This window comes from Dipteris shenzhenensis, chromosome 11, assembly GCF_047967505.1.
Source record: "Dipteris shenzhenensis isolate YYH24624 ecotype China chromosome 11, Dip_SZ_1.0, whole genome shotgun sequence".
NCBI lineage: Eukaryota > Viridiplantae > Streptophyta > Polypodiopsida > Gleicheniales > Dipteridaceae > Dipteris > Dipteris shenzhenensis.
The window spans coordinates 33,266,469-33,338,557 of record NC_141606.1 but is presented as its reverse complement, the minus strand read 5'-3'; the positions used below and the strand labels follow the sequence as shown (position 1 = coordinate 33,338,557).

Sequence of the window (72,089 nt, the reverse complement as noted above, 5' to 3'; positions counted from 1 at the left end):
AGAGCGGCTGGTTGAGAGACTTGTGAGAGAGATATAGATCATGAACGTAACAAAAAATAGATGGATACTAAAACCGAATCAGCTGGGAAAATAATTGTATTTACTTGAGCGAATTTTGTTGCATGGCAATTGAGCTTGAGACTTTACTTCACGGAAAAGAGTCTTTCGGGTGTTGTTGCAAGAAACCTACTTGCAAGATAGCTCAGGAGAATCAAGAGAAGCTCAGCACATGGGAGATGAAGAATGAACATGCTCTCGGAATTCTGGGACGAGCCTTGGGTGCTAAGTTTCATCACCATATTGATTTCACGAAGAATGTTCAAGATAATTGGGTGTCAATTGATACTATGTTTGGAGCATGTCTAAAGAACTCCAAGGTTCTTCTCAAGCAAGAATTCTTCGGATCAAATATGAAAGATGGTACTATGTTGGGAGAACATCTCAATTACATGAAGACAATTGTTCGACAACTTTCAGATCTCGGTGTTGAGGAAGACGACTTCATATGACTCCAAAGCTGTCCTTCTTTCCAGTCTCCCTCCTAAATATGATGATATTGCCAAGATTTTACGTGTGAATGCAAGCATAAGCCTTGAAGAAATGGTTTCTACACTCCTTGATGATGAAAGGCATCAGTCAAATGAATGGCTGGAGCATAGAGCACTTGCATGCAAAGTGAAAAAATTGACTTGTGCATACTATGGAAAGCCTAGGCACAAGGAACAGTATTGTTTCAAGAAGCATGAAGACACTGAGAAGAGAAGCAAAGAAGCTCGAAAAAGTAAGGTCAAATCAGTTCATGCAGTGACAAACGAATTTGTAGGGATGTGCGTCGTTGATGATGAAGACTATGCTTTCTAAAAGCACATGCTACTCTAACAGCCAATAAACTAGAATAATGCAGACTTGTATTGCCAAAAATACACCATAGGGCTGAGGCAAAGTGCTGTTTGTTAGTTTTTTATGTCGCCATTTCAGTTTGCTTGTTCCTATTTTATTAGCCATGAACATTTTGAGCAGGATGTCTTTGATAGTTCCACTTTGTTTTGTGGAAGCATTTGGACATATCCTCTCGGTTCAATTATGCATCAACTTTGGAACAAGGCTCTTTGTTTTTGGGCACTTGTCAGTTTGTTGATAGCAGGATTTTCTCATAGCTGATCACCATCCTCAGTTTGACGGGGGTGTTGGAAGCAAACTTTAGTTTGGCTAGTCTAGAGTGTCTGGTCAGGTATGAAGGGGGGCTGGTAGAAGTACTGCCATGCTTGCATGAAATGCATGGAAAAAGGAATTGGTGCTAGCAGTCTTTGCTGTGATCTAGATGTGATTGTTGGAGGAATTCTCATTTGATTTTGTCGCAAAGATCGGGCTGCTGATGGCGACATCCACTTACCTCTCTATATGTAGTTCATGGCTCAGTTGTGAGTCGATATGCTGATGTAGTCTCTTTCTTGCTATCTATTATCTTGGTCTCCTTCTCTCTATATTTCCATTCCGTGTTATTGCATGCAATTGTAGTGATTAGTGTTAACATTTTCCTCTCTTTTCTTCTCTCTTTTCCTCTCTTTCCTTCTCTCTTTTCCTCTCTTTTCCTTCATTATTTTCCTGTCTTTTCCTTCCTCTTCTCTCCCCTCTCTTATTTCCTCTCTTTTCTTCTATCTCTTTTCTCATTTCCTCTCTTCCCCTCTCTTCTCTTCTGTCTTTTCCTCTCTTCTCCTCTTCTTGAATGTCCTCTCTTTTCCCCTGTCTTTTCTTCTCTCTTTTCCTTATCTCTTTTCCTCTCTTTTCCTTCTCTCTTTTCCTCTCTTTCCTTCTCTCTTTTCCTCTCTTTTCCTTCTCTCTTTTCCTCTCTTTTCCTCTCTTTTCTTCTCTCCTTCCTCTCTTTTCCTCTCTTCCTCTCTCTTCTCTTATTTCCTCTCTTCTCTTTTCTCCTATGTTTTCTCTTATTTCCTCTCTTCCCCCCTCTCTTCTCTCCTCTCTTTTCCCTCTTCTGCTCTTCTCCCTCTTCTCCTATTCTCCCCCTCTTCTCTCCTCTAGTACTTTATAAACTGTAAAGACATTCTTTATTGTTTCTTCGATGAAGTGCTACCCTCTCCTTTATCATCTCTCTTCTTCTTCTTATCCTTCATCTCTTTTTTATTTTTCTCCTTAGCCGAAGGAGCTTCCTTGGGCATATGGCCTTCTTCCTAGATCAAGCTCTGCATCTCCTAGATCAAGCTCTGCATCTCCTCAATAGAATCCTCTAGGATCTCCCAATCGGTCTTTTCCTAGTCGAAATGATCCTCACCCTCGGCGTGTGCATTTGGACACAGATGCACACTAGGGAGTGATGGTACATCTACCTCCCCATCCTTTATATCATAATATTGTCTGTACAAGTCCTCCAAGTATGCTACCATAGCTTTTTCACTAGGGTCTATGTTGAGTAGCACACACAGAGAGAGAGAGAGAGAGAGAGAGAGAGAGAGCAAAGAGAAGGGAGTGACTAGCACTGAGTGACAAGAAGAAAGTGACGAGAGAGCGATAAGAGAGCGACTAGAAGTAGCAAAGTGGAAGGAGTGGAAGGAGGGGAACGACAAGACAAGAGTGGTGTGACAAGGGATATAGCAAGGGAGTGGTGTGAGACAAAGAAGAGAGGAGGGGAGACTTTAAAGATTGAGGGATGATGAAGTGGAAAAGGGAAAGGCAAAGAATCAAACATTCAAAAGTTGAGGAGGATAAAGAAGATAGGGTGATAGAGGACGTGATTGTTGCAGATTGTGGAATAAAGGAGAGTGGATGCAATGAAGTTTCCTAGAATTATATTTTCAGAATATATTTTCTTCTACGATATATATAATTTGTTTGAATAGAAGTGAATGTGAGTTCTTTTACATATCTTGAATGACCACAACAGTCTTCCAAAAACCCCAAATTGGTTCCCCATGTTGTTGTCATTCGGGACATCCAAACTCTACTCTCACATGTAGTATAAAAGATTGTGTATGATGCAGATTGGGTAAAGTATAACCTCAAAGTGCATGCGCATGGGTGGGGTCTTGACCGATCGCACATGGAGCGGCATGGACTGAGGGAGGCACAAAACAACCTATAGGATCTCTATAATCTTTGGAGAGATCGCTTTGAGCGAGTACTTAGCAACAAGGATGACCATATCAAAGACATAATGGTTTGTGTAGACGTCTTCTTGGACCGGGAGTACATAGTCCAAGAAGAGTATAATTATATATTAGAAGAAGTGGAAGATGAGGTCCCGAGTGACCCATCTAGCAGTGAGGAGGCAGAAAGTACCTCGGATAGTAAGCACTAGACCTCCTCCTCTCTTTTGGCATTTTTGGAGAATGTCTCTTTTGGAGATAATTTTTGTTTAACAATACTACTTTTGGGAGAATTTTTGCATATGAAAACTCTTTTGGATATAAATTTTGTACATGAACACTTTTTTGGACCCAAATTTGGTATATAAATACTCTTTTGGATACATATGGTAATGTAAATTATGGAGATATATGATGAAGTCTTAAGTAAATTGTCTTTTCATAGTTTTAGTAAATTGAATTTGAGTTTTAAGTAATAAATTGTCTTTTAAGTAAAGTGTAAGTATTGTCTTTTAAGTAAATTGTATTTTTGCTTCTTTTTGTGTTTGTGTTTTTGTTTTTCCAATCCTCGTAAATTAGACATGTCAGCACGTCGCACGTCTGGAGAGTACGGAGCCCGTGATCATGGTGCCCCTCGTAGGACGAGATGTCATGGTTCCCCTCGTAGGAGGAGACATCATGAGTTATACTCTCCAAAGAAATTTCTTTCCACTGAGCTGACTCCTGAGAGGCCTACCCCTACAATTACCCGTGAGTGGACTTTCCATGGTCCAACTCCTCTCGGGCCTACTCCTGCAGCTACCCCTCAGGGAACTCCTTTGTTAGCAGCCCATGGATTCGTCGGGAGTCCTGACGAGTTTGTCGCATCCATGAACCCGCGGAGGCAATGAGATTCTTCTCTCTCCTATCCCATAGGACCTTAGTTATTCCCTCTCCTACACCCCTCAGGGGTAGATCAGGGCCATCAATGGATTTACCTACTCGAGAGCTTTCCTGTGTAGCCCCTTTGATAGAGGGGTCATCACTTGGGCGTACCCATCATAGGTCCCAAAATTGTACTAAGGGTCGAGGTGGATGTGGTGGCTCAAGGGATGTAAATGAGTCTACACACTCACATCCCTACAGGTCTCCACTTCGTCATGAGATGCAGTACCAGCCAAGTCCCTTGCCCTCTCCACTCACAGGCCGCAGCACCCCAAAGACCACTCGCTCCCTTACAGGGTGGGAGGATCCGAAGGATTGAAAGAAAACAAAGAAGTCTTACAGGGACAATCCAAATGCGTTTGAGCCTCAGTGGAGGAAAGCAAGAATACGCCTGGAGACTGTATGTCCTTCGCACCTCAGGAGCGGTGGCAGACTCGGCAATAAGGCATGGGTGGTAAGTATATATTTATCTTTGACTGAATTTCTAATATGTTTAATAGTTCAAATGTCTTGTAATTCATATCTAAACCTGCAAACAATGAACAGCATGAACATAACCTAGTGGCTGCTCCATATAGACCTCTTCTTGCAAATCACCATGCAAGAAAGCATTCTTTACATCCATCTGATGTAAAGACCAACCCTTTGATGCAGCCATAGCAATGAATGCTCTTACGGTTGCCATCCTTGCAACCGGACTGAATGTTTTGTCTATTGTTCGTGGAGCAAGCGTTGTGGGGGGTTGTGTTTGTTAGGAGAAGAAACTCACTAATATTGAGAAGTGTCTGTGCATATGGCGTCTTACTCTCTTGAACATGTCTAGGAAATGGTTTCCTTGCCTGTTTTCCAAATTGGCAAGCTTCACATACCTTATGCATTTCTGTAACCTTGAACTTAGGCAATCCTACGATAATATTTTGGGCCTGCATTAATTTAAGTCGTTGTACATTAACATGACCAATGCGTTTATGCCAGATATCAATATCTGCAACTACACCAGTCCCATGTGCAAACATTGTTGCACTCAATTCAGGCATGTCCGCATCCAACGTAAACATCCTGCCCTTCTTCTTCCCTTTTGCTATCAAGCGACCTTTATTTTTCATATCCTCAACAAAGCATCCATGAGGATTAAATCTGATCTGCAAGCCCTACTCAACCATTTGACCAACAGAAACCAGGTTCTTAGTGATATTCGGGACATGAAATACATTAGACAGGTATTTATTTTTCCCATCCTGCATAGACAAAGAAATTTTACCAATCTGCACAATAGGATGTGCAGTATCATCACCAGTCTCCACAAATCCTGGTCTTTCCATTTTCCTTGCATCCTACATCCATTTTGCATGACCTCTCGCATGACCTGTCATGTGGTTTGACGCACCTGAGTCAACATACCACACATCATTACTTTCTTCTGCACTTGTCACAGAATTGGTCATGTGCTGCACCATAAACAAATGCTCATTTCTGTCATCACCCTGTCTACTAGAAGATGCATAATTGCCTTGCTGCAATTTTCCATTCATGATGTCATTCTGCTTTTTGTAGTAGTCTTTAGCCATATGACCCATTTTACCACAGTAGTAGCATTCAACATTTTTGGTCTCTCTGCCATCCACCACGACCTCTTTGGCTCCCCTTGCCTCTAAGGTTACCACGTCCTCCTCCATAGGACTGGTTTTCTTGAATTTGCTGCATATTTTGATTTCTGCCATGGCCTCCAAATCGACCTGCTCTACCTCTGCCTCTACCTCTTCCAGCATTTGAGTAGAAGGTAGTTTCTTTTGAAGTTCCTCCTGAAGAAGATGCACCACCATTTCTCTGCTCTTCAGAAATTAGAAGAGCAATCAACTCCTCAAAATCAAGAAAATTCTCACGGACGGCAATGGATGTACGGCATTGTGCATTAGGAAAAAAGGGAGCTCATTTTGGGGCCTTTTAGAAGAGAGAGAAAATAGGCTCTCAACCAATCAGGAGTGGGCCAACGTAACGTTGAAAATTCAACAAAAGAAGATGAAAATAAGAAAAAGAAATAGTACTATATGTTCGTAGAAGCATGTCACATTAATGAGGTGATCTAATTTGAATCCTTTAAAATTTTATTTTCTGTGCAGGATTTGGTGATTCTGACACCGCAGACGCGTCCGGAACGGCCCAAAACCCCAAAAACGGCACTGGAAACGCTGGAATCGGACATCCGGAGACCCGGAAACGGCCAAAAAAGGTCGAAAAGTGGGATTTGCAGCAAAACGCGATCTGGCACCTTTTGAAACGGCCAAAAAGTGGGATTTCAAAAGGTGCCAGATCGCGTTTTGTTGCAAATCCCACTTTTCGACCTTTTTTGGCCGTTTCCGGGCCTCCGGATGTCCGATTCCAGTGTTTCCAGTGCCGTTTTTGGGGTTTTGGGCCGTTCCGGACGCGTTTGCGGTGTCAGAATCACCAAATCCTGCACATAAAAGTGTTGCTCTTATATGAACATTGAATGTAAAGCATGTGAAAGAATATATTTATTCCTTTTCACACTGACATTTCTCACGCAAGTATCCATATTTTCTTGCTTTTGTAGAGAGAGAAAAGAGAAAATAGTGAATTTCTTACAGGGCCCCAAAATAAGCTCCCTTTTTTCCTAATGGCATAATCCTTTCCTAGACCATTCAAGGTCACAGAAACTAAATCATCATCTTCCACTAGCGACCCAATGGAAGCAAGTGCATCTGTAATCTTCTTCACCTTCATGTGATAGTCATTGATGCTCATATTTTCTCTGTGCACATTATGCAACTCCTGCTTGAGCTGCATTTTCCTGGCTTGCGTATTTGTGCTGTACATTTTTGTCAAAGTATCACACGCCTCCTTCAGCATGCTTGCATCTTGAACATGCACAATCATAGAATCTGAAATACTGATAGACAGCCAGTACATAACTTTTCTGGCTCTCTCATGCCATCCTTTAAATGCCTGCAACTCTTGTTGATTGGGAACATTAGGAATAACTGGTTCTTGTTCAGCTCCAGTAATGAACTCCCAATAGCCTTTTCCCTTAAGGAAATTCGTCATTCTAAACTTCCATGCTTGGAAGTTGTTCTTGTCAAGCTTTTCAGTGACTATCTGTGAAAGAGCATCAGACGCCATTACAGAACACTACAAAATATTCTGTCACTGCAAAAAACACAACTTCTGCCTCACTAGGGCAAATCTGCAAAATTAACGAAAGTGGTATTTGACCACACAGTCACTTCCTAGTGATGATTTGCATCAACAGGCAATAAGAATCATTCTGTCACTCTCAATATCTCTGCACATAGGCATACGATGCAATTTCTGTGGCAACTTTTCATCGACCTGCAAAACAGTGGTCGCAGAGGAAAAACAGGGCATGTTTCTGAGTGCCTACGGAAAACTTCCACTACCGAAATGGTTCCCGAAATGGCCTCGAATCAAAAAAATAATGTCACCAAGGGCTTCACCCACTCCCGCAGCATATAGTGCCCTCTCGTCGCACCGCGAAGGGTGTCCCAATCTGAGACAGTGCAGTACTCTTGCACTTTCCGGCTGTGCTACCTACAGAGATTTGCTCCCAAACTCCAAAAAGGAAAGCAACACTGATCCTCTTACCAAGACACCGCGAACTTGGTTTGCTTTCTTGAGCTCCTTACTACAAACCGAGCTTTGATACCATGTGAAGTGAGTGGGAGAGAAGTAAGGAGTCTCACTTGCAGCTTTCTCACATACACAATGGGGGAATACACACAAAGGTGGAGGCTAAAAACAGTTTTCCTCTTCTTAGTTGTGAAAGCCAAAAGAACTCTCTCTTAGTACAAAAGGAATAGGTAAACCCTATATGTGGGTCTCAAACCAAACTCAGCTAACTAAGGTGGCATACTAACTGAGCCACTAACTAGAGTACGTAAAGATAGCTGTCATCCAGCTATTATTCATGGGCGGTGTACCAACCGCATCTGCAACTAACAAGTCGGTGACATCAATGCACAACGGTCACCCTGGCATATCACGAGTGGAGCTCGATATCTGAACAATATTTATGTACTCTAGTTAGTGGCTCGGTTAGTATGCCACCTTAGTTAGTTGAGTTTGGTTTGAGACCCACATATAGGGTTCCTATTCTTTTGTAGTTAGAGTTCTTTTGGCTTTCACAACTAAGAAGAGAAAAACTATTTTCAGCCTCCACCTTTGTGTATATTCCCCCATTGTGTATGTGAGAAAGCTGCAAGTGAGACTCCTTCCTCCTCTCCCACTCTCTTCACATTGCACCCATTTTGAAGTGATTGTTTGGGAACTGGCCAACTTAGCCACATATGTATAGGTAAGGCTTTCTTTGAATGGACAACATATGTGTGCATATGCTTTTAGTATTATTTTTATGTATAGTAAAGGTTGTCTTTGAATAGGCAACCTATGTGTCCATGTGCATTTTGCTACATTTCTTTGTAGACTTTCAAAACTTGAATTTTCACATTGGACTGAAGTCTTGAATTTTGGACTAGTTTTGTCTAGTGTGGTTCTTGCACATGTAATGCTAAAGGAGAGGCTACATGCATTAGCTATATTAGAATGCATTCCTTATGTGGTTAAGACTAACCATTATTGTCCATCAGGCGCCTATTTTGGTCGTTTTTACCTCTCCAGGAGGACATTTATGACATACTAAAAAACGGTCAAGCGGGAACTTCAAAATGTTAGTTTATCTATTTCGCGATTTGGTGTAGCATTTATGACACACTATAAAACAAGAGCAAGAACTTCAAAATGTTAGTGTGTTAAGTGTCTCTAGAGAGAGAAAGTGTGTTTTTTTGAAAAAAGAAAAGCATTTCCAACATAACATTAGCCACCCTCTCATTAGAGGATCTCTATTTTTTGCCTAACCTAAAAGGCCCCAAATTGAGCTCCATCTTTTCCTAATCTAGGCAAGGAACAAAAGCAAATTGGCTACTAATTGGAAACTCATTCAAGGGTAAACTATTTTTATGAGGGAAAGTTAGCTCTCATTGCACAAGTGGCTAGATATCCCTCATTATCTCCTTTTATATGTGTTTGTATGGTATGCTTGTGCACTTGAAGAAGAAAGTGAGAGGTAGAGAGAGAAATTAACACATAAAAATAGGTAATAGTGACTCTTTAGATCCAGAAATACAACCTCAGCCAAGGTGGCTAGTCAGGACAAGTTGTGAGACATTGAGTGAAGCTCGAGTGAAGGTCGGGAGGGTTGCCCCCCACTCCATCTTTGTCAGTCAATAAGGGTTGGATGATAGACCAACTGGTAGGTTAGCCTCACTCAACCAGGAGGTTGGGATGACTCAATCCAAACTGGGCCGAGTTAAGACAATTTGACCCGACCTAGTTGGGTGCCCAAACGGGCCCCAACTCAATCCTAACCAAGGGTCAGGGTATCCTCCATTAGCCTTATCCATCAAAAAATGACTCAAATAGGCTAATGTTCATAGCCACATATATCCTCTTCCTTAGTCTGTCCTGTAATAGCTCATTAATTTTCTAATTTCAAGTAGGCTCCTATGATCACTAACAACCACTATGTTGATCCCAGTAGGTTGCCTTGGCTCCGCCAAGACGTTGAACCCTAGGATGAGGCCATGGCTTGGTAAAATTGTTCCCAAAAGAAATCTAACCAATAGGATGTGTCCATGCCTAGGGCACAAACCTCTTAATTGTGCCCTGACCCTCTACTTCACCTTGCCTCATAGAATCTGTGCAATCAACCCTTTAATTTCCTTGATCTACATAACAATGTATAGAGATATGCATCAGTTCTTCCCTCTCCTAGTCTCTCATGAACCATAACATTTGATAGCATGTGAGAGTTTTGCAAGTGTAGAAGCATGTGAGGGCTAGAGAGAGAAATTGACACAGAAATAGGAAATAGGGATTGTTTAGATCCAAGAACACAACCATAGCCAAGGGGTATGGTCAAGACAAGTTCTCCAAGTGAACTCCAATGTGACACATTGAGTGAATGTGGGGAGGGGCCTTTTATAGGACTCCCTCTAGCCTAGTCAGTTGGCCTACACTAATGAGACAATTAGGAGAATTGATCCAAGTGACCTCCAATGTGATATATTGACTGAAAGCTGGGAGGGACCTTCTATAGGCCCCCCCTCTAGCCTGGTCGGACTACACCAATGGGAATAGTCTCCTCTCTTTTCCTAGCAAGATCTAAAATTGGGACTTGTCCCTGATCTTTTAAGGCTAAGGAGGGAGGGAGCAGACCTAGTTGCAACCTAAAGAGCATCTGGAATAGTAGCTAACAAATTATTTTTTTTGAGTGCTCCTCTTGGAGTGCTCTTTGACTATAATTTTTGGGCACCAATTGCTGTACTCAATTTATAACAGTATATTTTGTTGACATCTTGAACAAGCCTTGAACTTGTTCTATGATTTGCTTCTTGTCCATAACTTGGCGCTACTAGATGTTGGGTTTATTCTAGCATTTGGACACTAAATATGATGCACATTTTCTTTGGTAACTCTATCAAATCATCAAAGAAAGACTAGAACTCGAGTGTGTGATTGGTTAAGATCTTTTCACAGTAGCAAAGAAATGGTTGGTTATCTATGTTTGCCATTAATTAGTGGATCTATGTTATGACAACAAGTGTACTAGTCTTCTCAGTGTAAAGTGGGTCAAGAAAGTTTGCACACATGGCTTCTCCTCAAAATCTTCCCATTGAAAGTAAAAAATCTCAATGAAAGCCCAAATGATAAATCTTTTGGTAGCCCCTTTACCTTAGATTTCCAGCCCATGCCTTGTGGGATATTGTTTCTGATGTGACCCTAATGCCCATGGGCTATATTGAGGTGTGAGGAGCATAAAAATTTATATTTTATCTTTTGTTTGAAGATTTAGTGTCCCTCATTAACAAGCTAATTACAAACAAGCTTCTTAGCTCTCAAACTCCTCTCAAATTATTGACATAGTAATGTTAGTCTATTATCTCAGGCATCGAATGTTATTGCAATGTCTATGCCTTGTGTTGATTCTTAGCCCCTTTTTATTTAAAAACTTAATACAACCAATGGAAAAGTTTAACTTTGGTGTTTGACTTATCATTTAGGTGGTTGCACGAAACCTCAAGAGGTTCACCTCAAAAACATTTAGTGTACCATGTGCATTCAAAAGGAGGGATTTTTTAATTCAAGTTTTAGAAAAAATTTAACAGGATTACAATAACAGGAGGGGTTTTTCATTCAATTTTAGGAAAAAATCCGTTAGTTCATAAGTAGAGAGGGGTGATTTTATTGTGGTAAAAATTTTAATTGAGGGTTTTTTTAAATACCCCTTGAACACACGTGATATGTAGGGTTTCTTAGTAGTGCACCCCCTGAGTGTGAAACCAATGTTATTTGGAACTTCAAGATTGATTACTTGCTATGTTACACAAAACTTTTTTTCTTTTTGTTACCATGGACCTTCAAAGGATGTTAAGTGCTCATATATCATTATGTTTGAATTTGATGAGCTGTTATATGTTTTATTTTCTCTTATCACTCAAGGCAATGTAATAGCTAGATTGCTTGGAATATGAGAAGAGCGTAAAGTTGGGTTAATTAAGAAAAGGAATCAAATATACTAACCTCTTGAGATATGGGCTAATGCAATGAAATAAAAATAGGGGTTACTGAAAGAATTGAGATAACTAAGTGGAAGCATGTACATTAAGAGAGCATGCTCATATTGAATACAAACTTTCCTAATGGTTGTATAAAACATATGGATACATCATAGCCTTGAAAGAATATGATGAAGTGTGTCAAATAATATGCACTCTGAAAGACATGGATATTTTAATCAAAGCTATACTTATATATTAATATAAAATCCTAACAAAAGTTTGTCGAACTAGTTTTTTTAGTTTCATAATAGTAATTAAGCATAATGAACTTTTATATTATTTCTTATGAATTTTGAAGTAAAAGGTGTAAATCTTGGCAAAAATTTGGATCTTTTCTCATAAAAGTTTTAAATCTTGGCGAATATTTCAAAGTTTATTTTTATTAGAGCATACAAACTCTTGAATCCAATATTAAAGTTTCATTTCTTAACAAAAATGTTAGAACCAGTTCCTAGAGACATTGCATCTCCATAAATTTAATGAGAGTGGATTCTCCTCCTATGTATTGTCATGAGATTGCCTCAAATGTTTTGATGGACCATCTATACTTACAGTTTTTGTAAGATTTTGAAGGGTTTAGATGATATGGATCTATGATGAAATGGTTGTTTTTTTTCTATTTTCTAACCTATGGATAAAATGTTATTGTTTTATTGTAAATGTTGTTTCTTTTGGCTTCATGAGCTCTTCACATATTTCAAGTGATTTCACACACTCGTGAGTTGTGTTGTTTATCTTTGTTTCTCTTAGTCCTTTAACATTGTTAAGACTTATTGAACCTAGCCCAAACTTGTGTTGGCAACTAGACCTACAAATTCAAGTAACTCACATGATGTAGATCATTAGACACCTTATGTCTTGAGTCTCTCATATTGTGTCCAGATTCACTCCAAAAGAAAAAAATTCTTTCTCACATAAGGACTTTTAAAATTACTCTAGAGAAAAACTATATTTACATTATAGGATTATTAATTTTGTAAAATCTTATAGAGGGGGTGTAAGAAAGGCCCAAAATATGTAACATAGGGATTTATAAAAGAATCCTTGAACACACGTGACATAGACATATTACATTAAGTGACCCCCTGAGCTATTTTTGACAACGTTCCTTATTGGAAACATTTAAAAGTCATCTTCCTTTTGGATCCCATGCACAAATTAAAATATGCTCTAAAAGCCTATGGAAGCATATGGTAGGAGAAGATGGAAAGTAGCAAGAGGACTTTAGGGAAATGGGGATACAAATGATCATGTGGCCAATAGAGGCAAATTGGATGATGAAGTGGAAAAAGGCATCGTGGGTTTTTACCCAAATGGAAGATAACTAGGAGATAAAGAAAATTGAAAGTAGTGAGAGGACTTGAGGGACAAGGGTATTAACATGAGCATGTGGCCAAGAGAGGTAAATGAGAAGGTGAAATAGTCAAAGGCACCGTTGAGCTCAAGAAATTGTAAGAAAATATTTGAATGGTCTTTTTGCCATTGAATCAACAAAATTTTGGGTTGTCCATACGGATACATTTTTCTCACCTCATGCTGTAAATAGGTACATTTCTATACTACTCTTGTCTGATAGTTTGAACCATAGGTGTTCATGTTGTTGATCCACTTGATAAGTTCTTCTCATGTTATTTCTCACCTAAGTCAATCGGATGCAAAATAATGGTATGTGATTCAAGTTGCACTAAGGAAGTGACATGCCTTTGAAGAAGTTGAGGATGAGGATAAATTGCCCTTTGTCATAGTAGATGACATGGAGGAAAGCACTTCCAACACTCCTTCCCTACCTCATGCGCCAGCAAATGTATAACATTCAAAAGATAATGATAATTTAAGCTCTTTAAATCATTACTCATACGTGGATGTAGGGTATCTAGTGTTTGATAATGCAGACTATGCGGAGGACATAACTTAGACCTAGCACATGAGGAACATGATGGTGCCATTGCGTTATTAGAGGATAATGCAAAATATTAAGCTAATGATTCAAAAAATTGACTAGCAACACAAATTCATCATGTTATACTTGTCTTGTATACTATTTACTATGGTTTAAATCTGGAGCCTTCTTGTCTACTAAAGGTCTTATACTTAATTAGAACTCATGCAATCAAGTATGAAAAATTAGAATGTATCTTATCAAAGTGAGATGGAAACTTTTGCAAGGTTCTGACTTTAGAGTTTATGTCATAAGCCATATCGATGCCTATTAATGCCTATTTAAATGCTTATGTGCCACAAAATTTTGGTAGGTGTTTTGACACTTTTGTCAACTGCCCATCAATTTTGTTAAAAGGCATCAATACAAAGATTTAAAAAGTGTCCCGTAATGTAGCAATATGATAAGTAGGCTGAAACTCCTCAAAATTTCAATGTCACAATGATCACTAGAGGCGATAGTTTTCCATGTGTACTGCATGAGGATACTCATGAAGTTGTGTGATAGGGGACTACAAAGATGTTCAAAAACTTCCCCTTTGATAGAGATTGGTTCACTTTTAGAGTGAGGAAAGATGACCAGCCCATGATTTTTAACTGTTAGGGATGCAATATAATGCAAATACTAATCATGTGCCTATGGTTTTGAGAGCTAGTATGGGACTATGCATCAAGTATTCTGATGAGGACTAGTATAAACTTCCCCATTCTAAGCTTGGGATCTTCAAATTCATGTCCTAAAAATGAGACAAGGTTTTCTTGGGGTGCTTGCCAAGGCAATGTCCAGTTCTCGTAACTTGACATCCCCTACACTATTTCCACTGCCCATATCAATGCTGAATTCATGGTTAGGTCCCGTTAACAGGAATTGTGGGAATGTCCCTGATTGTTGATGTAGCAGTGATTGGATTAATATTGGAAATGATTTAACGTAGTCAATTACATTCACTATAGATGCCTTTGAGGAGGCCAATTTATTAAGTATAATCTATTCAGAGAAGGCCTTTGAAAGCCAACACTTGACTCAAAGTCAACATTTTGTTCTTATTATGCACAACAAGGCAGAAGGGCACATTTTATTTTTTTTGAGGGTGCCATTAGATTCGGGAGATGTAGAGGGATGCTTAGTGGTGTGCACTTCTCTATTGCTTGAATTAAGAGAGAATTTAGTACAATTCCAAAAAGATATAAGTCAAAGGTAATATGCAAGATTTCCTGGGTTGGACTAAAATTACTATTGTAAAGATCCTCAATTGAAGTTTGCTTTGATAGCCCTATATATCTTTTTCTATATAATAAATTTTTTCTTTGTTGCTATAACCTTGCAGCATGCTTTGCACACTTTATTGTTGTAACCACATGCCTGAGACGAATGGGGCACTTTTGGTCCTATTGTTTAAGAGTCTTTACAAATCTTTAAAGCATTCCAATACATTTTGGAGAGCAATATGAACATGGTTTTGTATTTCTTTTACCTCTACATTTCCTTTCCTGATATCACTTGGGGTGATGTTGTGTGCAAGGTGACCTTGAAATGAGGCTAGTCACATTCGACTAGCCAATATTCTTTGTGGGACTTGCACATCACAACTCTTACTTGATGAGACACAACCCACCCTAGATAATGCTTTATGGCACATACTAATATTTTATGTACTATTAGAGCCCATTCTAGATGCCTTTAAAAAAATCACAATTAAAAAATGGATAGTTTGTATTAAGGTGATTGGCTTGTATTGGGTCTTTTTAAATTCTAGATGCCTTTTGAAAATGTAGGACCTTAGATACAAAATTATGTTGGTATCATGCTTCTAAGGTCAAATGCGTTGAGTGGTCCACAATATAAGAACTTGTGCTTGTCACCCTTTGCCTTGCATACCCATTGAAGATTATCGTGCACATCACAAAAAACAAAACACCCGGTTTGTATTAAGGCCAACTTATATTGGGTCTTTTTAGAACCTCTGAAGGATTGTTGATTTAAACGAGTTGACCTGTGTTAAACTAAATGGCCGGTTTTTGTACTAAGGCCGGCTTGTATTGGGTCTTTTTAAGTATTAGATGCCTTTTGAAGGAGGACCACCCTTTCAAGTTTGAAGAAATTCTTTTTGGCCTCTGTCCTGAGGAGGGAAGGCTTTAGTAAAGGTATTTTTCTTGAGGAAAGGGAAAATGACGTGTCCTCCACGCGGGCTTTTTTATTATTAGTGCAAGTTTCAGTTGCTATTTTCATCCCTTAAATTTCTCCATCTTTTTCTCTATTTTCTCTCTCTCTCTCTCACCCCCCCTCTCTCTCTCACACACACACACACACACACACTTTTTTGGTGGAAATCTCTCTCTCTCTCTCACACACACAACTTTCCGCCCTCTTTTCCATGCTATTTGGATCTTGGGCAGGCCTTGTGAATGATTTTTATCATTTATAGCTTGTTGACCTTGACAGGGACTCCTCTTCAAATTTCAAAGAATATTCCTAGGGATTTTTTAGCTTGTTGACCTTGACAAGGACTCCTCTTGAGATTTCAAAAATATTCCTAGGCATTTTTTACAAGTGCCATAGCTGAGAGTGGTGGTTCTCTCTCTTCTCCACCATTTTCTCCCTCTTTTTGTCTTCTTTCTATTCCTTGCAACTATTTCTATTTTAAGGCATACCTCGTTGTATACGTTGAGCCGTGTCTCCTGTTCTCATAATGCTTGAGGCCAGGCCATTTGAATGCAAATTCAACTAGTTTCAAATGTTCTACAATACAAGAACTTGTGCAACACGAATATCTGTATATTCATCCCTTTGCTACAATGGCGCCAGTTGTCGATCCTCAATTCTGTGTTCCCCATGCCACAGTGTTGTCCTTCTGGCAAGGAGGATGCGGCAGCAATACCTTCATTCGAACCGCCGATGAGAGCTTGGTTTTCACTCTTGAATATTCCGGTTGTTCGGGCGGCAACATTATCCTCCGAGACCGCCATGAAACTCCCTTGCTGTGTGCCCACCCCAAGGTAAATATTGCTTCTTCACCCTTTCTGTGAATTTGATGGATCCAATTGTGCTTTATGGGATATCTTGTGATCGCGCTTTGTGGACAGTGTGGACAGTGGGTAAGTGGGCGGTAAGTGGGCGACATAGAACAGATGTATACCGAGGCGATCAATCAGAATCTCGCGAGGCATTCCTGTTCACAGTGAGACGGGCACACTCTTGGTAGTGGAAGCTCAACCTACACATTTTTCTCGCTACCAACAGCAGCAACGAAGAGTGCCCAGATTACAAGGTGGAACCGACGGGCAGCTTCTCAAATGTCTTGATTATATCAAAGGGCGAGCTAAAGGTCGCTGAGGTATATCTCGACGTCCCCAACAAAGTAAGATTCTGAATTTTTTGTTTTCGATTGGAAAGCAATATCAAGCAATATCCAGCAATGGCAACAGATCTTGTATCTGGACTGTTACAAGAGAGTATTTTCCAAATCTATCCAAAATCATCGTCGTCCTCTGAACTTGACTGTTTATGAACAGGTGATAGAGAATGGTTGTGCATGTTTCTGCGGTGGCAGCCCCAACTACACCATCAATGTGTACCCTGGCGTTGATCAGGCTTTCATTGTTCTGCTGGTTGCCATACACGTCGAAATCACTAATCAAAATTCTTCTTGAGATCACGGACATCTACTTTAGCATCCTACGGATTTCTTTAGCCTAAAGGTCTAAACGCGTTTTGCTTGATTTTAAGGATTGACTCACACTAGGCTTTATCGTTCCCTAAGAGGTCATTTACAGAAGTTCAAGAAGGAATGGATCATCAAGTAAGGAGAGCCAAGAATTGCAAAAAGCTTAGAAGCATCTATCTAGAGGATGGTGTGAAAGCGATCCTATATTTGTGTAGCAAAAAGGACCAGGTAAGTCAAAACATCGAGCGACTGCGTTCGAGCGAGCCCAAAGTTCGAGTGACACTTATGAGGAACTTTGTCTAAACCTGTAGGAGCAATAAATTTTTAGTAAAAATGGTTGAATCTACATGACACTATTATAGATTGTTTTAAATTATTTTTTGTATGATTCTTGGCAACTTACAAAGATTAAACTTACTATTGGATAACTCATAAATCCATGCAAGTCAGCAATCATTCAATGAATACCAAAGGGAAAATTCTTGGCAACATACAAAGAGAAAACCTATTCTTCGATAAATAATAAATACATGCAAGTTAGCAATCATTCAATAGATACAAAAGGAAAAATGTTGCAATGTCTACACCTCGAGGCGATCACTCAAAATCATGTAAGGTAGCACGTGAGTTGAACAGGTTTCTTTATTTTATGGAGTTACATACATGGCAACAATAGTCCCACCGATGATATAGAAGCTCCTCCTAGCAAAATCTCTCACAAACAACTATTTGTAGCTCATCGATTTTTATGCTACCAACATGATTTGATCCATTTTGTACACAAAATGATCACATGAATAAAATGTTTAAACTATGGAACTAATAAATTATTGATCACCTTATGACCATGATGATGCTAACTAAATATGGATCACCTTCTGTCCTTGACCATGTATACACCTCTAGGATGGAGGGAGGAAACCAAGGACCCAGACTCTATATGAGAAAAATCCATGGTCATAATTAAATATAGAGTTTGATAAGGTCCGACTCTCATGAAACAAAGATAAGTATAAACTTTCTAAAGATCTAGGATTTTGACACTTTAATATGATAAATGTATTCATTCATATCATTCCAATCGTTTTGACTACAAACATGACCATATTTGGAGTCCAATTGACCAAGTTATGGCCCAAATAAAATTGGCAAGAGGAGCCTCCCAAGAGGCCGCGATATCGCGGCCTCTAGGGAGGCTCCTCCTCCCATTATTTTTTTGCCTTGAAAATGGAAATTGCACAAGAAAAACACATACTTTGACCCCTTTCTTCCACCCCTCCTTCGTTGACCGTTGAAAAACATTGCCAAACATTTTTAGAAATTGTTGTTTGTCTATAAGACAATTGATTACTCACAATATCATGGGTAGGACAACAACTGTAAAAGTAAGCAATGAATGCTACTTTTTGAACATAAAACATCACACTAGAATGTCAAAAGTTATGAAATTCCTCGCTCGAACCATCACCTCGCTCGAACGCAGTCGCTCGAATTCTAGTAATCCTCAAAAGGACCAAGTTCCTAGACTAGCTACTATAACTATCCCTATGTATCATGTGTGTTCAAGGAGTATTTAGAAAACCCCTCAAGTAAAATTTTCCACCCAATAAACCCACCCCTCTTTACTTACAAACTAAAATTTCCTAAAATTTTTGAATTTAAAAATCCCTCCTGGTATTGTAATACTATAAAAATGTTCCCAAAAGTTGAATTAAAATACCACTCCTTTTGAATGAACATCCACTAAAATTTTGTGAGCTGAATCCCCCGAGTATGACACAATGCCTACAGGATGCCTCCTTGAAGTTTGTAACAAAAGCACAGACAGTTCTTAGAGGCAATTGGATCTTTGCAATGCAATGGTGTTGTGAGGGGCTCATGCTAGGGCTATATAGTTTGTTCTTGGAATGTAAAGTCCACCATACAAGGTTATGAAGCCTATAGAGAGAGAAAGCAATATAGGAGCTATGAAAATTAGTGTAGTAGTAAGAAAGATGCCTTAGCCAATGCCACAAAAAGGAAGAAGACAAGAAACAATGTCATCCATGTTTAAATGAATCTATTATAACCTTAGATAATAATTGTATAAAGGACATTCTGTTAATGGTACTATGCCATTTGCATGTAAGGCGTCTTAATAGTCTTGAGAAGCCTGGGTAAATCCAGATGGCATTGATGACTGAGCATTACTCTGTGCAATTCAGTGTACATGGTTAAGAAACCAAAATCCTCAAATGGGCTCTTCATTTACAGTCAATCGTAATGATGATAAGTAGTGGGTTCAACGTGACATAAGTGTTACTGTAACCTCATGATTTTTAGATATTCATAGCTTTGAAGACATGTAATAGTAGCACTAGAGTGATGTCCCTAGCAAGGAGTTGCAAGACATGGTTGTTGCATTTTAAACCGATCATACTTGTATTTTATCAAATGAGAAGGATGTGTGCAAACAAAAATGTGTATTAATTGTCATGCTAGAGTTCATTAGGGGAGATTGGGAGTTAAAAAGGGCCCTTAAGTTGCTAATCCATGTGCTGATCACAAAATTTCCAATCCACCAATGAGGAGATTCAAGTATTTAAAGAATGTTGGAAAATTTCCTCCTCCTCATTAGTGGAAGGAAATAGTTGTCAGAACATTTACCCCTTTTACCACCATAAAGGGGAAAATTTCCTCCTCATTAGTGGAAGGAAATATTTGTCAGAACATTTACCCCTTTTACCACCTTCATTCGTTGTGTTTGGAACAAGGAGGAGTACTTAAACATTTTGTTTAGTAGTTCAAATCTAAAGACTTCTGGCAGAGGTTCTTGGAACGACGAGCCTCATCCCCCTCACGGACACCTATTACACACTATTCACAACTGGTGGTGTCAAGCAAGCAATCTTGAAGTTGGGTCTCCAGATCTACGCTAATGAGAATTCGATGCTCCATGCAAACCCTTGAATCACAATATTCAGAGGTTGATCATAGGGTATATAGATTAGGTGCATCATGCAAAGCATTAAATTAGATCAAGATTCACCATTTGTTATTAAATGTCACTATCTCATGGATCAATATGTACCATTAGATAAAAGACTATGCATCTACAACATCCATTTTTACATGACACGTTTCCCTCTCTTTAATAATCGTAGAACCTTGCATTAATTGTATTTTACCATATCCTTTTAACTTGAGGATTAAAAGGTTCACCTTCTTCTTAATAAAATCCTTATGAGCCCTTTTTTACCTCAAATCAAAGCTGGGCATTTGCATACTTTCTTCTTGAGTTCATTTTTTAGGCTAGCGATTCCTATATTCCTATTTTTGGTGTAGCAATTTGTATATCCCTCAAAATCAAACCTCGACAAGTTCATCAGGATTTGTAGATCTTTTTGTGGGGAGGGAATTCCAAAATTTCCAAGGTTAGATGGTCTTTCTGCATCAAGCCTAAAGAAGAAGGTGGGTTGGGAGTTACAAATATTGAACAGGCAGCTAGGAAACTTTCTGCTTCTTGGGTAATCAAAGTCATCCTTAACCCCCAAAGTGATTGGGCTCAGCTTTTACTCAAAACTTTACTCAAAATTTGAATTTTCTAAGACCCTACAAAGCTTCTAGGTGGAAGAGTTATCATGTTCTTGCAGCCCCTTACAACCCTGAACCTTGCAAGGCTAAGGGGAGCACGTTGTAGCAATCCATCTGGAAATCCTTTGAGGAGATTAAAGGCCAAGTAATTTTCTCTAGTAAAGGGGATTTCATGGCAATAGACTCAATTTGGGCTTTCGTGATCTTCAAGAGCTCTCACGTCGTTGATGATGAATGCAATAGTTTGTTCAAAAAATGGCTTCAATGCCGAGGATAGTTGTCGAACAAGGATTTGTTTAGATGGAAAACATGGGAGGAGGTCTAAAGAGAATTTTGCCAAGTTAATAATCACCAGCAACATCAAAATCTTGGCACTCTATAATGATGATGTATAGTGGAAGGGGGCAACTGATTTAGTATATAGTAGAGAATTTAGTTGGGTGAACAGCCACTGTTCTTCCCCATCCCCACTCCTACCTCTAACATAGAGGATCTTTTCAAGATCCTAAATGCCAGATGGAAGCTCTATGATAGCAGAGCGAGAAATGGAAGAAAAGGTTTTCCAAAGTGTGGATCAAGAAAATTCCAAAGAAGATGTCTTTGACTTTCCATTATGACTTTCTGTCGCATCTTATCAGTGACACAGAGTCGTCCATGCATCAAAATGAAACCCTCTTTCAACATATAGTGATCATGCCTTTGACCATTAGAAAGCTGATCATAAATAGTTGAAAAATCAGCATCATTAACATATTGATCTTTCATCACATCTAACACATTGTTGTAAGCAATGCTCACTGCTGAAACACTGGGTTTCTTGGAGACTGCTTCAGGCTATGGTTTCCTGGAAAGTGCATCAGCCACGACATTTTTGTTACCCGGCACATGTACAATTTGAAAATGAAACATTGAGAGGAAGTTAGCCCATCTCATTCTAGAAAGGTCTGAAAATCTATTCAAATGGAAATAGGGGAACCCTTATGCTGAAAAACTATTCAGATGGAAACAGAGGAACCCTTATTTTGGAAATTCATTCTTCTAGGGGATGCCTTTAGAAACAAGCAAGAAAAATGGGCACAAATCATGGCACATGCTTTATGGTTCATATGGCTATCAGGAATATTTTTCAATTTAACAATGTTGACATTAGGGGAATTTTGGACTCAAAAGCGCCTCTTGGATTAGGCCCTTAAGATTTGTGATTAGCAAACCAACCAATGGGAAGGCTTCGGCATTAACAGAATGGAGGATTCCATCTTGGCCTCTCATTAGTGGAGAAAACTCCTTTGGTCCCCACTAGGCTCCCACTTGCCTCCCTCCTCTACCCCCACCACTACCTGGGGCATCTACTCCCCCCCTTGACTTTTGGATGGTCCTCCCTCCCCTGGTTCCTCATCCCTCTCTTGCTGTGCCTCAAAATTCGTGGATTTTTTCCCTTTAAAAAAAGTCAAAATTTTGGAAAAGTGTCCGCACCCCCCCCAAAAACCTCCGAGGAGTCCCCCAAAACTATCCCCATTGACTTACAACCTTCTTCTTATACTCTCAACCTCCTCTCAGCCTCCTCCTCCTCCTGCTCCTCCACTCAACCTCCCCCTCCTCTCAACCTCTTCCTCCTCTCAACCTCCTCTCAGCCTCCTCCTCTCAACTTCCTCCTCTCAACCTCTTTCTCTTCCCAACCTCTTTCTCTTTGATTTCTCCCATTCTTTCTATGATGGTGAAGCACTCCCCTTGCCCTAGGCTAAATCTATCAATTCAATCACATTTTGGAGGATGACAATGATATCTAGATTCCTCAAGAGTCTAGGCTAATGTCCTGGGTCACAATGCAACCATTTGCAATAGGTTCATTCAAGGTTTCTATTTTACAATGTCTTTTCTTCATTATGGCATTTCACTTGTCCATTCTAATGTGATTATGTATGTGATAGGGGGAGGGAGTGAGACAGAGAGAAAGAGAGAGAGGAGGGGGGGGTAAGGGGTGTAAGGGAAAGAGGAGAGAGAGAGAGAGAGAGATTTACAAAAAAGTTTGTGAGGTAGATAGAGAGTGAGAGAGACGGAGATTGATTAGATCATTGAACTCTATCTTTGGTTCCTATGTAGATATCTTTGCTTCTATTAAAGTCAAAACCCATCCCTTCTTGGACAATCTCACAGGCACATTTCAAGATTTCCATTCAAACAACGGGGAGTTAATGTTGTTGGGATGGAGTTCTGCCTCCTCGACAAAGTCTAGTATTTATTTCAATAATTCATTCTACCAAGTACCTTGGACAAAAACACCTTCTAGCTAGATATAATATAGATGGGTTAATTGGTAAATGCTAAGGAATTCCCTTACATTTGTGTCATAAAAATGGTAAATAACATTATAAGGTTCTATCAATAAACTTCCCTCTAGATTTGATTGCCTGAATTGTTTTGACCCTCGATGTCCAATCTCCTTGAAATCCATTTGACATTTCTCCCATGCTTGGAACATCCTGACTGTGACCCTCAACACCATCACTCCTATACACAAGGCAGGAGATCCCATGAGCCTAGAAAACTTTAGGACCATTATGATTGGACATGTCATGTCCAAGATCTATGCATCATTACTTGATATAGAGGTCAGCATGACCGTAGAGCTTCGACTTCTTAGAGCAGCGGGATAGGCAGGGTTTCGGGTAGATCACGGGACTATAGACCATATACTTAAACTCAGGGCGGTCATTGAGGAGGCCAGGGCATGGAGACAGAGGGTTTATTGCTACTTTGTGGATTTTTACGGCAGTTATGGCACTTTATGAGAGAGTATCGAGTAGGGTTTAGATAGGTACAATATGCATTCTGAACTTGGCTGGGCCCGAGTGATCTTCCAGTGAGGCTTGGCTTCTACAAAGATCACTTCTTACATATCACAGCGGAGGGTTTCATTGACCCACCAGGGTACACTCAGATTTACTTACCCCACTCACTAAGGATCTCTCTTGGGAGTTCCAGGTCTCTTCACATAGACTTCGTATCGAGAGTGGCAGAGCAGAGCAACTACCTAGGGAGAGGCGCATAATCACCTTGTGTGACATGCAGGAGGTTGAGATAGAGGAGCACTTCATCTGCAGGTGTCCTATTTACTATGAAATCTTCAGACGTTACTACTATCTCTTCAGAGACAACTATGGGGTTTTGGCCCAATTCATCTCCTACCCTTACCAAACGATGTTTGGCAGCTTTCATTCATGAGGCACTCAGACACCATGAGAGGATACTTCGAGCACGGAGACATGAGCATAATTTCTCCTTGGCTAATCCTAGAGCTCTATCACGGAGTTTTTCCAGCCATATCATATGGACACCCACGGGACGTGGCCTCGACATGACCGTGACCCGGATCCTGTGACCTGACAGCTCAGATAGAGGGTTGACACATAGATCACACTTGGGGACATCCCCTCCATGTTTAGAGTCGGGTCTCGTTCAACGGGGGTCACAGCAACCCTAGTTAGACGCAAAGCTATGACCAGGATACATGCCAGGGCTGCACCTTTGAGTGGCCGACAACACTCTATCGCCGATTTCATGCCCCCATTGCCACATCCACCATGATGTCTTGATGGTGATGATGATGATGATGATGAGATAGTCGACTATCGACATCACATGAGTATGTTGTACTTAGGATTTAGTACTGACATTCTACATATTTTGCATCTGCATTGGTGTGGATGCTCATTTAGTAGCTCCACCACCACAACTCGTTTGTACCAAGTTTTTTACAGTCTCATAGACCCATCGGTCTTCTGAAGACTTCAATAAACTTTCTTTCTTTCTCTCTCTCTCTCTCTCTCTCTCTCTCTCTCTCTCTCTCTCTCTCTCTCTCTCTCCCTCTCTCTCCCTCTCTCTCTCTCTCTCTCTCTCATTGTCTGTTCCCAACAGTAGCCCATCGTCCGTCACCCAGCAACAGCCCATCGTCCGTCGCCCATGAGCAGCCCGTTGTTCTACAATACATCACTCATCACCCAATAAGTGGTCAACCCAGGAGCCCGTTCGTCTTGAAGAACACCGTTAAAGCTGAATCTCGAGCTCGTTTGACCTAGCCACCGTTACCCCCATCACCCAGCAGTGAACCCTAGCGGAGCTCCATCATTAGCACAGGTCCTGGTAGTGGCAACATCAAGGTCCTCACCCTAGGGTTTAGGTTGAACCCTAATGCAACCCTAGGGGTTAGTCATAGCACACCTCTCTCTCTCTCTCTCTCTCTCTCTCTCTCTCTCTCTCTCTCTCTCTCTCTCTCTCTCTCTCTCTCTCTCTCTCTCTCTCTCTCTCTCTTTCTCTCTTTCTCTCTCTCTCTCTCTCTCTTGTTGTCCGTCGCCCAGTAGTAGCCCATTGTCCGTTGCCCAACAATAGCCCATCATTCGTCGCCCATTAGCAGCCCGTCGTTCTACAATACGTCACCCATCACCCTATAGGTGGTCACCCAATAGCCTGTTCATCTTGAAGGACACCATCAAAGCTTGATCTCAAGCTCATTTGACCTAGCCGCTACCCATCAGCAGCCCATCGTTCTATAGTACGTCACCCATCACCCAGCATGTGGTCACCCACCAGCAGCCCGTTTGTCTTGAAGGACGCTGTCAAAGCTCGATCTCGAGCTCGTTTGACCTAGCCACCGCCACCCCCATCACCCACAATAGTGAACCCTAGTGGAGCTCTGTCATTAGCGCAGGTCCTAGTAGTGGCAACAATAAAGCTTACCTCACCCTAGGATTTAGGTTGAACCCTAACGCAACCCTGGGGGTTAGTCATAGCACATCCCCCCCACCTCTCTCTCTCTCTCTCTCTCTCTCTCTCTCTCTCTCTCTCTCTCTCTCTCTCTCTCTCTCTCTCTCTCTCTCTCTCTCTCTATCTCTATCTCCCCTTGTCCATCGCCCAGTAGTAGCCCATCGTCCGTCGCCTAGCAACAACCCATCGTCGGTCGCCCATCAGTAGCTCATCCTTTGATAGTACGTCACCCATCACCCAGCAGGTGGTCGCGCCCAGCATCCCGTTCGTCTTGAAGGACGCTATCAAACCACATATTCTCGTATCCATCTCGTCTGCTTTTGTACTTGAAAGCTAGAACCTTGTGGCTACAAGCGATGTTGTGTTGTAATTATTGAGATTGTGGATGATTTTGATATACATAATAGTTAAAGACAACCTTGTGACTTGCAAATACTTTCAAGGCAACATCAGAAAGTTGGAAAGAATAATTGAATATACGCAATCGAAGTTTATATTTTCAAGTCTCAAGGGTTGATCTAGCTATTATGTGCACTAATTCACATCAATATATTTTAATATTTGTGCATTAACTTTACAAGTCCACCTAATCCATTGAAAACCACTTAAATCACTTATACCATTTAGTTCACTTAGATCACTTAGTCCACTTAAATCACTTAAGTCACTTAAATTACTTAAATCACTTAGTCCACTTAAATCACCTAGTCCACTTAAATCACTTAGTCCACTTAAATCACTTATATTACTTAGTCCACTTGAATCACTTAACTCACTTATATCACTTGAACCATCATTGTAGAAGAAGAGTATTATAAAGTTATATATGAAGTTTACAATGTAAATAATTATGTAGTAGGATCCACATCTGCCGTTCCCTAAGTGCTTGGTCCTGCACCTTGTGAATCTATATTAGTGAGGTCCTCAAAATAAAAAATGTCGGTATCCTCAGCTGCATCCAAATCTCCAAAGGATTGTTTGTAGCGTGCAAGCTCAGACTCCAACGTCTGTACGCATGCTTGCAGGTCCTCGATCTCTTTGGCTTGTGATGCAACGCGATCTTGTAACTCCGCAGCAATAACACCTTGTTGACGGAGAGGTATGGCAGATGTGGCCAAGTCAACAAGATCACTGTGTGCCTGGGGAGTTAGCACATGAGGTCTCTGAGACACGGGCTCTTTGTTCTCTGTCCTTGCTCGCTTGCGCTTTGCAGGACGTCCCTTTCCTATTCCTTCTTGTCATTTTTTAAGCTAAGTATGAGCATGGAGGGAGAGAACATAGAGAACATTCTCCCACAGGATCCTCCCCAACCAGAGCAACATCCAATCCAAGAGGGCCCACAAGGTGCTTTTGTGCCTCAAGAGGATGATTTAGCACACTGAGGCTAAATCACGCCGAGGCTCAAGCTATCTTACAAGCGCAAAGAGAGATGTTGGGCAGAGAGGGGCTCTAGAGGTATTTTCGCTGCTGGTCCAGTGGATGACGAGGTGACCTAGTCTCTCTTCGACAAGTACAGAGACTATGTCCATTAGAGTTGGTAAGAAACACCTTGTTTCTTCATTTAGGAAATGCTAGGAATAAATATGCATAGCCCAAGCTGTCAAACTTGCGGCACAAAACCCTAGCCCACATCCTTCTCCAACAATTCATAGAGGTGGAAGAAAGCATCCCCAACAACTAGAAAATACCCATGTATTTCATTCAACAGGTGTATGTCTATACGATGTCTTGCATCGACACATGGATTGGAATGACAATCATCCTATCACTGAGTAATGCGGGATAGTGCTTTCTAGTGCTGCATGGGGTCATCATTCCCCAATCACAAATGCCTAGATACACCTCCTCGGATGACTCCAAGAAGTGTAGCATAATGTTTTGTGCATGCAAATCATTATGCAGGACATTGTGTTGGTGCATGTAATGAATAGTGCAAACTAGTGCACTTAAAATATCAAATACATGCTGACGGACCCATGGAGCTCTAGCAGGCATTTTCACATCATCTCTGTGAAACAACGGAGATGGTCGCTTTCCTCATGTCCGAGGTAGGTTAGCCATCTTTCCAAATGATTTCCATTCCAGAACGGAAATAGTATCATTGGGTTATCATCATGGACTAGATCTATTGCTTAGATGATGCCTAGATATACAACATTACCCAAGCACGTGGCTTCTTCCAATGCTCTGGCCTTCAATGCATCAGTTGGCATAGAAACCCTCAGCACTTTACATGCATAAATCTTGTGTGGATCAAAGGGAGCAACAAGAATATTGCACATGTTGACTGTTCCTTTCATGCCTGTGCCCACAACTGCACTAGGCATGAATCCAATGTCTCGTCTTCGCTGAAGCAGTATGGGCCGCATGGGTCTTGGCACTGCTACACGATCAAGCAAGCCATTGGATGTGCGTCGTGCTTGTGCAGGCGAGAATGAAGGAGATGGGAATGTATTTGCTTGTGCAGATAGATTGTGCATTTGTGGTGCAGGTGAGTATGCAGGAGATGGAAACTGGTCTAAGCGTGCGGTGGGAGGCACAAATGGAGAAGCAAAAGATGTGGTGAAATGTGATCGTGCATGTGGTGGGAGATGTGGACCAGGAGGAGGAACTTCTTCTGGGTATGGAAGATCTTGGAAAAAAGGGATACGGGGAAGTGGTCGATGCACTGGTGCATACGCATGGCGTGGCTGCAGTGGTTCTTGTGGCTGCATTGGGTGGAATGCGACATGTGACTAGGGACGTGGGTGCATTGGTGCTTGTGGTTGCGATGGATGCATGTGGCATCTGACTAGAGGTGTGGGTGCATTGATGCTTGTGGTTGCGGCTGTGCTTGGGGGTGTGGGTGCATTGATGGAAGGGAGGTCGAGGCAGCTCCTTTGCCTTTGTAACCTTGCCACGCATTCTTGATGTACGTGACCCTGGCATCTACAACAGGACCCTCCCACTTTGTCACATGAGTTTATGTCTCAATCTATTTGACCAAGGCATCGTCGACCCTCCATTGCTAAGTGGTACAAATACTGGTCTATAGACTCTATTGTGAAAACATCTGGAAATGGGTCATGCAAGGTCCTCCCTCCACGCTCTGCCATTGTCCTTGCCAAATTTTGTACACTGCTTTCACCATTTTGGAAAGCTGTCTCAATGATGTCTTGATCGACATTCATTAAGAAGTGTACATTCTCATTTTTCAGCACCTTCCTCTGAAACTTAGTGAGATCAGGTTGCTGACACTTCATCTTCTCACCTGCGTGAGCCATCTCATATGCAGTAAGCTGCAACACTGAATTCAAAAAAGAATTCAGTGCCAGGTGCAGAGGATTACCAAAAAGCGAGCGACAAAAAGCGAGCAAGCCAAAAAAAGCGAGCGATAAAAAACAATAAAAGATTTATAAATCCCCCATTTTAGTAGCAAAAAAAATAACTTATTCAAAAGTGCATATGCTCCCTCAATGCCAGAAGGTTAAACATGCATATAACTTTAAAGCCATTAATACTAATTTCACATCATCCATGAGATAGTTTGTATGTTTAACTTCCAAGTCATTGTTTGTATCAAAGACAAACCCTACTGCAATCAAGTTCTCTCTTTCCACTAGAGTAATTGAGATCATCTTTCCAAGGACTCCTTGCATGGATTAGTCTAGATTCCATGCATATGTAAATGCTTAGGTTTTTTAACTCTGTTCACTCTTGAAACAAAACCCATGTTTCTTTGTTACTGCAAAAATATCCTTCCCTAATGATTTATTCTTACCTCCCACTAATCTTACCAATGCAGTAAATTGGCCACAAATTCATTTTTTGGTGCATTAAATTTTACTAGATGGTGCACAAAGACATGATAATCGTCTAAAGTACGCCTTGCCATTTGATTTGATATGTAACATGACCCCGTTTGGACTTGTAAATCAAAAGATACAGGGATGTGAAAATGTCCTCTTTTGGGCCAAAACAGGGAGCGCGTTCCCTGTTTTGGCCCAAAAGAGGACATTTTCACATCCCTATATTTTAGCAAGATGTCAACATTTGATTGTTTTGGCCCAAAAGATGATTTTTTTACATCCCTGCATCTTTTGATTATCAAATATAAATGGCATAATGTTACATATCAAATCAAATGACAAGGCATGATTTAGATGAATATCATGCCTTTTTGCACCATCTAAAAAACTTGTGTGCATCAGAATATAAATTTTGTGACACAACCACCTTTTTGAATACTTTGTACTTCAAGCAATTATTTTATAAAAAACTTAGATTCTTTCTTTGCTTGCTTGATTTTCCAACCACTTCAACTAATTGTCGCTCGCTTTTTTGGGCTCGCTCACTTTTTATCGCTCGCTCTATTGACTGCCTCCCAGGTGCAATAAGAAACTCATTAAGCCATAACAATTAACAATGCAAGCAGTCTAAGAAATTACCTAGATATAACCTCTCAACTCAAGCTCACATCATGTAACAGACTACAGAAAATCAAAACACAAAAAATAAGCGTATAACCTGCACAAAAAATGACCTAGGTATAACCTAATCGTGAACTTCACCATCTAACACTAGGCTTCAACTGCAACACAAAACTATTAAGGGACAGTTGAGTGCCAGACTAAGTGTCTAAGAGCACATCGCATGATATCTAACTTAGACTGCAACACACAACTATCAAGGGACAATTGAGTGCCAAACTAAGTGTCTACAGCACATCGCATGATATCTAACTTAGGCTGCAACACACAACTATCAAGGGATAGTTGAGTGCCAGACTAAGTGTCTAAGAGCACGTCGCATGATATCTAACTTAGATTGCAACACACAACTATCAAGGGACAGTTGAGTGCTAGACTAAGTGCTTGAAAACATCTCTAAACTTAGACTGTAACACACAACTCTCAAGGGAGAGATGACTGCTAGAATAAGCATCTATGAAAACATCACTAAGCTTGGACTGCAACACACAACTCTCTTAAGAGAGATGAGTGTCAGCCCAAGAGTTCCTATAAACAAACATTTATATACAAATTGAGACTGCAACACACAACTCTCTTAAGAGAGATGACTGCTAGTCTCAGGTAAAAAACAATTATTTATATTATAATTAAAATTGCAACACATGATAAAAACAAACTGCAACACACAACTCTCGCAAGAGAGATGAGTGCCAGCCTGTCTACACACTTAAATACAATACAAAATAAATATTAAATAATTTAAAAATATTGCAACACACAACTCTCCTAAGAGAGATGAGTGCCAGTCCTAAACAAAACAAAACAAAAGAAACATTAATTACTAACGAAAGATTGTAACACAAGCAAGGGTGTAGTAAGGTACCTATGACGAGAGCTAGTAGGTATGGAAGCAAGCAGGAGGTAGCAGGTAGGCAAGCAGGAGGTGGCAGGGCTGGCAAGAAAGTGGCTGAGTTGGCAAGGAAGACACGTGGATGTATTCGTACGAATACCAAAAATGGCAATGGCCGCAAGTTTATACTATGTATATTCGTACGAATAAACTGAGTTATTCATACGAATAACTTTATTCGTACGAATAGCTGTTTATTCAAATGAATAGCTTATTCATACGAATAAATTATTCGTACGAATAAAATATCAAAAAATGTTTGAAATGTTTTAAATCGCAAAAAATGCGTACTTGGGCGTTTTTTTTTAATTTAAAAAAAAAACACCCAAATTAATGCAACTTAGCTCATAGACCCATTAGTCTTTTGAAGACTTTAATAAACTTCCTTTCTTTTTTTTCTCTCTTCAGAGATAGCTCCAGACTACTCTCCGACTTCCTTTCCTATCGGATCGGAGATGCTTAGGCGCCTTCATTCGTGAGGCAATTAAAGATTAGGAGTGCTGGCTCAAATTACTGAGGTATGGGTAGAGCACATAGGCAGACTCATCACAGAGCATGATCATAGAGTTGTTTCAGCAAGATTACCACACAAACCCTCGTTCCTCAAGTAGTCAGCAAGGCAAAGATCAAGAGCCAGCGACATGACATACCCGACAAGGGAGGACACATAGATCGCACTCGAAGACATCCCTTCCATGTTCATATCTAGGGCACGACCTACAGGATTTACTGTGGCCTAGTGAGACACAGGCTGCAACTAGGATGCCATGCTGGACCGCACCCATAGATAGCCACCATCGCTCTATCCCTGATCTTATACCAGTGCAACCTCGCCAACCTTTGGGTCCACCATGACCTCTATTCTAGAGCTCCAGTATCTATTGTATCAAACTAGACTTGGCACATGACTTGATGTGACATGATGATGGTGATGATTTTGATGTTATGACTATGTTGCACAGATGCTCTTTAGGACTATATAGCATTTAACATCTAGCATTGGTGATGATGCTTGTTTTAGTAGCTCCACCCTTTCATCTTGTTGTATCAAGTTTCATATAGTCTCATAGACCCATTGGTCTTGGAAGGTGAGTAAGGTAGAGGCACATACAAGGCCCATGGTAGTGAAACTATGGACAGCCACAGATAGATCCACCCTCATAAGCATGAGGTCAACAATGAAAAGGTGTGGAGTGCATCCAAGTGCCACTGGAGGATATCACAGTACATTGTTGTTGGCTTTGACTCATCAAAGTAATCTGTTTCTGACAATAGTCTTCTGAGCCATATAGCCTCACATGCACCTGTAGTGAGTGCTCTATATTCTGCTTCAGTCGAAGACAAAGAAACAGTTGGCTGTTTGTTTGACAATCATGATATAGCACCTTGACCAAGGAAAAATGCATATCCCTGTGTCGATCTCCTGGTCTCATGATCTCCGGCATAGTCACTGTCACAGTATCCATGCAACCGTGGATGACTTCCTCTGTATTCTATCCCAAACTGTCTTGTACCTCTGATGTATCTCAAGACTCTTTTGGCTGCATTCCAATGAGACTGTTTTGGATTTGCCATAAACTGTGCTAGTCAGCTTACTATATAACAAATATCTGGCCGTGTGATTGTCAGATATATAAGAGATCTGATGAGCTGCCTGTAGTATCTGTCATTGACTGTAGGCTTTTCTGAATCTTTAGTAAGTTTCAAACTCTGCTCCATGGGAGTGGCTATAATCTTGCAATCTGCCATATGAAACTTCTTCAGGAGACTATCAACATACTTGAGCTGACTCATGAATGTGCTATCTAAATCTCTCCAGAACTCAATTCCAAGACAATAGTGCATAAGTCCAAGATCTTTCATGTTGAACTCTGCAGATAAGTCTTGTTTCAGTTTTCTGATGAAGCTATCCTTGCTTCCTGTCACAATCAGATCATCTACGTACAAAAGTGCAATAGTAATGTCTTCCCCTTGAACTTTGTAGTAGAGAGTATGATCTGCATTAGACTTCATGTATCCCAGATCAGCAAAATACTTGTCGATTCTGTTGTACCAACTTCTGGGTGCTTGCTTTAAGCCGTAGAAACTTTTCTTGAGATGGCAAACCTTATTCTCCTTGCCTGGTTCAACATAACCTGCTGGTTGTTGCATGTAGACTTCCTCATCTAGATAACCATTGAGAAATGCATTCTTGACATCGAGCTGGTACACATTCCATTTGCTGAGTGTCGCTAGTGATATCAAGAACCGTATGGAATCCATCTTTGCTACTGGAGCATAAGTCTCATCATAGTCTTGACCATATTGTTGTGCAAATCCTTTTGCAACTAATCTGGCTTTGTATCTCTGAATATTGCCATCTGGATTGTACTTCACTTTGTATACCCATTTGTTTGCTATGGCCTTCTTTCCTGGTGGAAGGTCGCATAATTCCCAAGTGTTATTTTTATACAAAGCATCCATTTCTTCATTCATAGCAGTTTGCCATTCTGGCTTGTCTGTCTTCGAAGTACACTGGCTCTTCTGTAGCCATGATGGTAGTCATAAGAGCATAGTTGGTGGTTTCCACCTGAATTTCTTTGCCTTTCTGAGCATATGTCAATCTAGCTGGAGGTCTGCTTTCCCTAGTAGACCGTCTGAGTTGCTGTGGCTCTGCTTGGGGTGTTGCTGGCAATTCTTGCTCTTCTTCATCAACCTGTTCTGTAGATGACTGTGAAGTCGATGCTTCTATCTCCTGTGTAGGTGAGGTTTTCCATTCTGATTCCTCATCAAAGATTACATCTCTAGAGATAATGACTTTGCGGTTGATGGGATCATACAATTTGTATGCTTTGCTTTCTTCACTGTAGCCAACCATGATGCATTTGCGTGACTTTGCATCCAATTTCCTGTGATGATCATCATGTAATATGTGGGCATATGCTATGCAACCAAATATGCGGAGATGCCCAATGTGTGGCTTTTGTCTAGTGAATGCTTCATAAGGAGTCATACCCTGTATCGGTTTGGTAGGAAGCCGATTAAGCAAGTAGTTTGCAGTAGCTATTGCTTCTACCCAATACTGATTTGGAAGATGCTTTTCACTAAGCATTGCTCTAGCACTATCTGCTAAAGTCCCATTCTTCCTTTCAGCTCTTGCATTCTACTGAGGAGTATCTGCACATGTGAATTGTCTTCGAATGCCGTGACTTTTGCAAAAGTTCATGAATGCTGAAGACATGTATTCACCTCCTCTGTCTGATCTCATGACCTTGATCTTTCTGCCTGTTTGGTTTTCTACCATGGCTTTGAATTCTTGAAATCTGGAAAACACTTCAAATTTCTCTTTCAGAAAGTAGACCCAACAATATCTGTTGTAGTCGTCGATGAAGGTCAAGTAGTAAAGTGAACCATTGATGCTGCGGGTCTAGGCATAACCCCATACATCTATATGTATCAAATCAAGAATACCTCGTGCACAAGAGGTACTTCTGACAAAATTGGTTCGCTTTTGTTTGCCGAAGCAACATGCTTCGCAAACCTTTCCAAGAAACTGTAGCTTCGGAATCCCAATTGCCATATTCTGATTCTTGAGATCTAACAAGTACTTGAAGTTGACATGACCATATCTCTTGTGCCATTTTGCAGATAGTGGCATCTGTTGTGGTTGAGCTGACATGGCATGCTTATCTGGTACTGTAGCTAGCATTCTGTATAAGTGTCCTTCCTTGACACCTTTTTCTACTAGCTGACATCTTTTGGATTTATCTCTGATAGTGCATTCATCACCATCGCAGATGACTTTGTAATTGTGTTCCATCATTTGACCTACTGACAAAAGGTTCTTGCTGAGCTTCGGAACATAGAGCACATCTTTGACTAATCCTTTTGTACCAGTGAAATTGTTCATAGGGATAACACCTGTCCCTTGAACTGGATTCGGTGTATTATCTGCTGTGTAGATGACATTTTTCTGTCCTTCTAATGGCTTCATTTCTGTGAACCATTCTTGATGATTTGTCATGTGAGATGATGCACCACTGTCGATGTACCAAGGATCTTGTTCCACTTGGTCGACTTGATAGCTGAAATCCTCTTTGGGATTGAAATCAGTGTCTAGGTGCATTGTATCAGTCTGATGCAATTCCTCGCTTGCAAGAAACATATTTCCATGTTCATTTGCAAAATGACTGACTAGAATGTCCACCACGATGATTTCCTCTGCCTCGAGAATTCCCTCGATTGCTGCTGGATTGACCACCTTGGTCGTATTGCTTCTTGCGGCAATCCCTTTCATAGTGTCCAAACTTGTGACAGTAGTTGCACTAAATGTTTGACACATTGGTGGATGCATTCCCTCGTCCTTGGAATCTTCCTCGGTTGGAATGATTTCCTCTTTGCTGATTCTGATGTTGCTGAGGATGATGCTGATTCTGCCTTTGATTTTGTTGATGATGACCACTTTTCTGATATTGCCTCTGCTTCTGTCTGAAGCTGTGAATGCCTGATCATTAGAATGACCTTTACGTGCTTGAATGGCCTGAGTCCTGAGTTCTTCACCAAGTAGAACTGACTGAAGTTCTTCCAGTGTTGGAATTTGCCGTTGGATGGCAATACTCTGGACTACATTCTCGTATCCCTCTCCTAGTCCATTCAGAATGACTTGAACCATTTCTGTGGGGTTCATAGTCTCTCCTGCTGCTGCAAGTTGATTGTTGTAGTCTTTTATGCGGAGTACATAAGCATGACCGGTTTCACTGCTGTTGCGGAAACTCTGGTTGATCTGGTTTCTCAGGGTGAGAATCCTGGATGTGTTCTTGGACTCGTAGAGAGCTGCGAACATATCCCATGCTTCTTTTGATGTCTTGACTATGTTGAGTTGTCCTAGCATGACATCTTGCACATTCTGCTTGATCAGGTGATAGGCATACTTGTCTTTCTTATCCCATTCTGCTTGAGCTCAGGCAATGGCAGGATCTGCTACTGGTGCAGAAACTGTTTGTGTAGATGTAGATCCCGATGTAGATCCCATTGCTGGTGTTGTGACAATAGATGGAGTAGAGCTACTGGTAGCTAGATCGTCCAATGGTCTAGGTGTAGACCCATTGACATACTCCCATTTGTCCTGAAGTACAAGAATGGTCTCCATTCGGTATTTCCATGTACCGTAATTGGAGTTGTCTAACTTAGCAGATGCCTCCAGATTGAGGTTGCTAGTCGACGAACCCGGAAGAAATTCGATGACGGAATCTTCATAGATTTCATCGATTCTCAAAAGATTCTGTGAGAATCTCCTTGCGACATGTGGCAGTAGCCTTATCCGGTGGCAGGAATGGTCACATGAAGTGACTGTAAAGCACTGTGTGTGCGTGCAGAGGTCCGTGCTGACTGGACAGCTGAGCTGGCACTAGTTGAGGTGGCACTACTAAGGTGGCACTGATGACATGGTAGGTGACTTGTCAATGGTGACATGGCAATGGTGATGTGGCAGTGGTGACGTGTCAATGCTGACGTGGCAGTGTCGAAAAGATGATGATGTGGCACACGGGCCACGTGTCACTTGGCTGACCACACCTCAATGTGTGGTGAGGTTGAGGATAAGTGATATCCTCCCTCTCTGCCACGTGGCGCTATGAGGGCGACCGAAATCTTTTGAGATTTTGACGGAATCTCAAAGATTTCGTCCTCGTTTCCGTCGAGGCCATGCAGGAAATGGCACTGGGCAAGGCGTTGGAGCCGTCGGTAGGCTGGCCGTCGGGAGTCCGTCGGTGCTACAGGTCACGGGTGGCGCTCGAGCCTTAGGAGGCTATGTCGACATCTACGTGAGATTACATCGAAGATGCGGATGCCGTTGTCGAGGAGTTTGTTGACTGAGGAGGCCGCTTCGTTTGAGTCGAGGCTTAGTATTGGAGCTATTTGCTGAGTCCATCGATGGGAGCCGCACTTGGCTGGAGTCCCGTGGATGAGCTTGCCAGAGGTCGTAGTAAGCGGATGTTGGAGCGCAGGAAGAAGCGTAGCGATGAAAGGCGTTGATGCTGCACTATCATGGGCTCTAGATCAGAAGCTTGGCATTGATTTGCATTCGTGTGTGCTATTTCCGTCACTTGCATGAAGGTGGTCAAGGAGAGCCCGTGTTGGAGATAACTGGAGGCGCTAGTCAATGAGAGCTCTAAAGGGTAGAGCCAAGAAACTTGTCCGCTATGCGAACTGGAGCTCGCGGTGCTTTGTTGGAGCTTGCTGCACCGCTGGCTGTAGGAGCGGTAGGTAAGGCCCGTAGCTTTGGAGCTACGTTGTGAGCAGAGTGCTGGCCAAGATGCCTTTGCTGTCCTTTGTACTAAGGAGCCATCGATGGGCTGGCCTTGAAGAACAGAGACTATGAAGTAGAAGGTTGCAGCCGATTGGAGATTTGGTTAATGGCGATTGAAGGCACAACAGATGAAGGCCTTGTTGATGACTTCGCTATGAAGACGGGCTGTTGTAGAGCAATGGAGTGCTTAAAAGAAGTCGATGCTCTGGATAGACCTTTGGCGCAGAAGGGTATGTTGGAGCCTTTGAACTCTCTCCCTCTCACTCTCGGAATGCAATAGATCCAAAGTCTCTCTCTCTCATGAGAAGAACGAACGGAAGGAGGATTAACGAAAATCTCTCTCACGGAACTAGTTCTCTCACAATCTCAATGCTCACTCTTTCTCACAAACACTCAAGAGAAGGAACTAAAATCTCTTAAGAATGAATGGAATTCCCTTAAGGAATGACGGAAATTTTCTCTCAAATGAACGAAAGTCTCTCACGGAAGAGAACACTCAATCTCTCTCGATCTCTCAATCTCTCTCACATTCTCAATAATCGCAATGCCTCAGCAGAAAAGGCAAGGGAGCTCTGATACCATGACAAAATATGAAGAGGGGAGAGGAGAAGAGTGGAGATGAGGAGAGAAGGCACAGCTAGAGAGCACACCACAAATGACTAACTGTACACAAGATTTAGTTGAAAAAATAGAATATATACAAACCCTTTTAGGATTAGGGTTAAGGGATCTAACACTTTCCTTTATAGCACTCTATAAGGTTAGTGCTATGCACATATGATCACATGATGGTGCTATGCACACATGATCACATGATGTTGAGCGTGAACTCTCAACAGGTTAATCTAAATTTCTGAGTCCTCAAGTTTGTGTGTCTTATTAATGCTTTTGAGGGGGCTTGGTCAATAACAAGGACACATAGGTTGACAATTGGGCATTGTAGTGCTCTTTTTCACCCAATACTTAGCATTGCCATTTGAAGGGCCTTTTGTAGCTATGCCATCTTGTCTACCTTGCCATGTCACGTATGCATTGGGTGTGCATTTCTCCTTAGTCAAGTTGACATTTACTTTTTGGTTAAATTGAATGTCAAAGTCATCACATTTTGCACGTCTTATTGATGATTTTGGGGGTGCTAGGCTTTTAACACTTGCAAACTACATATGATGCAACATCAAATTTTCAAATTTGCTTGGGATTTTCATTTTTGCAATTTTGGAAAGTTATTTTAAAAAAATGTTTTATTTTACATTTTAGTCCCCAAGGAAAACCTCCAAATAGGTGATTTATTAAATAAAAAATAAAGCACAAAATAAACGTGCCGGCCCATATTAGGGGTTGGTGAAACCTTGCTAAAAAAAGACCTCTTTCTTACAAAAAGTAATTTCTCATGAGAAAGTTCTCCAATGAAGAAAATCTCTAGACTTAAGGCCAAAAAGTTATAGATTTTTGTGCATGTAAATTGAAAAATTCTATAGGACTTGAAAGAAATTAAGACCTTAGTCTAGCCGCCTATCTTTAGTCTTAGCATCTCCTTGCTAGCACGCACTTTGCCTGTTTCCTTTGTATTCATATTGAACATTATAAATTAAAGACCTTGTCTTCACTCTTAGCAACTCCTTGTTGGCACCTTGCTTGGTTTCCATTCCTTCCACATATTCAATATAAAGGTTTTTTTTTGGCAAAAAAAGGACTTCAAAATTGTATTAAAATGGAAAATAAGAAAAATACAAACGTAAAAAGAAAATCCGACTGTCCTCAATATAAAGTTGAGTAAGGGGACATTTCTTCCCTTTGGTGTCCCATAATGATTTAATTTGATTTTTTATTGAAAGTTCAATCTATATGATATTATTTTATTTTATTTTTTTGCGGTAAAAACTTCAAAATTGTATTAAAGAAATGTGTACAAGAGGAAAATAAATCCAACTACCTTACAAGGAAGGCACTTTACTTTAGTTCCATACACAGCTTATTGCTTTAAAAGCCTCATGCTTGTGGCCAAAATACTTGATAGCTCTTCTAATCTCCTCAATCCCTTCTTCAATCGGCATCCTCCCACTGTGAAGACCTCTAAAAACAACATTGATTCTGAATTTCCAAATGAGATTGATCATGACCTTTAAATACATATGATATTTTTTAATTAACAGCTCATTAGGGGAACATATTCTAGGAAGCCAGGGAGGATCGTCTTGCTGGAAGGCTAGAAGAACAAGATGAGTGAGAGAGGAAGAAGATGAGTGAGAGAGAGGGACTAAGAGTGGGTGAACCAGAGATTTGCAAGAGAGGGTGAGCTTGAGCATTGGGGGGGGGTGACACATATATAGAGGGAGAGAGGGAAAGGCTAAGGGCTAGTGACTAAGATTCTAGAGGCATGGAGACCTTCCTCCTCAATTCTTTAGAAAACCTTACATTAATCGTGCATCGTGATCAATTAGATTTTTCCGTCTCCTTTGGATAACTCCATCCTTACTAATTAATACAAATGCCCATTTGGGGGGAAGGGAGGGATGGAGGGGGACACACACACACACACATAGAAGGGGGAGAGCGGGAGAGAGAGAGAGAGAGAGAGAGAGAGAGAGAGAGAGAGAGGAGGCGGGGGGAGATTTTATGTGTGAATCCTTTGCCCCTTGATCAACAATAGAAGGCCGCTCATCTAGCTAAATAGTTGAGTAGACTGAGCATAAAGCCAAGTGATGTGATGCCTAGAGCGAAGGGGTCTTGAAACTTGAAATTTTGTTTCTTGAAATCAAAGACATTTTAAGATCCGTGGAGATCTAGCAAAGCGGGTCTCAAGCCCGTCGTAGACGACGGGCCACTTTACTCGTATGAATGATTTATAATCATTCACCTTGTTGGACCTGCAAGGGTCCTAAGGGATGGACAGATTAGTTTTTTGCTAATCAGGTCCATCCCACTTCTTTCAATTCATTTGGTCAACTTGACCACTTTAAGTTTTGGTTTAGTGGTTGTTTAAGACTTTCTAATCTACTCTTAATGTGTTGTTAGGGTCAACTTTTTGCCCTCTTGTGGAGGTTTTAATTTATATTTGTCTTTTATTGGGTATTTCTCTCTAGACACCACTCTTGCCAAAATAGCCACATCCCCATTTTCTTTAACCTATGAACCACATACACGGAAAAAAAAAGGAGAGGACAAGTGGCAGCTTAGACGAGAAGAGCCTGCCAAGTGTCACAAAGAAAGCGCTCTTGGATGGAGGCTTGGAGGGGGGAGAAGGTGGAAAGACAAGAGGGAGGCTTTGGGGAGGAGGTGGAAAGACAAGAGGCAGCTTTAGGGGCAAGGAGGAGATATAAGGTCAATGGAATGGAGGAGATAGAAGGTTAATGGAATGCAGGAGATGGAAGGAGGATATGGAAGGTTACTGGAATGAAAGGAGGAGTTGAAAGGTCTAAAGAGCCATGGGTGGGTTAAGACCTAGCCAAAATTTAAGAATCAAAGATCCACCTTGGATGGTCATGCATCTTTGCATGGGTTGAGTACTCGTATTTATAATGGCATTCCAAAGGGCAGGACCTTAGTGGGATCCCAAAATGTGGTGGGCATCTTATTACGGCAAGACTTGAATTGAATTAGTTTTTAGTCTTAGGAAGACTTGGATTGCATTGAAGGAACTTACTCTTTAGTCTTAGGAGAGACCATAGTGTAGCCAATCTTGAGCTCCTTGTAGGCACCGTCCATGGCATCTCTACCACACCTCACCTGCATCTTCATCTCTCTCTCTAGCTTCTCTGTCGCCGTATCAGGTACACATCCTCATTCTGTAATCTTTTGTGTGTTTAGGAGAAATTTGGGAAATGACGGGAGCCAAACAGATAAATCGCGACGTTGCGGAATATATCTCACCGGAAACTCATGGAACAGGACGCGCACAACTAGATACGGTCGACGATCGACGAATATACTCACGGCCAGCTACGTACCGGCGATTAATGTTACGTGACAGAGCGCGTAGTACGCTGGAATTAGTAATTAGTTACTCGATCGGGCTAACGAAGTTGACTCACGTAGACTGCAACAATCTGTTCAATTCGTTCGTTATGCAACGATCTGTTCAATTCGTTCGTTATGCAACGATCTGTTCAATTCGTTCGTTATGCAACAATCTGTTCAATTCGTTCGTTAGTCGAGTGTACTGTAGACTGTGACGAACGAATCAAACAGATTGTTGCATAACCTAGTTGAAACCCTTGATGACGAACGAATTGAACAGATTGTTGTTCTCACTATTAAATAGGGACGACGATCGACGAACGTACTCAGGGACTTTCGTTACGTCGGTCGAGTGATCAACTGTAAACTGTGACGAACGAATTGAACAGATTGTTGCATAACCAAGGAGAACGATTCCATGGACGCACTGATCACGTCTGATGGTTTAATCTGTGGATGATGCAGGAGCGACAATCACTCTACTGAATCGATGCCCCTACGTCGTTTGGCCAGCCATCCAAACAGCCTCCGGTTCTGCGCCGGCAGGAGGAGCCTCAGTTCTGTCTGGAATCAGCCCCAACAACTTCAGCTCCGTCCTGTTTCCTTCCGATTGGAATGGGAGATTCTGGGGACTCACTTCCTGCAGCTTCAACACCTCCTCTTACTGTGACAGTGTCAACGGCACCTCTTTGCCCTTTACCCTCGCAGAATTCAATCTGGGAGTATCTAACAATCTCTCCTACTACGATATCTCTGTCATTGATGGCTTCAATCTAGCTCTCACCATCTCCCCATCTCCCACCTTGGCTTCCAAGAACTCCACCTGCGGAAGCCCCTCTTGCATTGCCGGTGCCCTTGACTATTGCCCTGCCACGCTCCGAGTCTCCGACAATGGCACGACCTTGGCGTGCTCCAGTCCATGCACAGGAAGTGTTATCTCCACCAGCGCTTGTAACAATTACTCTCAAGTCTTCAAGGCTCTCTGCTCTACGGCTTACACCTCTCCCAACGATCAACCATATATGTTCTCTTGCTCTGGTGCCGATTTTACGATCAACTTCTGCTCGGGTGCCAACCTCCAATCTGCTTCGTCGCCTGTCTCTCCAAGTCTCCCAAGTTACACACCTGGAATCGGTGGAAGCATATCTCCATCGCATGCAGTTCAACCTCTTAGTAGACGATCTGGACACTCGATTCATCCTGTCCTTGTTGCGGGACTATGTACAGGCGTTTTCGTCATTGTGGGAGTTGTTATTGTGTGTTTGATCTTGACGCGGAGAAGTCGACAGAGAACCGAAGGAGAACTAAACATTTCGGGCATCGGTCCTCAAAGGTTTAAGTACAAGGAACTCTATTCTGCCACCAAGGGTTTCGACCCCTCCGAATTATTGGGACAAGGTGCACAAGGACAGGTTTACAAGGGCATTTTGAGAAGGGGCGGGTTGCAAGTAGCAGTAAAAAAGGTGGCAGCTGAGAAAGGGGGCAGGGCAATGCGTGATCTCGTTTCTGAATTGCGCATCATAAGTGAGCTGAGGCACCGGAATCTGGTACAGCTTCAAGGATGGTGCAAACACGAAGGAGAGCTCCTGGTTGTGTATGACTACATGCCGAAAGGCAGTCTAGATAAGTTGTTATTCGAAAACAGCGAATTTGTTATCGATTGGCATGTTCGATACAGGATAATTTGTGGTTTGGGCACAGCACTGTTGTATCTTCACGAGGAAGGGGAAAAACGGGTTGTGCACAGAGATGTGAAACCCAGTAATATTATGCTGGATGCCAACTTTGAGGCAAAACTCGGAGACTTTGGCCTCGCCCGTGTCATTGATCGTGATGTTATTCCACGGTCCACAACTGCGGCTGGCACAATCGGCTACATTGCCCCAGAGATTACCACGACTCGGCTTCCCTCTGCGGAATCTGATGTTTTCAGCTTCGGTATTGTTGCTCTGGAGGTGGCATGTGGGCGACAAAGCTTTCGAGTAACCTCTGAATCCGGTTTCTTTTTCTTGTTGGAAAAGGTTAGAGACCTGAGCAAACAAGGCAGACTAATGGAAGCAGTTGATCCACGCCTGGCTGGAGTCTTCGATATTGATGAAATGGAACGGCTATTTTTTGTTGGCCTGGCTGCTACAGATTCGGATCCAGATAAACGTCCGACCATGAGACTAGTGCTTGCTATTCTAACAAAGCAAGCCCCGGCTGCCTTAGAAGAGGTAGGTAACTGACTGTTTAGTCATATTCTCCTATGACGTCTTTCAACAAAATGTTTCGTTGCATCCATCATGGTCCCCACTTGACTATATTGTATTCTCTTTCGATGGCCAAGATTTAGTGCACCTTGTATAATCTATCTTCTTTTTGGCCTGCCCCTGGCAGGTCTAAGTGATGGTGCTTCGTCTAAGAAGCTAAATTTCTATTTATGGCCCCATCGTTTTCTACCCCTTTCTCTCTCTCTTTCTCTTTCTTCTTTTCTCTCTCTTGAAACTAAATTGGCCCCATCATTTTCTCTCCCTTTCACTCTCTCTCTCTTCTTCTTCTGCTTCTTCTACTTCTCAACTTTCAATTTGCCCGGGCAGGCCTCTTGAATGTATTCAACTTGTTCTCTCTTGTAAGCATATTTCCTGTACTCTGCTTAGTATTTTGATCACAACTTTTATGCTGTTGAGCAAAAAGCCCCACATGTCGTATTGTTTGTAAGCTCAGAGCTTATGTCCTTGGACTTTGGGTACCAAAGAAGATACGCAAACTTGCAGCATTGATCCAATGCATGGTTTAAGACATTGTCTGATTTATCGTGTTAGTTAGAGGCTTTAAAAGATCAGCTTGTCTTTTCGTTGTTATATTACATTGTCTGATTTATCGTGTTAGTTAGAGGCTTTAAAAGATCAGCTTGTCTTTTCGTTGTTATGGACCCCTCTCTCTCTCTCTCTCTCTCGTTTTTATGGACTTCCTGTTTGTTTCTTTCGTCTCTCTCCCCTTTTGGTTCCTAATCTTGTGTGATCTCTAAAGGTGGAGCTAGATAATTTAAATCAAAGATGATCCTTAGTATGACTATTGAGGCCTTGTCAGGATCTTTTGTAAACTATACAATTTTGAAGCCAATATATTATTGCATTTACTCCTTGCTATATTCTTTTGATGAGGTACATGTGTTGCAAAATGTCTTAAGTCATCGAAAACCCTAACACATATATTTCATGGATTCTACCAGATTTGCGACCCTATTGCTGAAGGCTCCCGTCAAGCTATTGCACGTACACCATCTGGTGTAACTGGATCAAATGATGGTTTTGGCAAGACCTCACATTGGAGCAACGGTGACAAGTGAAAGCATTTAGATTTCAGCACATAATTTGATCCTGATAGTGGACCTTTATTTAGTCCATTATAGCTTTGTTACCAGTACATCACCGTTCATGCTTTCATTGGGCTGATCATCTTAGTTTGATTCTGGGCTGTATTGTCCTTTCTATATACGTTATCTTTGTATTCTGTCGCTTTCATACAATGATCTAATTGAAGCCTTTAAAGTATCGCTGCCACGTCTTTCGATTGGTATGAGAGCAGTTGTTCACCAAGGGGTCTTGTGCAGGAACCCCAGTAATATGAGGCCTCATGGACCATCAGAAAATTCAATGGAGTGTCATTTTATTTTTAGCAAGTTAAGGAAAGCTTCTACCTCATGGACATGAGAGTATTGTTCATCAAGGACAAAACAGAGACTAATACAGAGACAATAAACCAATGGGACATGAAAAAAGGACATGCACTTGGGATGGTGGGGTTCGTCCTTGGAGATGGGTACATTCATCATGCTGAGCTCTCCATGAGCCACTTTAAATATCACAAAAGCCCCTGCAAAGTCTGAGGTAATGTTGAAGCAGGACTATTTAAAGTTGGATCCAGGCGGCAGTCTGGTAGCACAGTCAACAAAATTAACTCAGTATCCCTACAATTTTTAAAAAGGTAAACGAGAGGGCAGTACTTTCAAGCATGCTACCCAAATTGTCCAGTGCGATATCCACCCTGTGTTAGCAAAGACTTGAAGCTTAAAGGGATGGTAGGAGTGCTGATGGATGAAGATACACACATGACAGCTCTGCAGGGTGACCACAATTGTGAAACCATGTATCTTACCCAACGACACAGAGCTGTAGCTCTAGAAGCTGGGCATATCATGAAAGTACTCTGGAAGAGTTGTTCATGCAGCTAGTGTCTACTGGAAGAAGATAAAGGACCAACCACATTCCAAAACAAGAGTGGTAGAGTTGCCAATAGCATGATGAATATAAGATGAGCTGGGTTGGTGCTGAAGGACAGCTGTTGCAAACTCGGTTTTGTATTTTAAATCCTTGATAGCAAGGCTTATGCAAATCACAACTGGTGGTGTCTGAAGGGCTAACGGTAGCCTGTACTTAGTCCATTTAGTTTGCGACTTGGGATCCTGAGAATGAAAAAGCAGTCCTAATCTGTACTTCCAGCATTTAAATGAATGAAAATTGTGATTAATGTTAGAAATGTGTCATGCCTAAACTTTTTTTAAAGTTATTTTTTTATCAATAGTGACCATACTTTGGCCTTCTTGTTGGTGGATATGTGGTTTTCTCTGATTGTATCACGGTAGATCAACCTAGACAAAAGTAATTATTGAGTTTGGCCATGTTTGATTGACCCCAATACGTAATACTAGGGATAAGAATGTGTGGATGGTGTCAATAAATCAGTGCCTATGTAAGATGGTGATACGTCAAATATTATGTAAGCATGTGTTGGTCTACAGCTTGAGGAATAACATGATGACATGACTCAGATGCCAAATATAATGAACCAGGCAATTAATGCTGAGCATGTAACTAACATGTTCTTATGAATGAGGAGAGAGTGTTTTTTGCTGTCAAATTTTTTGTCCTTCATTACACTAGTGTTCCCTGCCATACTCATGCCTCATGAGAGTGCCTTCTAGTCATTAGTTTTAATTGTTTTACTATTTTGTGAGGTATCATACTACATTGATTCAGGTTGTAGTATGCTCTGTATATGCATTTTAGTTCTATCATCCATCCCCCACACCCCTCCATCCCCAGCAAAAATAGGGACTCCTGATTAAGCTTTGAAATAGGACTTATGACTAAGCTGTCCACTAGGAATGTGCAGACCAAGCCCTTGTCGGAGCTCCTCTGCTAGTTGCCTAGAAGAAGCCATGAGCAGCAGCAGGGAGCTGATTTGGGCGGCTAGAACAGACATCTTTCCTGTGATATGCTTCGCTATTTACGAAAGGGTTCTTGATGCTAAGATTTCTTGCAAGAATCCTCCCAACCTTGATTTCCCAGATACAGCTCAAGGTGTAGATAATGTTGAGGCAGATGAATACCAGGGTGAACGCAGGTCGATTCGTCGAGTCTTTTTCTACCCATTAGTACACTACTCGGATAAGCCAGGTAGTGATTCCAGCTGCTATGTTTCTAAAGTGTCATCTTGAGGCGGGCAAGGGGATCTTCTCAGGGTGTTGTTGTAACCCCAGCGTTCTAGGACCTGAGCATCAAGGTATCCTGAATCAGGTAGTCTGGGAAACTGCCATGAACTCATACTAAAAATCTGCTCTTACTTGGAAGGGTAGCTAGATCTTACCATAGGGCCTTTGGACAAGGATCCTGAGGGTGCATCTCCTAATCTACTGCAGGCCTGGAATCTCCAGAGGCAACGCTAGATAGATGGTCTTTTGTGTGCCACCAGGGCATCGTTGGTAGGTGCCATGTCATCGTATCCTATTCAAGCCAGGGGTCAATAGGTAATCCTTCATGGTAAGGCAACCTCAAGAAGTAGGATTGGCTGCAATTGATAGCGGCTTCTGGTTCATGCATAGCTGTGTGCCTACAAGAGAATCTTGGCATTGCTCTAGTTTAAGAGCTACTGGCAAGATTGAGCAGACTAATGTCAGTCCCAACCTTGCATGCAAGGCACCAGGCCATCTGACCTCTGGGAATCCATTCTAAGCCCTTTCCCTTTCATCTTGGGGGGAAGTGAAAGAGAGGAAGATGAAAGAGTTGTGGGTGGCTCCAAGCTAAGGATGCCACTTTTGGTTCCCTCCGGCCAATATGGGATACCACAATACAGCGGGAATCATTGTTCCAATTGAGGTATTTGGCACATGTGAAGATGGCATGTGCAAAAAGGGTGACGCTCGGCTCTCTATGAGGCATCCTAGGTGGACATGGATACACCTCAGTCGAGATATCAGTTGGCCTACTTGGCATGTGAGATGGCACATGAGATGCCAAGGAATGGTAGGGAGCTAGTTGATGTGTCCAGTGAGGTTGAATCCCATATCGCAACCAGAATACGATGTGGAGGCCTCATTGGCAATCTAATTGGAACTAGATACCTATAGACGTATTAGATTCTAGGTGGTAGCAAGTACCTCGATTGAGGTATTAGCACAGCCTACTTGGCATGTGACAAGGTATCAAGACGTGGCAAGAAGCTTGATGATGTGTCGAGTGAGGTGGAATCCTATACCTCTGTTGAGGTATCAAGGGGAATCCTATATGACCGATGATGTGGCATGTCATGCCTGATGATGTGTCACCTATGTTAGCCTAAAAGGTGTTAGAGTAGCGGTTACAGCAAGCACTATTTGCTCCATGCCAAGGCAGTAGTTGAAAAGCCTCAAACCCTCATGTCAAACTCTAATACCGTGTTCAAGAAGTTGCTTGCTGTAGCCAACTCCCACGCAGCGGAAAGAGACAGACATTGAGGTCACACAATGTCACTCCAGGAACCCACTCACTCCATGTGCATGCAGGTATGAAAAGTCTCTTCAGATCTAGAGCGAGAATACTCGGATTTACAGCCAAGGAAAATTATATATTCATTAAAGAACCTACAAAATCTGCCAACTAATGTACCAACACCTTGAGCATACTGTTGCTGAGATAAGGCACCAAAAACGGCATGCTGTCCTACTGTGATAGAGTCCTCGTCTCTGCCACACGCCTTCCTATAGTCTTCAGTACCTACAAAAATGAGTCCTCCTCAACCTCCTTGCACCACCATAGGCTCTTCTACCTTGCTGTAGATCTTCCTCAAGGGTGTGCTCCTATAGTCCCACAGCTGTTGGAGAGGCCCAAATACTAAATAGCCCTTCTTTTGTAGGCTTGGAGCCCTGTCGAACGGGGTGACTGGCCAGTCTGTGAAACTGTACAGAACAGAGCTGACGGGCCCTCTATATGCCCTGACCAGTTAGTGCACTGCAAATTTGTGACATGGCAGGCTGACAGACCTGTGGCCCCACTGGCCTGATCTTCTGGTCGATCAGTCTGCTGCTGGGTGATCTGGGGCAAGGCCTGTAAATAGCTCAGTCCCTCTCTGCTGCTGCTTTGTTGGTCCTTCCCCAGCCCTTAGGCCCCTTCCAAGGGCATGGTGGTGCTGTTTCCAGACCCACAGCCAGCCCTAAAACAGGTATACTGCCAGCTCTAAATGCCGACAAGGGTGGCGCCCTAAAACAAGACAAGAAGGAGATGTACTCGCTGCCCATGTGGTTGCCAGATTGCTGCCCAAATGGCAGCCCTAACTCTTCCCTCTTCCATCCTTTGCTGCTTGTCGACCTCCCCCATGTCCTCGTATGGGGGCCAAAAGTGGGGAGGGGAGGTGACCCCATTATACCAACATGTACAGAGGGGGGATTTGTACATTTCAAAGAAAACAGTGTACGCTAAGCTCCGTATTCATTGCCAGCAGCAAACTTAATAAAAGCGGTTGTCATGATCCATCATGGGAGATTCTTCAAATTACAAGTAATCGTATTGAAAAATTCGAATCAAAATTATGTATATTGTATTATCGTATTGGAGCTTCAAGTGTCTACCACCACCTTAGCTACAAGCTAGATGAAGGGCCCCATCACATAACCTGAGTGTTCAGTTTAGCCGAATAATTAATCAACTAAGGAAGGGGATTAGTCAATGCCTAAGGGGTGGTTAAGAGAGAAAAGGACCACGATCAAGTAGCTTTCCCATTCACTTAATACATAGAACATGATGTACTAATCTTCCACTTATTTGTTCCATAGAGCTTGAGTGTTCTTTACACAACAACGACCGTCATGCATATTTGTGTGACTTTCCTTTGTGACTTTTTTGTTTCAAAGTTGAGCTTTTGTATGAGTTTGATGATGCGTTTGTCCCACCCTGCCCTCCTAGTTTGTCCTTTGCTCTTTATATATTTTAGAACATGCAATCTTAGCATGCCTAAGGGCCTCAATTTGTATTATAAGCTAGGTAGACATGCTACTGGATGAATAATTGCCTTTACTACCCACTATGTTAGGTACAATTGAAAAGTCTCCCTCATCTATCCACCACACAATTGCTTATTAACTCAAAAGGCACCATACATGATCCCACGAGGACAATGATCAAGATTTGTTAGTGTTGATGACCAACGATAATGCTATAATATGAGATTCCATATGTTTTTTAGGAGAGTCAAACATCCTAGTTGGGATCAAGTCTCTCAAATCAAATATGATCATGTTCATTGGCCATCTGCAATTTTCAATCATAACCTAATGCATGTACCCTCATAAGGAGAAATAAATCAAAAAAGAAAGAAGAAGGACAATGTACAAAGCAATACACTAGATCTATGAGGACCCAACTCCCCTTGTAAATATTAGGGATAGCATGCTTTTTTATTTCCAAGGAGTTGGGAGGCCAAATGAAAGCTATTGTTACTTCTTTTTGTGTGGGCCTACAAAGCGCATGCCACTGATTGTCCAACAGTCCAACCTTTGAAGAATTCTTCATGGTAAAGTACATGGAAAAAATTTAAAGAAGTCAAAAATATTTAGAAGAGTGAAAATGTAATTCCAACAATGTATATTGAATTTAAAACCATAAAAATATGAATCTAAATTACATTGACTTTTATATTTAATATAAGCACATAGGTTGTGGAGAGAGAAGCAACACCCTTCTTATCTATAAAGACCAATATGGCCCTCCCTCTTGGTTTTTTGTCATTTTCATCATCATCGTTCATCAATTTAGAATGGTCAAAAGAGGTTGGGATCCTAGATTGACCTCCGTCTTGGTTTTTCATCATCATCATTTGTTGATTTACCTCCCTCTTGGTTTTTCATCATCATCATTTGTTGACGTATGGAGTTCATATACATGTGTGGATATAGAGGAGTGTTGTGTGAAGAATACTATGCATTTTCTTGAAAGTGAGGATTATGTAAAAGAAGAAGGTATGGAAGTGTAATCTCCCTGTCTCCTCATAATGTAAAAGAAGGTTTCATGAGCATTAACTTGTGTGTGTGTGTGTGTGTGTGTGTGTGTGTGTGTGTGTGTGTGTGTGAGTGTGTGCGTGCGCACATCTCTCCTCTTTGCTCTTTAGTTTGGTATCAGAGCTAGAGAGAAAGTCTTGCTGAGGAGTTTTGGAATTAAAGGAAGAATGCTCTTATTTGTGAAGGAAAGGTTGTAAGTCCAACAGTTGAGAGAAATGAAGAGGGCTGAGTGAAGACTTTGCAAATTAGATGTGTGGTGGAATGAATGTAGACTTTAGGCAAGGCGGTGCTTTGGCGGTCCCTCGCGGCAGAAACAATTTGGCGGTTGTTAACAGATAAAGCAACGCCGAGAACATCTTTGGTATGGCCAACAAAGGGACAGATCTTGGTGTGAGAAACAAGCTAGCGGCACCGGTATCTGACGATTTTATGACTTTAGGGCAGTTACACACCGCCCACTCCCTGCCCAAGCGAGAAAAGGTGTGGGCAGGGAATGCTTTACACACCAAGTGGACATGATATGAAGAAACTATACTATATTTATTGCAAGCAAAGAGAAAATCTTACGTGTTATAGCTTGTAGGCGCTGCAATTGGAGGGTTACAGTTTCAAATCTCATATCAGACAATGGGCGAGCTTTGGGGGGGGGCTATTGCCTGCCCATGAATTTGGGCGCCCCTTATTTTTTGCTGCCAATCATTTTTGGCGACCCAATTGACACATACCCACATGCGCATGCCCAAACTTGGGCGGGCGCTGGTGTGTAAAGGCCCTTACATTGAGCCTAGAAACGAGTATTACAGATTGAATGCTCACATTTGGAGCTCCTCAGGGAATTAGTTCCAGACCTTGGCTTGGATTTGTAGATTATGTTGCACCCTTGTAGCACTTCCTTATGATCCAACTCTACTTCTTGTAATTTGGCTCCCAATTCAACTATCATTTGAGGAGTTGTAACTCTCTTAAGAAGAGTGTCATTCAGTTTGGGCATGAACGATGAGAAGTTGATTCTTGGATATGGATTCGAACAAATTTTTTTCCAATCGAAGTTAATTAAGATCTATGCGTTCTTCACCTTGTGGTCCAAATTGGAATTGCAAAGCCTGATGTAGCCTTCCAATGTGAAATGCTTGTAACCATATTTGCTTCTTCTGGAAAAAAGGAAACAAATAGAGAATTATTTGGTCGATAGAACACCTTTTTGTAATATAAGCTTGTTAATACATACAAACTTATTATGAATTTTGGTCTTATGAATACTACATTCTTGTATTGATAGAATGCCTTTTTGTAATATAAGCTTATTAATACATACAAACTTGTTATGAATTTTGGTCTTATGAACTTTGATCTCATGAATACTTGTCTCATTTGAGAAATTTGGATATTTATATGGATGCGATCCCGGTTAAACTTCAGGATTGGCCTTAATTTAAGGGTTTCAAAAAATGTTTTGCATGGATCTGGTTGGTGGGCTAGACCATCGTGCTGGATGATGTGGTCCACAACGCCTACAATAAAATTTTAGCCATCGCGGTGGTTGTGCACAGTGCCATGTGTTCTGCATCACCAAGAAACATGGTGGTTGCAATAGGTATATACAAACCTGTTATGAGCTTTGAGTATATTTTGCATCATGTGCTCTCATTGCTATGTTTCGCATAGGTCGAAAGTCCATATGACCCTTTCAGGGTCCCCTTAAAGGGACCAAGGCCATATCAATACACTATATATGTCCGGTGGTAGGTCTACTAGAAATAAACAACAATCTATTTTTCCTTATTATAGTTTTATAATTGACATTCTTTGTTGCTTTTTCAACCAGCCCGGTGGTTGAAATAATTGCATTTTCTACTAGTTTACTTTATGCTCTTAGCATGCCATTAGACATGCTTAAAACTAGCTTGGTGGTTGCAACAACATGTTGTTATAGTGTATGAGAGTGTAATTAATAGTTTAAAACCAATGGTTGACAACTATGATTTTTAGTAGTTTAATAACTTATGATCTTAGTGTGTCACTAGTCCATGGTTGAACTAGCCCCACTTGTCATAGCTTAATTAATGGTTCAAAATTAATATTTAAAACTAGCCTAATGGCTGGAACAACGTATTTAAAATTAATGTTTAACACTAGCTTGTAGCTCAACATGACAAAAAAGTGTTCCTTTTAGGGTTCCAAATGCATTTTCTAGTGGTTTAAAACCTCTATCCAATGTAAGTATTCTCTTTAAGACTTATATTCTTGGCTTGTTCAAGAACATGGGAAAAATACTAACATAGACAAAAAGCTAGGACAAAGCCTATATTTTCTTTGCAACAATTGCATGTTTATTGTTTGGACTAGTACAAACTATTGGCTAAACAAGTTTCAAGCATATAGCTCCACCAAAAAAATATACTTCTAGTGGTTTCAAAGTTTTTGAACATAGTTTTAGTATAGAAAATAAAGTTGGGTGTAACTTTCAATACTTTAAAATTGAATAGAATATGTTTATGTCATCATTGGCTATAACATACTCAAAGATATTTACATATGAAACCTATGTTTTATACACATTAACAAAGTTTAAAGATTGAACTTTTGTTGTACATGATATAATATAGCATCAATTTACATGTAATCATTTTTTGACCATTCAATTAAGGTTCAAAAGCTCATAGTCAAATATAATTCATTATGTATTATTGAAACTTTCTATATCTCATAGGTGTCATATAATGGCCTTACATTACTATAAAAAGTATGGGAATATATCTTATACAACCTGCATTACTATCTATAACCATGCACAACTTGAAACTTTTGTTAAGGAATATATTATGTTTAACTTTACACTACATTATTGTCTAGGCACACTTATGATAATTCATCATTTGGATAGACCCAAAAAAAGAACCTCACATTCAACCAACTTAAGGACTTAAAAAATGTAACGATATCTTTGATATACAAAGAATTTGTACCCATATATAGAAGCATCAAAGTAATTACTATTTTGAGAAAAACCATTGATTACAAGTTATTTCTAGCCTATTTGACAACAAAAATAAGAGAAAATAGCAATCAAATCCCAGATCCATCCCTAAATTTTGATTTTTTTAATTCAAATAAGATTAATTTCTTATTCAAATAACATTATTTTACCCATATAGCTATGCATAAAATTTTATAGATCCAAAAACTTATGCATTTTGACCTTGTAAGGCCCACTTTTCACAAAAACTTAAAGCTACGAATTTTTTGTGCTATTTTGACCACCAAAATTGTAGGGTGGAGATAATTTTATAAAGTTTAATTCTAGGACACATAATTATACCCTACAATATTTTTGAGATAAAATTGGATCATAAGAATGGACATGATGAAGATAGGATATGAAAATTCATTGCATGTAGCTTGTGAAAATTCCTCAAACATGGCCACTTAGTAGGACATTTCTATGTCTTAGGACACTCTTATGTCCTGTTATCAACTCGTTATCAAACTAGTATTAAATCCAGCCTGGTGGTTGGAACAACCAGGCTGGAACAACATGTTATAATTGTGAATGCCCAAAATATTATTTCTTGCACGTTGGATGATTAGGCGAAATTGTATCTTAGATTTATGGTTGGGAAACTTGACCTTTCAATCAAGTAAGGAGTTTTGAGCATTGTAAAGCACTGGTACAATAAACTCAAAGATAGGAATGTGTGTAAGGGTGCTCACTAGTATAAGAAGCAGATAACAATTCTAGTGCATATCATGTACAACCTTATGCTTGCATTGGGAATGGTTTAAAAAAGATTATTGCTAAACCACTTATCTTGTAAAAGCGCCATGCTAGTTACAATTAATCTAGAATCACTTAACTTATACAATGGCTTTGTTGGTTTAGTTAATCCTAAAACCACCGCATTGTTTGAAGCTATGCTTATCTAGTAAATCATAGCCTTATTGTGGTCAAATAGTGCTAAAAGAGTACTAAATATTGGTCAAATAGTATAGAAAAGTGTACAAAAGTGCCAAAAAGTGTTCAAATAGAGCCCAAAGGTGCTAAAAATCTATTTAAAAGTGCTCACTAGTATAAGAGTGCTTACGAGTATAAGAAGCAAATAAAATTTTTAGTGCATGTCACATACAACCCTCTGTGTGCATTGGGAATGGTTAAAAAAATATTATTCCTAAACTAGTTATCTTGTAAAACCATAGTGCTAGGTTACAATGAATAATCCTAAATCACTTACCTTGTACAGCAATTGTGTTGGTTGCAATTAATTCTAAAACCATTGCATTGGTTGCAGTTATGCTGACATAATAAATCGTAGACTTATTGTGGTCAAATAGTGCTAAAAAAGTGCTAAATACTAGTCACATAGTGCTAGAAAAGTGCATAAAAGTGCTCAAACAATGCTGAACAATGCTAAAAAGTGTTCAAGAAGATATTGAATCCTATTAAACCCTGAAAAAACACCACAATGATTGGAAGCACTTAACTTGTACAACCACCGTGCTGGTTGCATAGACTACAATGCCTCTCCAACGAATGAGTGACTTGTGCTCACGTTCATCGCCAGTAAGCCGTTTGTGGCATCTAGCTAAGGGGGGAGGTGTGGTGTATCAATCTAGTAGCACCACGTGGCGATGTGCCATGCAGGGTTGTAACACGTGTGTTAGTTGTAACTCTTGGGCAATTGCCATGGAGGGTGGAATAAATGGATGACCGATCCATGGGATTAGGGGTCGCTTCTTGTAGTGAAACCTGGGCATTTCACAATAACATCTCTCCAATTTCATGCCACATGGTGACTGCCACACATTTGGCTTGGCCCCCCAATACCCTAGTAGAAAAACTAGCTACATGTCTCCTGGGTCAGCTCTGGAAATATTCCCCCTCATCTCGTCCCCCTTGACAAAACCTCAATACTCATCTCCACCATTGAAACATGCTATGAGAACATTTCAAAGTGAACACACATGTCACACACTCTACACAAATGGTGAAGAGGGAGGAAGACACACTAGCTTGGTGGCTATACACACTCTTCCTTACCAACCCTAATTTGGTAGTACTTTACATTCATTCTTCCATGCCTTTTTAACCATATCACTTTATTAAGGAAAACTTTCAACAAGGAAAACTTCATGTGCAATTTTGTAATACAACTCATTGCTTGTAGATCTCTTCACCAATGCATTTTGCAGAGATTGGCTTCCATGCTTGTGTTTATCCTACAATATTGTACGAGTTAATTCAAGTCAAAGTACACCAAGAGCAAAGAGAGGGATTTGTGGATGAAGATGACACTATAGTTGATATTGATGGGATAATGCCTTGTGAGTAGCTAAGTCATGTAATCATAGCTACAATTATTCAGAATGGATTTCCCACTTTGTGGATAAGAGAGATGATTGAGAGCTAGGCTTTTCTCTTTTCTTGATATAATACCAATTGAGGATGTTTAACAAAGCCCTTTTGGGCATTAAGCTTTCTTGCTCCCATTTTCTCTTGTGCATTGTCTGCTTATCTTCTAGTTGTTGCCTATGCTTTGAGCTTGAAACTCGCAATGCTTTAATGGATTACTATAACTATACACACACATGGGATAAGACATACATGCTCCCTTATCATGTATGCACCCACAAGATGGACCCAAGCATGGACACCTTAATGCACAATTCACTCACATGAGAGTAGCCATGCACTTTACCTTATGAGGATGATGATTGGGTGTGGCATTATCGAATATGAAATCACTGTTAGAATATAGAGGAGATTGTGCTAATGGGGTGATGAGTTCACACACTTATGAGAAATGGGAACCATTGATAATTCAAATAATTACATGTAAGTGGATAATCAAAGGAAGAGGCCATGGAGGCATTTTGTAGGATGATAGCCGACCTCGGTAAGACCAACATCATGATTTTTAACACCTAATGGGTAGTACTTGTAAGAAAACAATACAATGTCTGTGCTCAACAGATAACACGATCTCGTATGCAAGAGAGAAGCAGATAGTATGGAGAATCAAAAATTTGATTACTGTAAAACTGATACAATAGATGGCGCTGCCTCCCAGCCGTGCGCTCTTGTGAGAGGAGCTTCGATGGCATGCTGGAAACAGTAGAGGACAGAGGCTGGATGCTAAGGAATCAGGGTTGCTGTAGCCAGTGATCATGATGGGCTTCATGGGCTTGCTCTTATATAGCCACCAGATGTAGTCGGTTAGACCCAATTGGGTGATCGACCCAGTCCGCCCAAAACGGCCGACTAGGGGTCGATCCTGAAATAGGCCACCGACCACTTGATAGAACCGTGGCACAAAATAGAGCAACTAACCTACGGTCTCCGCTCGGCCCAGAGCCATCCGGGATCATCTGGGGCTTTCTCATCAAATTTTCAAATCTTGGCGAATTTTCCAAACCTTTATTTTTATTAGGGCATACAAACTTTCAACGCCAATATAAAAGTTTCACCTCTTTACGAAACTAGTAGGAAAAAACATCCATGCATTGGATACAAAAACATTGTTAATAGATTGGTTAACAATATGCCACCGCTAGTTAAGTGATTTGATTTGATGGAGAGTGGTAAGTCCATAGAGCCAGGATTGTGTCTTGCAGCTAGATGGGCCCAAGAGGATGGTAAAAGAATGACAAGAGAGAGTGGTATAAAGAGATTTGGATTGTGGCCCTCCCTTCAAAAGGCGACTTGTATAAAACACCAAATGGTTGACTTTGGTCTTCATTGTTGTTTGCACAAGTTTGAATACAAGCTCTCTCTTCTCTTCCAGGAGTGTTTTGGGTGTTCCCTTGTTTCCATTATAGTGCCCTTGTGTTTGCCACTCCATCCCCCTTCACTCCCCTCTTCCCTTCTCCTTCTCCCTCCCTTCTCCCCTTTCTTCTCCCCTCTCCCCCTTCCCTCTTTCTCTCGTGGAAACACATTGCAACAATTTGGAGGCTGCTTGAGTGACACATGCGGACGGCTCGTGCCTTACATTGCTCTCACAAGGAGTAGCTTGGAGTGGAGGCTCCATCGGCATCTCTTCAACATCCCCACGACACCCGAGTCATTGTCGAGACTACACATTTTTGGCACCACTGCCGGGGAATGGAGGTATGCTTTTGCATTGCACTTGTTTTCTTTCATTATTATCTACCCATTGCACAAGGCTTCAAGCTTGACTTGGAGCTTTGTTAGTGGAGTTGTAGGAGAGGAAAGGGTGAAGAAGTGAGAGTTTTGGATAGAAAAGTTAGGAAAGCTGTCATTTTCTGTTGGAGAGTCTTTTTGATCATTTGAAGCTTGTTTTTAATGTTTTTTAGTGTTTTGAGTTGGTAGGAACTTAGTTTGTAAGATTACTAAGGCGTGTATGATGCCTAAACACACACAAAACAACAAAAAATGATGATTCTTGCTGAATTTCTAAGTGGTTTTGTGTGGTAAAACTAACCCCTCAAGAAATCTTGCATTTTGGCTTGCAAAAGTTGTTTTTCTTTCAAGTTTGTTTCATTAAGTAGGTAGACCAGGTAGTGTAGCACCCCCCTAGCACGTAAAAGCCTGAATAAAAACTCAAAATCCCAAAAAAATCACCAAAAACCAGTCTCAGTGACATAGTGTTTCTCCCCCATGGGTCGGCACGTTAGTGCAATCCCGTCGACCATTGCCATAGCCATATCCCGTCAGTCAAACTTGTGTTGACCCATCGCCATAGCTCTATCCCACCGATCAAGCTTGCATTGACCCGTCGCCTTAGCGCTATCCTGTCGGTCAAGCTTGCGTTGACCCATTGCCTTAGCGCTATCCAGTTGGTCAAACTTGCATTGACCCATCGCCTTAGTCCTATCCCCACGACTTGACACATGTCAATACCTAACCTGTCGCCCTAATTAATTAATGCCAGTCTGCTATCCCGTCGGTCAAATAGGCACTGACTCGTGGCCATAACTTTATCCCACCGGTTGTTGCCTTAGCTCTATCCCACCGATCAAATAGGCATTGACTCGTCTTTGCCATAGCTCTATCCCACCGGTTGTTGCCTTAACTCTATCCCACTGGTCAAACTTACATTGACCCATTGCTTTAGCTCTATCCCGCTGGCCGTTGCCTTAACCCTATCCCACCAACTTGCTATCCCCACGGGTTGTCGCCATAGCCCTATCCCCACGTGTCTTCACCATAGCCCTATCCCCACGGCCATAGGGATAGCTCTGGGAACACAAAAATCAAGAAAATAACACATCAAAATTGGGACCCCGAGAATCAAGAAATGATGAAATTTGCATGCAAATTGCATTGAAATAAGCCATCCCTTGACCCCGTGTCGAGGCAGACTCAACCTAGAATTGGAGCCTCCACTGTGCCAATGAACACATGATCTTGAGATCAGGAAGAGTCCTACAAGCTCACCTTGAGCCTAAAGACAGTGCCTCAAATACCATCTTGTCGAGCTCCATACCTAGCTTGGCATCCTCAGGGTAAGTAAGCTCAAAAGTTGGTTCTCACTCATTTTGCAAGAACCACCACCAGGTGAATTATCCAGCTCGGAAGAGTCCATGAGTCAGGATGAACCCTCTCATGTCAGAGACTTAGTAGCTTTGAAATCCTTCCCCACTGAACTCCACTCTCCTACCCCATCTACAGTAGTAGCTACATTAAGGGAAACCTTTTCCAACATCATGGGAAGGTTTGGATTGACAAACCTAGTAGAGTGGCTAAACCCATTTGGTGGATAGACTAGGGAAATGTTAGAGGCTCAAATGCAACCACCATTGATGTCAAAAGCAATACTCAGGGACCCAAGTCCCATGATACCTAATGGCAATCAACTCCCGTCGTACCAATTCTTTGATGATAGACAATCCTATGGGGAGGGATTTGGACCCACATTCTCACCAGGGTCCCAAAATCTAGAGCAAAGGGGTCAGAGGAGTAACCCTGAAGGTCAACAGTTAAGACCCTCCACCTTAGAATCCCCTATGATTCCTCCTATTAGATATCAATGCTCCACTCTCGTCTAACTATGCGCGTCTAACTATGCGGGAACCAGCTAACTCTACTTGTAAGCCCCCCATATGAGGAGAAGGCATTTGAGTAGCTCCGTTATCTGGTAGGTCCTGGTTTGGACGCCAGATGGGGGCCATGTGTGGCCTGATGGCTAGACAGCTTTAGATAGAGTTGGCACACCGCCAACTAGGCTACATGCAAGTGCGGGAAGGCATCCCATGACTGACCGCACTGAGGGTAGACAGAGCATTTCTCGGGATAACCCACTCTCGGGTTGCGGGGCCCGTTTAGAGCCTCAGATGATCTCGGATGGCTCTATTTTGCGCACCGGTTCTATCGTGTGGTCGGTGGCCTATTTTGAGACCGACCCCCAGTTGACCGTTTTGGGCGGACTGGGTCGGTCACCCAATTGGCTCTAACCGACTACTTGTGGTAGCTATATAAGAGCAAGCCCGTGAAGCCCATTTCATCACTGGCTATAGCAACCCAGATTCCCTAGCATCCAGCCTCCTTCTTCTATTGTTTCCAGCATGCCATCGAAGCTTCTTTCATAGGAGCGCATGGCTGGGAGGCAACGCCATCTATTGTATCAATTCTATAGTAATCAAATTTTTTATTCTCCATACTATATGTTTTCTCTCTTGCGTACGAGATCCTGTTATCTATTGAGTATTGTTTTCTTACATGGTATCAGAGCCTGGACTCTAGCAAGAAGATTTGGTAGTGTGTTTATGTTTGCGAGCAGATTGTGAGAGATGGCCCAGCCCGCAAGACTGTGAATCCTACTGTTCGGCAAAAGCGAAAAGTTGGACGACACTAACTATCCACTTCGGAAGTTCAAGATGAAGACCATCCTAAGCGCATATGAGCTTTGGGATACTGCTACTGGGGTGGACATGAAGCCGGTCTCGAGATCAAATCCGGCCAATGTAGCACAATAGATAGTACTGTGACATGAAGTTGGGGGTAATAAACTTCACGCACCTCTTCACTTTCTACTGCTTTCGAACTGACTGACAAAGATATTTATCATAGAGAATGGAACGTTAGAAAGAAGCTTTTATGCCAAGATACCACACCATACTTTCCTCCCTCAGATGAGAATGAAGATGGTAACATCCCAAGTGATGTTGTAATCAAGCATAGGGAGAAGGAAAGGATCAGCAGAGGCCATAATCTCAGCGAGCCGGTCTGCGCCAAAGAGAAGAGCGATATGTTGTTGAAAGAAGATCTTGCGGCTCAACATGACATGAACTGATATATATCGAGGAGTTTGAAGGGGCTGATGAGGTCGGATGGGTAGATTCCGAGGAAACATTGCACCTCCTTCATAGACACCTTTACACTTAGCTCAAAACACTCTACAAACTATCATTAGACATAGAGGCCTATAAATTTCAGTAGAGACATGATATCAGAGATTCAAGCACACAAAGAGATGTGCCTTAATATGGGCTTCGCGCTGATATAAGTTTCATTGAAAACAGACAGACGGTTGAAGAGATATGGACAGTTTACTGGAAGGGGGTAAAAACTATCATGAAAACAGACTCAGACACAGAGACTCATAACATTTTGCAGCAGTATCTGATTCAAGATCTAAGAACTTAGAGACATGTGCCTTAAAGAAATCTTCGCGCTGATATATGTTTCATAAGAAATAGAGAAGCGGCCAAAAAGTTATGGACAATTTACTAGACGGGGGTAAAAACTATCATGAAAATAGACTGTCAGACACAAAGACTCATAACTTTTTGCAGCAGTATCTGATTCAAGATTTGATCACATACAAACATGCGCCTTAAAGAGAGCTTCGAGTTGATATAAATTTCATTAAAATCAGACTATCGAGCAGAAAGTTATGAGCAAAATACTAACAGGGGGTCAAACTATCATGAAAACTGCCCTCCACCGATTCTAATTTCGCTTGAGCAGGATGCTCCCTCAAGACTCCATCTTCATCAACGATCCACACCTCATAGATTTCACCTAGAAGAGGAGAAGAAGTTTGCATAGTGGCTTGGGAAACAGATGGACCATGTGTGCACAGTGAGTAGCCGAATAGAAAGAACTTTTAAGGCTTTGAAAGAAAGAAAAGGGAAGAGACACTCAAGAGAGAGAGAATCTGAAGTGACCTTCATTACCAATAGAGTGAGAATCCACTCCAACACTACAAACACAAGGGAGAAGAAGAGGTTTCATACATACAAGAGGGAGCAGAAGCTCCAAGACTACTCATAGAGAGAGAATAAACTAGAGAGAGATGGACTCAAGAGTCTACATAAGAGAATATCTACAAGAGGGAGAGAAGGCTCATGGAAGAGGCTTGGGGAGACTAGAGCTATAGCAATATGAGGCCTAATGGTGGAAGAGATTGATGAACAAGGGAGAGGAGGGCTCCTTTGATAGAGATTTTGTCACCCTCCTTCACCCAATTACAATTGCTGCCTGTAGATTCTTTTCCCCATCAATCACATAAGCGCGTATGTCACCATCCATGCCCTTTTTGGCTACTCTTGCCATGTGTCCCATCAAAAGATTCTGAAGACTCTTAAAATATTGAGAAAGTCAAGAGTCTCCTCACATGGACCCATAGGGACCCTCTCTTTTCCACATGTCCACATCCTCCTTATTCCACATAGGAATTCTAGAAGGATTCCTCCTGGCTTCACACTCCTCCACATGCCTTCCACACGCTTGGCATGTGGCCTCTCTTATATTATCGGAACACATGGACATGAGCCCACCTCTTTATATGACTCACTCTTCCTATTTTCTAAAAACCCCATAATATCCCATACACAAATAACTCTCACCCCATACCAAGGTATTTATAATTCATACCTATGGTATTTACAATGAGCCATTCCACTCATCCTCTCAATCCCATACAATATCATAGAAAATAGAAATAAGTGAGAGCCGCTAGGCTATCACTTGATACTCAAACTCTTATCAAACATAGAGAAAAACAATACCAATGCCAAATTAAAAATATCAATTTTTGGCATCATATCTTTCCCCCCCAGCAGATCCTCTCTAGTACAGAGAGGGTCTACTGGCCCTCAAGGTGGTCGAGCATAGAAGAATTTAAGGCGATACTCATTGGTGCGTCCGGGTATCACCATGCCATCAACATCCTCAAGCTGATAGGTTCCATTCGTGAACTTCTTTTTGACTCGATATGGTCCCTCCCATCGACCGATAAACTTTTTGTCTAGCCGCTTGTCCAGACGGCTATCAAATCTCATTACCAAATCTCCTTCTGCAATATCTTTCTTCTTGCATAATTTGGTGTCAAAACGGGCCTTGCGCCTTTTTTGAGAAGATTCCAAGTTTTGTAAGGCCTGTAATCTGCATTCATCCAAGGCTTCTAGCTGTACCAAGCGTTGAGCATAGGCATCCTCCTGTCCTCATATTCTTACAACAGCTGTGCGAAGACTATGTATCTCCAATTCAATGGGTAAAATGGCCCCTGCAGACCGATGCTTTGTGCTCGGAGTTACAGAAGCTTGTAGAAGCTGGGTTTATTGTTCCGGTTCACAATACTGAATGGGTTTCACCAGTGGTGGTCACCCCAAAGAAAAACAAGTGGCGGGTCTGCATCGACTATAAGAAACTCAATGCAGCCACCAAGAGGGACCATCATCCTCTTCCCTTTCAAGACCTCATTCTTGAGAAGGTAAGTGGTCATGAGATGTATACTTTCTGTGATGGTTACTCTGGGTTTTATCAAATCAGAATTGCCGAAGAAGATGTGCATAAAACCACATTTGCCACACCCTGGGGCACATTTGCATTCAAAGTAATGCCATTTGGCCTCACCAATGCTCCTGTTACCTTTCAAAGATTTATGCAGATGGTGTTTGCTCCTTATTTGGGGGATTTCTTGGAGGTGTTTTTAGATGATTTTTGTATATTCTCTTCACATAAGGAGCATGTCATGAAGGTTAGATTGGCCTTCCAAAGGGTCAATGTACACTCATTTGTCAATCTAGCAGGATACTATCGCCGCTTCATTGATCAATATGCTGCTTTGACATGACCCATGACTATGCTATTAAAAGATGGGGTTGATTTCTCTTGGGATGAGGATTGTGATCATGGGTTTGCACAAATCAAGAATGCTCTAGCTTCAGAATCCATTCTACGCAATCCAAATTGCTCAAAGACTTTCTATATCAATCCTGGGTTTGGTGAGCACACTCTGGCAGGTATTCTTCTCCAGCAAGGAGAGGATCGGTTCATGTATCCCGTTCGATTTGCTTCTCGACAATTGCTCGACACTGAGTGACGCTATTCAGAGGCTGACAAGCATGCCTTGTCTTTGGTGTTTTGCATTGAGAAATTTAAGCATTATGTGGTTGAAAAGTCCTTCATTATACTCACTAGCACTGGTCTTGCAAAGCAGGTTCTTCAATCACTAAATCCCATGGGCCGATTGGCCAAATGGTTGGCAGTTCTATAAGAATATGATTTTTCTTTTAAAATTGTAAAAGGGGGTTGTTCCAACTTGAAGAATGCTTTGATTGATTTAGAGGAGTGCCTCGATGTAACCCTTGTAGCGGCCATAGAAGTTGGGGATCCATGGTATGGTGGTATCTACAGGTTTCTGACTGCTTTCTCCTTTGCTCCAGAAAGTACTAGCTATGAGAGAAAGAAGATCCGCAGAGATAGTAGGCGCTACACCCTCCTTGATGGGGTGTTGTACCATCAAGGCATGGATGGGGTACTAAGACGGGCCATTGATGCAGATGAAGTGCCTAAGGTATGGAAGAATTATCATAATGGATTTTGTGGAGGCCACTATGCCAGTGACTATACAGCTAAGAAGATTTTACATGCTGGATACTATTGGCCGACCTTGTTCAAGGATGTCACTTTGTATTGCAAAACCTGTGAACCATGCCAATTCTTTGGTAGAAAGGATTTGCGTCCTGGGCAACATCACCCAGTGATGTCCATCCATCCATTTCAGAAGTGGGGAATAGATTTTGTCGGGCCCTTGCCCATGACCGCCCGCAAAAAGAAGTATCTTTTGGTAGCCACTCAGTATGTCACTAAGTGGGCTAAAGCTATCGCCCTCCCCGCTGCAAACGGTAAGGCAATTTCAAATTTCATATTCGAATGTATCTGCACAAGTTTGGGACACCCATGGAAATTGTCTCTGACCATGGGAGTCCATTCTTAAATGAGGCAGTGGAGTTACTCATGGATCGCATGGGTATTGATCATCACACTTCTAGCATCTATTATCCAGCATCCATGGGTCAAACAGATCGGACCAATGGCCTCCTTTGTAAAACCATGGGAAAAATGGCCACAGGAAACAGGAGCCAATGGGATCAGAAGGTCACAGAAGCCGTATGGGCTTACAACATCACTCATAAAATATCTACAGGTCACACTCCTTTTGAGTTGGTATATGGTACTGAGGCCGTTTTACCACTAGAGATAGAGATTCCAGCTTTGAGATTGGCACAAGAACAAAGGATGACAGAAGATGAACATGTAGAGGCCCGATTGGTGCAACTTGAGAAGCTAGATGAAACCCGATGCCTTGCCCTACATCAAACAGAGATCCAAAAGAATCGACAAAAGGCCCGCTTGGATGCTAAGATTCGCAAGGGATGGGAAATACATTTTGCTGAGGGGAATGTTGTGCTATGCTTTGATAACAGATTGGACCACCAAATGGATAAGAAGTTTCTGCCACTGTGGACCGGTCCATCCAAAGTCATCAAGGAACATAGCAATGGGTCTGTACAAGTTCAGGAGCTACATGAACCATATGGCAAGAAGGTGATCAACAAGCGTTACCTCAAGCCCTTCTTTGTGCGTGATGGACCCAAGCATGGAAATGCTGTACATTCCCTGCCTTGGCGGGGGGAACTGTTATGGATAAATTTGTGTAAGGAAAAAGGCATAAATATGAGTGTGTGTTTGTATGTGTGGCAATAGTATAATAAAATATGGTGTGCATAGGCCCAGGGTTGAGGTGGCAGGGCATGACCATGTGCCACCCTTCCACGTAAGAGGACCCATAAGGTGTGTTGTACATAATCCATGGTAGTAATATTATAAAATATAAGGTGGCATGGCTCCTCCATGTGGTGCCACCCCTCCACCTAGGCTGCATTTAGTGAGATATGGCTCAAAGTCCATGGGAGAAGTAATATAAAATAGGTGGAGATGGATATTATATTGGGTTATTCCCTCCATATAGGATAGGCCCATGTGGGGGAGGTATAGAAGGTCCAAGAGAGCAAGTTAAATAATGGGGAAAGTAGGATGAGGTGGCAAGATTCCTTGTGCCAACCCTCCACTTGTCCTCCTAAAGGTTTGAACATATTATAAAATTGGGAAGAGACCAAGGGAGTATCATAGACTTGAGATATGGGGCTTGATTTTTGTGGAAAAATGAGGCAAAGGGTTGTCGCACACAATTGAGAGTGCGTAACCGCCTAGCCCACGTGGGAGACTTTTCCACACACACCATACATGTGGGAGGATGCATTTATTGGGAGAGAGCCCCTCTCTTGGCTATAAAAGGAGGGGGCTATTCCTTGATGAGACACGCTCATTCTTGTAAAGCCACCTAGCTAGTACTTTGATATTTCCCTCTCATCCTTTCTTTCAAATAAAGCATGGTCCTCTTCCCTTGATGTCTCCATCTTTACATTCCTCCTCCCATCATGTACATGCTTCTCTTCCCCCTCTCCCTTTCCCCTTGTGCCATAGTCTCCCTCTTCATTCCCTCCCCTTCTAATCCCATTTCCCCTCCCATGATAACAATTCGCCCTCACGTTCTCCTTTCCTCTATGGCCCTTGAGCGTCGCCATGCTTAGTGTCTAGCCTCTTGTCCTGATTTCTTTTCCGACTAATAGAAATGTGACATGAAGTTGGGGGTAATAAACTTCACGCACCTTTTCACTTCCTGTTGCTTTCGAACTGACTGACAAAGATATTTATCATTGAGAATGCAACGTTAGAAAGAAGCTTTTATGCCAAGATACTATACCATACTTTCCTCCCTCTTATGAGAATGAAGATGGTAACATCCCAAGTGATGTTGTAATCAAGCATAGGGAGAAGGAAAGGATCAGCAGAGGCCATAATCTCAGCGAGCCGGCGGTCTGCGCCAAAGAGAAGAGCGATATGTTGTTGAAAGAAGATCTTGCAGCTCAACATGACATGAACTAATATATATCGAGGAGTTTGAAGGGGCTGATAAGGCCGGATGGGTAGATTCCGAGGAAACATTGCACCTCCTTCATAGACACCTTTACACTTAGCTCAAAACACTCTATAAACTGTCAATAGACACAGAGGCCTATAACTTTCAGTAGAGACATATCAGAGATTCAAGCACACAAACAGATGCGCCTTAATATGGGCTTCGCGCTGATATAAGTTTCATTGAAAACAGACAGACGGTTGAAGAGATATGGACAGTTTACTGGAAGGGGATAAAAACTATCATGAAAACAGACTAACATGCACAGAGACTCATAACATTTTGCAGCAGTATCTGATTCAAGATCTAAGCACCTAGACATATGCCCTTAAAGAGAGCTTCGCGCTAATATATGTTTCATAAGAAACAGAGAAGCGGCCAAAACGTTATGGACAGTTTACTAGACGGGGGTAAAAACTATCATGAAAATAGACTGTCAGACACAGAGACTCATAACTTTTCGCAACAGTATCTGATTCAAGATCTGATCACATACAAACATGCGCCTTAAAGAAAGCTTCATGTTGATATAAATTTCATTAAAATTGGACTATCGAGCAGAAAGTTGTGAGCAAAATACTATCAGGGGCTCAAATTATCATGAAAACTGCCCTCCACCCATGCTAATTTCGCCTGAGCAGGATGCTCCCTCAAGACTCCATCTTCATCAATGATCCACCCCTCATAGATTTTGCCTAGAAGAGGGGAAGAAGTTTGCATGGTGGCTCAGGAAACAAATGGACCATGTATGCACAGTGAGTAGCCGAATAGAAAGAACTTTTAAGGCTTTGAAAGAAAGAAAAGGGAAGAGACACTCAAGAGAGAGAGAACCTGAAGTGACCTTCATTACCAATAGAGTGAGAATCCACTCCAACACTACAAACACAAGGGAGAAGAAGAGGTTTCATACATACAAGAGGGAGCAGAAGCTCCAAGACTACTCATAGAGAGAGAATAAACTAGAGAGAGATGGACTCAAGAGTCTACATAAGAGAATAACTACAAGAGGGAGAGAAGGCTCATGGAAGAGGCTTGGGGAGACTAGAGCTACAGCAACATGAGGCTTAATGCTGGAAGAGATTGATGAACAAGGGAGAGGAGGGCTCCTTTTATAGAGATTTTGTCACCCTTCTTCACCCATTTACAATTGCTGCCTGTAGATTCTTTTCCCCATCAATCACATAAGCACGTATGTCACCATCCATGTCCTTTTTGGCTAGTCTTGCCATGTGTCCCATCACAAGATGCTCAAGACTCTTAAAATATTGAGAAAGTCAAGAGTCTCCTCACATGGAGCCCATAGGGACCCTCTCTTTTCCACATGTCCACATCCTCCTTATTCCACATAGGAGTTCTAGAAGGATTCCTCTTGACTTCACACTCCTCCACATGCCTTCCACATGCTTGGCATGTGGCCTCTCTTATATTATTAGAACACATGGACATGCGCCCACCTCTTTATATGACTCACTCTTCCTATTTTCTAAAAACTCCATTATATCCAATACACAAATAACTCACCCCATACCAAGGTATTTATAATTCATACCTATGGTATTTACAATGAGCCATTCCACTCATCCTCTCCATCCCATACAATATCATAAAAAATAGAAATAAGTGAGAGCCGCTAGGCTATCACTTAATACTCAAACTCTTATCAAACATAGAGAAAAACAATACCAATGCCAAATTAAAAATATCAATTTTTGGCATCACATCTTTCCCCCCTCAGCAAATTCTCTCTAGTACAGAGAGGGTTTGTTGGCCCTCAAGGTGGTCGAGTATAGAAGAATGTAAGGCGATACTCATTGGTGCGTCCGGGTATCACCATGCCATCAACATCCTCAAGCTGATAGGTTCCATTCATGAACTTCTTTTTGACTCGATATGGTCCCTCCCATTGACCGATAAACTTTTTGTCTAGCCGCTTGTCCAGACGGCTATCAAATCTCATTACCAAATCTCCTTCTGCAATATCTTTCTTCTTGCATAATTTGGTGTCAAAACGGGCCTTGCGCCTTTTTTGAGAAGATTCCAAGTTTTGTAAGGCCTGTAATCTGCATTCATCCAAGGCTTCTAGCTGTACCAAGCGTTGAGCATAGGCATCCTCCTATCCTTTTATTCTTGCAACAGTTGTGCGAAGACTATGTATCTCCAATTCAATGGCTTCTATTCCATACACTAGTTGGAATGGTGTAAACCCAATAGCTAGCTTGTGTGTGGTTCTGTAAGCCCATAAAACTTCTGCCAAGTGCCTATCCCAATGCCTTTTCTTGGCGTCAACAAGCTTTCCCATTGAATTGCACAACAATCCATTTGTTTTCTCAACCAAGCCATTACATTGGGGATAGTATGGCGTGGACATGCTATGATTTATCTTTAGCTTATGCACCACATCTTCAATTAGTTCATTTCTAAAAGAGGTTCCTCCATCAGTGAGAATTTCCAAAGGACAACCAAAGCGTGAACAAATTTGATCAAAGAGAAATTTTGCAACTGTGCTTGCCTTGCTATTGACTGTGGCCTTGGCCTCTGCCCACCGAGTCGCATAATCTGTGGCCACCAATAAATAATGCTTGCCTTGAGATGAGCGAGGGAGTGGTCCCACAAAGTCTAACCCCCACCTCTCAAATGGTCCATATGCTGGAATAGGCTTTAAGGGCCCAGGAATCAACTGTCGCCTTCCAAACTTTTGGCATACTTTACAACTTTGACACCATTCATATACATCCTTATGGAGGCATGGCCAAAAGCAACCTACATTAAGAATTCTCCTAGCTGTGCTTGCTAGAGCAAAATGACCAGAGCATTCATGACACATTTCTAGGATTCTTCTAGTCTCCATGGGATGAACCACCCAACGGAGCACCTTGTCTTTTCCCAATTTATAAAGAATGTCATCAACAATAGTATAGGGACAAGCCTTCCTTACCAATCTCTGCTTCTGTTATGGAGTTAACCCTCGAGGAAACATGCCTTCTTCCACATATTGCTGAACATCTTGCAGTTCTGGCCATCCAGTGTCTACCAAAGAAACCACCCCCCGGTCTTGGACTACAATGGCTTGAGTAGCTAACTCATCTGCCTCATCAATTGGGAGATATTATGATCTAACTCAGAGGACTTTGGTACCTGAGGAGTGTCCATTACCTCCACCTTAGAAGTTGAAGTTGTTGAAGACACAAAAGAGGATTCGATCTTTACAGAAGCTTCTTTCTTGGTCGCAATGCCAAGTGCCTCCACGTATGTTGTTGGATCTTTACTCATTACTTTTGAGCGAAGACGAGGCTCCAAAGCCATAACAAATTTGCTCATCTTTAAGTGCTCCATCCCTGAGAGACTTTGAGGGGCCGATGATGCAGATGCCACAACTTGCAAAGCTGCCCTTTCATACTTTGTCCATAAAGTTTCATATCGGATTGCCAACGCAGAGACCAACTCACCCTCTCCTTGATAGAACCGGTCCAACTGCAACATCAAAGCATTTGGCGACTCCACTACCCCAAATCTCTACTTCATTGCTGCCACCACTTGGTCCCAGTCCTCCTTGGTAGAGTCCGGCAAGGTCTCATGCCAACTCAAGGCTACACCTTTAAGAAAATCAGGCAAAATCTCCGCCCGATCCTTCATGGACCATCCAGAAAGTCGGCATCCTCGAACAAAATCCCAAAGATAAGACTCCGAATCTTCCCCTTGGGTCCCTCGAAACACTGGATTCCTCACCATGATGAAACACAAAAAGAAAACACCAAGATCCAAATAATATCCCAAACAAGATCCAAACAAGATCCCACAGAGACTTAGTATACCAAGACCAACTTATTATGCATAACCACTTGTTGAAAACCCTCCACAATGTGATCCTCAACAAAATCTTCAAAAATAAGTGACCAACCAGCACCATGAAAACATTGCGTATACATGCATTCTAGAATCACCCTTCTCACAATAGGAAGTATACATAAAAGCTTCAAGATATTGTACTCTTCATCATTTGCATAGCAAAAGAAGTTGAAAGCATTAAGAATCATCACTCCACTGTTATAGTCGAAAACTACCCAAAGACTCAACTCTTCTTCACACCAAGCTGCCAGTGCATGGAACAATCTCCAATCTATCATTGTGCCTGCAGCCGGCATTGTCGATTCACCAACATATTCAACAGTGCAAACATAAAAGATATGATCATGGTGACTGTGCGAATAGCTTGAGCATCACCTTCACAATCTTCAAGTTCTCTTAAACGGGTTTTAATCTCTTCTAACGGAGTTCTTCTAGGCATTTTCTTTATCTCATCAAAAACACATGCCTATACTAGGCATAACATGCAATCAAGTACACCCGAGACCGTTTAGTAAGGTGGGATGGATCCAATACCAAACGTACCCGGCGTCTCTACCAAAAGATGTGACATGAAGTTGGGGGTAATAAACTTCACGCACCTCTTCACTTCCTGCTGCTTTCGAACTAACTGACAAAGATATTTATCATTGAGAATGGAATGTTAGAAAGAAGCTTTTATGCCAAGATACCACACCATACTTTCCTCCCTCATATGAGAATGAAGATGGTAACATCCCAAGTGATGTTGTAATCAAGCATAGGGAGAAGGAAAGGATCAGCAGAGGCCATAATCTCAACGAGCCGGTTTGCGCCAAAGAGAAGAGTGATACGTTGTTGAAAGAAGGTCTTGCGGCTCAACATGACATGAACTGATATATATTTAGGAGTTTGAAGGGGCTGATTAGGCCGGATGGGTAGATTCCGTGGAAACATTCCACCTCCTTCATAGACACCTCTACACTTAGCTCAAAACAAACTACAAACTGTCATTAGACACAGAGGCCTATAACTTTCAGTAGAGACATGATATCAGAGATTCAAGCACACAAAGAGATGCGCCTAATATGGGCTTCGCGCTGATATAAGTTTCATTGAAAACATACAAACGGTTGAAGAGATATGGACAGTTGACTAGAAGGGGGTAAAAACTGTCATGAAAACAGACTGTCAAACATAGAGACTCATAACATTTTGCAGCAGTATCTGATTCAAGATCTAAGCACCTAAAGACATGCGCCTTAAAGAGAGCTTCGCGCTGATATACGTTTCATAAGAAACAGAGAAGCGGCCAAAAAGTTATGGACAGTTTACTAGACGGGGGTAAAAACTATCATGAAAATAGACTGTTAGACAGAGAGACTCATAACTTTTTGCAGCAGTATCTGATTCAAGATCTGATAACATACAAACATGCGCCTTAAAGAGAGCTTCGTGCTGATATAAATTTCATTAAAATCGGACTATTGAGCAGAAAGTTATGAGCAAAATACAAACAGGGGGTCAAACTGTC

General features: G+C 41.5%; 1 protein-coding gene across 3 annotated transcripts; it reads left to right on the top strand.

Moving 5' to 3' along the window:
* Window positions 1-40,892: 40,892 nt before the first annotated feature.
* Window positions 40,893-45,722, top strand: LOC147896936 (L-type lectin-domain containing receptor kinase IX.1-like). Of its 3 annotated transcripts, none has more exons than XR_015541762.1 (4): window positions 40,893-41,028; window positions 41,681-43,431; window positions 44,430-44,748; window positions 44,886-45,722. XR_015541762.1 is itself a non-coding variant. In XM_087381534.1 (4 exons), the coding sequence occupies exons 1-4, from the start codon at window positions 40,962-40,964 to the stop codon at window positions 44,825-44,827; spliced, it is 1,941 nt and encodes a 646-aa protein (XP_087237660.1). In that variant the 5' UTR covers window positions 40,893-40,961; the 3' UTR covers window positions 44,828-45,722. The 3 variants fall into 3 exon arrangements, 1 of the variants encoding a protein (XP_087237660.1); XR_015541763.1 differs by lacking the exon at window positions 44,886-45,722 and having other exon boundaries at window positions 41,681-43,236; window positions 43,352-43,431; window positions 44,430-44,535; XM_087381534.1 differs by having other exon boundaries at window positions 44,430-44,535; window positions 44,811-45,722.
* Window positions 45,723-72,089: the final 26,367 nt, after the last annotated feature.

Excerpts from the sequence above, each read along its gene's own strand:
- LOC147896936 (XM_087381534.1), top strand. The coding sequence starts at position 40,962 with ATGGCATCTCTACCACACCTCACCTGCATCTTCATCTCTCTCTCTAGC. Across the intron at positions 41,029-41,680 it reads CTTCTCTGTCGCCGTATCAG|GAGCGACAATCACTCTACTG; the intron begins GTACACATCCTC and ends TGGATGATGCAG. Across the intron at positions 43,432-44,429 it reads CCCCGGCTGCCTTAGAAGAG|ATTTGCGACCCTATTGCTGA; the intron begins GTAGGTAACTGA and ends GGATTCTACCAG.